This window comes from Cynocephalus volans, chromosome 9 (assembly GCF_027409185.1).
Source record: "Cynocephalus volans isolate mCynVol1 chromosome 9, mCynVol1.pri, whole genome shotgun sequence".
Taxonomy (NCBI): Eukaryota; Metazoa; Chordata; class Mammalia; order Dermoptera; family Cynocephalidae; genus Cynocephalus; species Cynocephalus volans.
This window is the reverse complement of record NC_084468.1, coordinates 146818280-146890368: the sequence shown is the minus strand read 5'-3', so window position 1 is coordinate 146890368 and position 72089 is coordinate 146818280. Positions and strand designations below refer to the sequence as shown.

The window sequence follows — 72089 nt, the reverse complement described above, 5'->3', positions numbered from 1 at the left end:
TGAATGTTTGGATTTGAATTTGTTGTTCAATGTATCCGTGCTTTCTCTCAGATATTTCAGGGCAATGTGTGCTATTGCCACAGGGAATTTAGGCAAGCCAGTGTTTCTTTTCTTTTTGGCAGCTGGCAGTACAGGGATCAAACCCTGGACCTTGGTATTATCAGCACCACACTAACCCACTGAGCTAACCAGCCAGCCCTTTTTTTCGGGGGGTACGAGTAGGGGGCCAGCTGGTATGGGGATTAGAACTCTCAAGCCAATGTTTCCGATGGTTAAGATCATGTATATCTCTTTGACCTCTATTTTATATTCAGTAATGACAATAAGATTATATGGGAGACCTTGTTTAAATTTACAGGAGTTTCCTAGTTACCTAATTTGAGGTCATAGATTGATTGTGTCCGTGAAGGTTTCCCAGTTGCCGCATTACAGCAGATACTGAAGTTCAATCATCACCTGGATTATAGAAACAGAAAAGCCCTTATATCTTTTGGACCCTGCTTCTATTTTGCAGATTTTGTTGTGTAGATAATTTTAGTGAATTTTAGATTTGCAGTTGGAAATTACAAATGGAAACTCTGTTCCAGTTTTTTTTTGGTCCTCTCCCTGATTCTGTTTCTTTGTTTCTCTTTCCATTACCTTCCTTTTTTCTGCCTTCTTTTTTCTCTTTTTTTTCTTACTGCAGAGAACCTCACATGAGTATCATGAGAGTTCTGTGGCCACTACTGGTTTACTGAGTTTATGAATCCTGGGCCTAAGTCTGGTTGGAGTTACCCCTTCCTTGTACCACAGGGGTGCCTTCAGTACCTCTCCCTATAACGGTGAGGACCAGGGTCTTCATTGTAACAAAGGCAAAGGCAGTAGCAGCAGAAGCAGCAAAGATGTTCTGTCGAGTCCTAGTTAGCCATCTGATTTTAGGAGTGTGGACCTCGATTGCTATGATTTGAATGTGTGTTCCCCCCAAACTCATGTGTTGGAAGCTTAATCACCAATGTAACAGTGCTGGGAGGTGGGGCCTAAAGGGAGGTGTTTAGGCCATGAAGGCAGAGCCCTTATGAATGGATTAATGGTACAATAAAAAGGGCATTCGGCATTTTTTTTTTTTTTGGCCCTTCTGTTCTGTCATGGGAGAAACAATCTTGCTCTTCTCTAGAGAGGATGCCGCTTTCAAGGTGCTGTCTTGGAAGTGAACACTGAGCCCTTACCAGACAAGGAACATGCCAGTGCCTTGATCTTTGACTCCCCAGCCTCCAGAAATGTGAAAAATAAATTTCTGTTCTTTATAAATTAGCTAGTTTCAAGTTTTCTGTTACAGCAGAATAATACAAAATGAGACATCAATAATTCAAATCTTCAAATACTGATGGACCTTCAAGTAGTAACTTTTCTTGAACTGTATGAGTGACCACCCAATGGACCCATAAGTGGCACAAATGTTCTTTCCTCTGAGTGCTGTATAGAACAGGGGCCAATGGCTGATTGAGTCACACAACCAATCTGTCACAGTTTAGGGTCTTCTCCCTTGAACCTATATCAGTCACAGCTTATGCCTGAATCGAGACACAAATTCATTCTAAGACACAGAGATAGGCCTGGACTGAGACACAAGACCCAGAGCCACATTAAGAATGACCTGAATCTAAACTCCTTTCCCTTATACTTTTAAGGCTATATAAACACACCAATAATTTTCAAAACTTTTTTTTTTTTTTTTTTTTGGCAGCTGGTCAGTACAGGGATTGAACCCTAGACTTTGGTGTTATCAGTAATCATGTCTAATCAGCTGATCAAACTGGCCAGCACCTTATCAAAACTTCTAACTTAGGTTACTTAAGTGTCTAGCAGACCCTCAGCAGAACTCAGTAAACGAAGCACAAAACAGCCGAGCTGGTAGTGCAGGCTTGCCATCGGGCAGCAGAGCCCATTAGCAAACCAAAGCAAGAGGAGAAGCCCCTGATGCTGGTAGCCAACTTCTCCATAATCATGGTCACAATGCTAATTGTTGGGGTCAGTTTAAAGACCCAGGGACACCACCCACATACATTTTTTTCAGTGTTGATACTGAGGATGCCACATACCAAGAGGGGATGAAATGATTTATTATTCACATGATAAAGTTTATGGGGAGAGCAGAGTGGTTACTAAGTGGTTCTTACAACAGCTTGAGAGAGCAGGGAAAAGAGACAAGGCTGGGGTTGCTAAAATGATTACAGGGTAGGGCTGGTGTGAGGGTGTGGTCCCTCTCAGGGCCTTGCTTGGTTTGAATGTCTCACCTGTGACAAAGGAGGAAGCACCCAGGCTTTCTCATCAGCTTGCCCAGATATTGGACAGAAGAGGAATATTAAAAAGTGAGTCCAAAAAAATTTCAGCATTCAAACGTCAAAAAGAAAATCACAATCTTTATTATAAGTCCTCCCCCAAACACCAGAAGGAAATATAGCCACATGCAAAATGGTCCTCCAAGTAGTTAATCATTCATCTCTGAAGATACTCATGGTAAGAGATTTTGAAGAAGGTGTAATAGAGAAATAAGGCATAAGCTTTTGTGCAAACACATCAGTGAAAACATACAAATGTGATCTGTTATTTAAATTATAAAATGAAACCTCTCCCAGCTCACACTCCAGAAAAATGCCAGTCTGCATGATCTGGACTGTATCCCACGTAGCACGTGGACTTTGGGACTGCTGAATTTGCCAGCAGCCGTTGTGTGGGGATGGTGACATGAGAGCATTTCTAGGGAAAGATTCTTTACACACACCTAAGGACCATTGACCTGAGCCTCTTACCTCTACCTGCCAAAAATATCTCCCAGCATTAAATTTCTCACAACTCCGAACTGCAGGATATAAAGGAGATGCCTGAGGATTGTGAAGAAAGTTTGATTTTAACAAACTAAACATCACGCTTCTTCTGTCTTTTGAGATAACAAGACTCGGGTGGGCAGTTTCAGGATCTAGTGTCAAATCTACCTGAAACGTGCTAATCATGTTTTGCAAGCCAAAATAGTGTGGAGGGAGACTACAACTTTCTTTTTGTAATTCATATGAAAAAACTGCTGGGGTGTCTATGTGTTCAGACCTGTTGTTAATACATTTAATATCTCTCAGTAAATCTAGGTCTGCTTGCAAACATTTCTCCGTTATTTCATGTAACCGATTACTTAGCGTGGATATATGGTGTGAAATCTGGCTTTGGTTTTCCATTAATCTTTCTTCACAATTCTTCCTTTCAGTAAGTAACCTGGCATAAATTGCACCTTGCTCCTTTTGCAAGAAACACTTAAGTTCTTCAAAGTCATAATGTAATTGCAACCTCCAATTCTCCATCTTCCACCTCACTTCAAAAGATTTTGACTCTTGCACTTCATATCTCATTTCTGCATCTTCCACTTGCTCCCTCAGGGGTTCAATGTAGCTCTTGAGCTTCCTCCTGTGACCCGCTGCAGCCTGCGCAATGGGCATCAGGAGGTGATCCTGGTGGTCGGAGGAGACCCTGCACTGGGGACACAAGAGCTCCAGGTCCGTCTCACAGAACAGGTCCAGCACCTGACTGTGCTGCTCACACAGGGCTTTCTCTTCCTGCCGCCTCCTCTTCCTCCTCGTGGTGGGAAGCTGCTTAACAATGTCAGTCATGTGGCACAACTGAGTGTTCCTCTTGAGGCTGTTGTCAGGGCAATAGTGGAGGCAGAAAGGACAAGGGAAGATGTGCTGCAGGTCTTCCCAGCACTGGTGGATGCAGGAGTGACAGAAGTTGTGCCCACAGTCAGTGGTCACTGGGTCTCTCAGGTAGTCCAGGCAGATGGGGCAGCTGGCCTCTGCTTGGAGCTCGGCCAGAGAGGTTGCAAAGGCCATTTTGCCTTGAGGGTTTCTGTCTGGGGAATCTCCTTCCAGTGGGTCTGGTTCTCCAGAAAGTACAAAAAGTGGGAAGCTGGGACTCCCCAGTGTTCTCTCTCCTAATGGGAGCCTGAAGCCTATCTGGGTTCCTAGGAATTTATAAGCCAGCAAGCCTGTGTCTGATTCTTTCCTTTCAGCTGTAAGAGCTATAGTCCCACGACCCCTGCTGATCTCTTGCCGCTGGATCCACCTTTACTCAAATGCGAGCTTGTCTATTTAGTTGTCTTTTTTTTTTTAAAAAAGACACAACTTCAAGAAGCAACGGAAATGAACGACCTCGTAGGGAATTCCAGACTGTGGGACACTCGACACCACAATAAACCAGGTATCTTTAACATACAAAACAAGAAAAAAGAATAATGTGTATTAAATCTATAAAGATCATATATATCAATCAAAGAGACTTACCTCATTTTTTCCTGACTTAAACACAAACATTTGTAAGAGTTACAAAATATATATGACAATTGAAATGGTGGAAATCTCATAATAAGAAAATCATTACTTATTACGTCTGATTATGATACTATAAACTTATTGAAACAAGGTTCTCTAAGTGAGACATTCAGAGCAACAGTATTTATACGTAAAATTCTACATGGTCTATTGTTTGCTTCTTAAGTTTGAGAAGTAGAGGGATTGGGACATAATTTTGTAGATAGATACATGGAGTTTATTGTTCTAATTTTGGTACTGTGTATTTGCTTTAAATGTTATCTAATAAAAACAATTTTTAGAAAGGGTAACCATTATTGGTAACGAGTCACTGTCCCCAAGCCAAGACAGCCTCTCTCTTACTCTCTTCTGGGAGCCTCATCTTTCACTTTTGCTACATTTCAAAGCTCTACACTTTGTCGTGTGTCCTTTCCCTCCTCTCACAATTGACACAGATCTGCAGGCATTCTTCTTGCACTGCAACTCCCTCCCAGTCCTGACTCCTCTAACGCCACAGAAATCTCCCAAATTGAGATGGATTCGTTTGCAGCAAGAGTGTGGGTTCCATCTTCTAATGTTATGGGGTCACTGCCCACAACCACAGCTGGCGCTTCCTACTTTCTCTCAAGTGCCACATCCTGTGAACTCGCCTGCATCATCCGCGATGCTGGCCAGGTCCCTTCCAAGCTGATTTGTCCACATTTCCTCTGAGTGGCCTCCTATAGCACCCTGGCTAGGGCAGTTTCCCCAGTTTTGTCCTCGCAGGATCATCCCATGCCTATCCTGGACCTGCAAGGTAGTGACCCCCAGCTCCACCCTAGACCCCCGACCCTTCACTGAGTCCCAGGTCACCTGCTCACGTGGTCCAAGGTGAACTAACCTGCGCTCTCCCTGGGTCCGGCTCTGCCCGTCTATATGAGCTGCCCTTCTGTCCCCAGCGTGGGCGGTGGTTCCCTCGGCAGCAGCTCGGACTGACAGCTCCTCTCGTCCTTGCAGATCGGGCGTGTCCTCCTCGGTCCAGGCCAGAACAGGCACCAGCACAACCTGTCGCTTCACCGTGAAGTTCTGAATCTGGCCCCTTCAGGCCTTATGAGCCTGTAGAGTGTGTCTTTTCTGTCTTCCTATTGGACAGACTCCAGATGCCATCAGCATTCGGGAGATGACAGGCTCCTGCTGACATTTCCCATCGTCCTCTCTGATGGCATCTTCTGCACAGGAGGTGGGTGTGGAGGATTAGACTCCTCCTGTTTCTTCTCCACTGAAACGCCCTTAATTTCATCAGTGATTTGTTTTCCGAGTTAATTGAATATGTGAAAAGTCCTCATCTTGTTTTCCTCAGGATTCGCTGGCTAGTCTTGGCCGGATCTTTCTCAGGCAGCTTTAATTCCTTCTTTCCCTTAAAGAATTTCTTTTCAGAACTGGGCCTTGCCTGTTTTCTAAATTTAAAAAGTCATTTTAGTAGTTTTCAACCTCCATAGGCTCAGACACAGCAGCCAATTTGACCGTAGCAACATCTCTCCTTTTACCGCACATGCCGCAGGAGGAGGCTTATTGGGGTGCTGGAGAGGAAAGGGGACCAGGCCTGGGCAGAGCCGAGACAGAGGTAGGAGAAGGCGTCCCTGGGTGCAATGAGTCAGAAGTTGCCTCTGGGGTACCTGGGCATATAGTGCAAGTGAGTCTCCCCTGGTGACTCTGGCATCACATGGTTTCAGCTACTACCCAAGAGTGACAGTCTCCACCCCGACCCCATCTGTGCTTGGATCTTCGTATAAATGTACACATCGTGTATTTGACATCCCTTTACGGACGGCTCATTCACTCATACGTTCCTTCACCAACCTTCTCCAGTGCTTGCGACCCACGCACTGTGACTGGAGCCTGGGACACCGTTCCCTGCCTCTCGGCCCAGGATCGAGCAGTGAAGTTGACCCACAGCCTTGATTACTTATCAACAGTGGGGATTCGGAGATTGAGGGATCAGCCAACTCCAAATTAATAGATAAATACGTATTTTCAAAGAAATTTTATCTGCAATGTTGTTTGTTTCACTTGTTTGTTGACTTATTTTTTGGTGACGTTGGTGTTATCAGCACCACACTAACCAGCTGAGCTAAGCAGCCAGCTCCCCTAACCCCCACAAAGGTTTTCAAGGACCCTGATACTCTGCTGCTGAAATGCCTGAGCAAAAGTCACTGTCCAGGAGGCACCTCAGCCTTTCTAAATAATGAATAACATAGAGAGATGTAGTTTCCCTAGCTGATATCAAGACTTATTATAAGATCTTATCTGGGCCCAACAATACAAAAATAAATGATTGAAAAAGGTAGAGCCGAGAGTCCACATCCGTGCTTATTTGGGACCCTGTGTCACCATCTTCCGCGCCATGTCCCCCATCCAAGCCGCACACGACCTCACTCAGACACTGCTGAACTGCACAGTGCTCCCACTTCCGTCCTGCCCTCTCACTGCATGTTGTTCACGCAGCAACCAGAGCCACCTTTTTAAAAAAAACTTTAAAAAAAATTTTAATTGTACGTATATTGTCTATGGCCATCCAACCCTGAACATGTCTAATTTCATCTAACTCTGTACATACATGGAGCACAGTGTGTTGTTTCAGTGCATGCCTATGTTGGTTGATGATTCACTTAGGGTACATAGTGTACCCATGACCTAAGCATTTGCTTTTCTTCGTGGTGATTATGGTCAATATTCTGTTTTCCAGCTGTTTAGGAATACACGATATAATGTTATGAAAGCAAATCAGATCCTGTCACTTTTCTGCTTAAAGCCGTGGTGGGTGCTCATTACACAGTCTTCAACTTCACTGGACCTGGACAGGATGTTCTGCAAGTAGCTGAACCCCTTCACACTCCCTTCAGGAGTTATAGGGGACCCCACAGCTCCACATCCTTGACCATGTTTGGTATGGTCAGTCTTTTAATGGCAGCTGTCTGAACGGTGTGAAGTGAATCTCACAATTTTTTCAGTTCACTAGTTACTGATGGTGTTGAAATTCATTTTATATATCTATAAGCCATTTGTTCCTCCTCTTCTGAGGTTCCTTCTATGCTCTACCCGTTTTCATAATTGGTTTCTTTTTCTTACTGACTCTTAGGGAATCATCATATGCTATGGTATTTCTCTTTCATATCTCCCAGCAGAGGCACCCTGACTTTGACCCCTACCACTCCACTGAACTTGCTCCCACTAATTCATCACTGCTTTTCCTGTTGTCTTTATGTGTCAGGAAGGTGACGAGGCTGACTGGCCTGTGCCAGTGTCTCTCAGCCTCTTTGGCAGACGGCTCTTCCTTCACTGCTGCTTCCCAAGGATCTCCCCTTGGCTGGGGTTCTCCATGTGTTTTCTGCATGCACTGGACCCACATGAAGCCAAACACACTCCCCAAAGTAGCGTGTCACATGATAGCACTGTGATCCCGTGACAGGGGGATGAGTGCGGATGGGCCAGCATTCAAGAGCCGGGATTCCAGGTGTCCCCAGGAGGGTGCATCAGAACCTAGAGTCACCATGTGGAGGGAGGACAACAGGACTTGCTGCTGGGTTGAGTAGGGAGTAAAGGAGTGAGAGAAAACAAAGGTGCCTTCTAGGTTTCTTGCTTGAGGAATTAGGAGCATGGAGGTTCCACAGATTGAGATGGAGAAGAGTGGGGAGGGGCAGGTTCTCGGCAGGGAGAGTTGGGGACAAATCAAGGTTCCTCTTTCCGGTTCATGAATCTGCAGATGCCAGCTAGAAATCCACGTGGAAGCCTCCAGTAGACAGTTGCAAACAGAAGACTGATGGCCAGGAAAGCCAGGCTGGAGAGCCATCCTGAACCATCATTCTAAGGGTTTCTTAAATAATGCTTAGAGGGAATAAAAGCACCTAGGGAAGAAAGTTAAAGAGGAGAAAAGAGGCCCACAGACAGTTTGTGAGAGTATACTAATCAACAAATAGTCACATACTGACACTCAGTAGTGATAGAGAAAAACCAGCCAATCAAATGACCATTTCCCCCATCAGATCAGAGAAAATTAAAGACCCATATGATCCACTCTGCGAGGATGGGAAGAAGATGGATTCACTGTCAGTGGAAATGTTAGTGGGTTCAGACTTTTTTTTTTAAGTTTTGAAAAATTAAAGTGCAATATGCAAGCAATTAAAAAGTCACTGTTGATCGTATTAGGGTAATTGGCATATCCATCACCTCAAACACTTGTGACATCTTTGTCTTGGGAAAACCCAAAATCCTCTGTACCAGCTACTGAAGTTAGGTAGTAATGTCAGGCTGAACAGAAGTGACTCCATTTTGTTAAACCTTTGAATTTAAAAGCTTGCTCTCTCCTGGAACCCAAACCACATAGTCTGCGGCTAACTGTCAGAACGCAGTGACACTCGCTCTCACACTGTCCACCAAATAACCAGAGAAAAACTATTAATCCAGATGGCTGTTCTTTACTAGCTTAGCAACCTACCCTTACTTGAGAATAAGAGGAACCGAACCCATGGAGAATGCAGTACGACGCTGGTCAGCTCCCACCAGGGAAGTTCCTTGATGATTATCTGAAACACTCATGCGTGTCTGCTCGTCCCTGCTTGGTCACCATGAATCAGCTCTCCTCCACATTCCCCTATAAGACCCTTTGGCAAACCTGGGAGAGATAGAGATGGTCCTTGAGACGTAAGCCCACCATTTCCCCAGGCTGCCGGCTTCCTGATTACAGGATACCTGTCCTGGCACTGGCTGTCGTCTCTCAATTACTGGCTATTGAGCAGCCAGCAAACCGACGTTGGAGTCTCAGGAACAGTACTTTGCTGTTTCTAGTCTTTTTACCTTGCTGTGGAACACGAGGCCTTATTCTGCCTATCTCACTATGATTTTGTATCCACTGACCACCCTCTCTGCTTGCCCCTCCCCCTCCCTTCCCAGTCTCTAGTGACCACTGTGCTACTGTCTCCTTCTATGACATCAACTATTGCACGTGTGAGTGAGGACATGTGGTATTTCTCTTTCTGTACCTGGCTTATTTCACTCAACACAATTTTCTGCAACTTCATTTACATTCCAGCAAAGGCAGAATTGCATTCTTTTTTTTTTTAATGTATAAATGTACCCAAATATCACATTGTACTCCATAAATGGATACAATTATCATGGGTCAATTAAGAGAAAATAAATTAGAAAGAAAAAAATTCAGAGACAGAAGTAGATTAGTGGTTACCAGAAACTAGGGAAAGGAATCATGGGAATTTGCTGCTTCATGGGTGAACAGCTTATGTTTAAGATGACAAAAAAGACTTGGACATAGAGGTAACAGGCACATAGCACTGGGAATGTAATTAGCTTCATGGAATTCTATGTTTTAAAATGGTAAAATGGCAAATATCATGTTACGTATAATTTACCACTATACAAACATTAGATTAATTGTGAAAGAGGAAAAAAGTGACTATTCCCACATGCAACATGACACCGACATTTAATACAGATATTTGTCAATATTTCTCAGTAATACTGTCGCATATTTGACCCAGGAATTCTGTTTCTAGGCCCTACAGAGACACTCCAGAAAGACCTGTTACGTATCTATGAGAAAGAAACTGTCTAAACAATGATGCATAAGATCTTCCCACAGGTTTAGAAATGAGACAGAATGACATGTACTTAAAGTTGCAACTGCGAGGTGATTGGCAGCCTTCAGTGAGATGCTTGACTTGATCTACTGCTCAGTGCAGACCACGTTGCCATTATTTCACGCAAGACCGTGCTCTTGGTGTTTAAACATTTCCCCCTCATCCTTGGTCTCACTCCCATGCTCTTTGCCCCCAGATCGCACCCACATAAACCCATTTCATTTGTCTTTGGATAAGGATGCAGTTTTGTAAACTAAGAACTTGGATGTAAGTCTGTTTAATTTAGTGATAGGTTAGTTTTGTCTGTATATACTTCTTAGGAATTCTCAACAGTAGTATCATATCGGATCTTGTTTTTTCGTTTTCTTTTCAGTCTTTTTCCTTCAGCTGCTGACCAGTGCGGTGGATCCGAACCCTTGACCTTGGTATTGTAACACTTTCTAACCAACTGGGCCAAACAGTTCTTGCTTTTTACTTCGTAGTATTCAATATGGTATTGATCTTTGCTTTTACACTGTCGCATGAGTGGTATCACTACCTTAATTGTCACTGTGTGTATCTTGTTGCCTACGACCTACCAGTATTCACCAATAACAATATATGTCATTTTAGTGATTCATTTTATCAGATTTGCAGAAGAATACAACATATCTACAAGTTATTATTCCCTAGAAGAATCCAGTATACACTATTTGGGATTCACATGAACACAGAAATGTTTTCAAATTTTTATCTCAATTAATTCTTTTTTTACATTTTATGATGGAAAATTGAAAACTTATGAAAAATGGAAAGAACAGAATAATAAAGTGCCATGAAACCATCATCCACGATCATTATCAATATTCCAACTTAAAAACCAATTTAAAATTACTTTATGTGTATACTGTATAAAAACAAAGCACTGATATTATTTTTCCAAACATTTCATATGAAACGAGGAAGCAGGGCTGGCTGGTTTGCTAAGTTGTTTACAGCAAAGTGTTATAACACCAAGGTCAAGGGTTCGGATCCCCTTACCTGCCAGTCACCTATACAAATGGGATAAAACAAACTCACGATGCATCTATGGGCAAGAGCTAGTTTGGGCACCCTCAGCATTCATCTCTGGAAGAAAGATCTTTCAGCAGGTAGCCGACCTGCAGGCTCCAGGTGGAAATCTTTTGTCTTTCTCCACCTGTGTTGCTTAGTTGGTTCATCTAAAAAGAGCGAATAACTACAGAACCTGCCCTACTTGGTTATTCTGAGGACAACTCCACAGTTCTGAGATCAAGGCAAAGATACCGTGGTGCTTACTGTAGTGACGTTAGAACACCTCCCCCAGCCCCACATGTTCTTCCCCTGCCCATCCCACTTGCAGGAGACACCTGCAGGCTTCGGTGGGTGGAGGACTGGCCCCTGAGACCCGCCTGCTGTGTGGTCAGTGGGCATCACACATCGCTAGGAAATCCAAACTAGGGTTTGGCTCATTTCAAAACACATGTCCTTTATTATGGTTTCCAGTCCCTCAAAGAGCCTTGTCCAGAATCGGCTGATATATTTGCAAAAAACACAGATATCCAGATTCCACGCTGTCCTAAAGGGTCAAGAAAGTGGGTTAATTATTATGTGTGTGTGACTAAGTGCCCAGAGATGCTGCTCTGATGGCAAGTGTGGAACGTCTTCCACGATGTCCCTGTGAGGGACAGATTGTGTGTAAGTGGGGAGTGGAGAGATTGGAGGTGGTGGACTCCATATTTCTGGTAATCCAGCCCTATGGGGACTTCACCTTCCATAACGTAGGCAGCCGGCCTGCTTACCCAGAAAGGTGTATCTTCAGAGTCCCGGCCTTGACTGGATCCTGGGAGATGCCTTCTGGAGCCTTGGAATATCTTGCCTGATTAAAATGTGTGTGTATTCCTGAGGCCTGGGACCATGCTGTATCAACGTGACCTAGAGGGGGCTAGAGAGTGAGTGGCTAAGGTCAGTCATGCTGGGCTCCATGCCTATAACTGACCCCCTGATAATACCCTGGACACTAAGTCTCAGGTGAGCTTCCCAGGTGATTGCAATTGGCCTGGTTCACACATCCTTGCTGGGGGTATGAAGAGCTGTAGGTGGGATGCCGGTGAGAGGAGCAGGTTGGGCTGGTTTCTACTGGCTTTCACCCAATATGCCTGTTCTTTGAGTTCATCTAATGAATCATCCCACCAGAGGGTGGTCTCAGGAACCCCAAACAGGCTGTTTACGTAATACTTGGTCTACTTACCATTCATATTTTCTAAACTGCAAAATTCTGAATGCTGTGTACCAGTGGTGAAGGTAACAGTGATATTAGCTGGACCAGTGCAAATCATGGGTAGAAAGAGTGGGAAGATAACTTAATACCAATGATCTTTTAGGTGGCACCTACTAGACACCCAGCCTGATGCTCATATACTTACCCTAGTGTTTTGCTTAGCTTGTGTTGCAATAACAAATATGTACCATACTCTGGGTGGTTTAAACAACAGACATTTATTTCTGACAGTTCTGGAGGGTGGGAATTCCACAACCTGGGTGGCAGCATGTTTGGGTTCTGGTGAAGGTCCCCTTCCCGCCTCGCAGGCTGACTTCCTGCTGTATCCTCCAAGGTTGCAGAGAAGCTCTGGTGTCTCTTTGTCTTCTTAGAAGGGCACTAGTTCTGTGCTGGGGACTCCACCCAATTACTTCCTGAAGTCCCCATCTCCTGATACCATCACACTGGGAGTGAGGGCTTCAATGTATGAATTTTGGGGACACACAGATTTTATCCATAACCTCGGCTGTACATTTGTCTTCAAGTAACATGTACATATACATATATATAGTATAGGTACAAAATTTAACTCTTCACATTCACCAGCTGTGCCTCTTGAGGACATCCCTTACCCGTCCCGACTCTCTCCCGTCTACTACAGAGACAGCCTCCTGCTGAGAACGCTGGCCTTGGTCCTATGAGAATTCCACTAGAATGCACAGAAACACTTAGTTCAGCACGTAGAAAACAATCATTCTAGGAGTTTCAACAATATTAACATTAAGAGGTCATTGCGGAAAAGTATTAAAATGAAAGGACAAAAAACCCCCCAACATTGCCCATTGTATCAGTCTGTTTCTGTTGCTTATAACAAAATACCTAGAACTCGGTAATTTAGAAGAAAAACAAAATTTATTGCTTACAGTTCCAGAGGCTGGGAAGTCCAAAGTCCAGGGAACACAGCTGGTGAAGTTCTTGGGGGTGGGGACAGTGACGGCAGGGTATCACATTGTGAACGTGGTGGAGCAGAGAGAGACAGTTCCTCAGGCGCTGTCCTTCTAAAGTCCTCAGAACCACACCCATGACCACCATTTTTAATCCATTTACCATGGCACACTCCCCCAATCTAATAACCTTTCCAAGGTCCCCCTTTTCAATGACCATGACAGGATTTCCCACCCATTTCACAGTCAGAGTGGGGACCAGGTTTCCAACACAGAATGCTTGGGAACATAATTCAAGCTTCAGGGAGTTTGAGGGACATGATTCAACCCACTACACCCATCGTCCCACACTTAGTTTTACATTCTTTGTTCCATCCTCACAGGTGTGTCCTGTACGCGTGTGTCTGTCACACAGGATTGCTCTGCACATACACCGCCTTAGCTGTTATCTCCTCTCGCTACATGTTATGGAGGAAGACAACTGGAAGCTTGTGGTGCTCTCTCCTGGGCTCTGCCCTTGTATTTCTCTCCATTGCTGATGTTAATCACTGTCCTTTCATCACTGGAAGTGCATCAGCTTTTCTAGGTGCTGGGAGTCCTGCCAGCATATCACTGAGTCGGAGGTTAGTCTTAGGAACATGCCCCCGCAACACTGTTCAATTAACTTTCTTTTGTCCAGGAGCACACGAGGTACAAGGACTCTTGCTAAATACATGTCTTCCAACTACTCGTAAGCATTCGCTTCAGAAGAAGCTCCAGAAATGTAAACTTAGAGGACACATGACAATGTAAAATTGGGAAATATGATGGAACACATTTCTTCTCCAGAGGAAACAATATTCACAAAAAAGAATGATAATTCTGAAGCCCACCCCTTTGGAAGTGCTAAAGTTTTTTGTAATCGATTTCCTCATCATCCCTGTAAAACAGAAATTACTCAAGTGATAATTATTTTTTGAAACAGAAGAACAAAGAAATGAGCTTCTTCTGCTTATTCCAAAAAAAAATATATATATATATATATATATATATATATATATATATCACTCAAATTCTTGCAAAGGCATTGAAGGCAACAATTAAACTAGAATAAAACAATATTCTAAAACACTTCCATGAACTCAGAATAAAAATAAAACAGTGCAAAGAGTCTTGCAGGTCACTCAGCATTCATCTGTGATGTCACAGATGGTAAGAGAGCTTGAAGTAGGCCTGGTAGAGAAATAAGGCCAAAGTTTTTCTGTAAAAGCATCAGTGAAGGTATAAATATGAGATCTGCTACTCATATTGTAAAAGGAAAGCTCTCCCAAGTCATAATCCAGAAAAATGCCAATCCGTAGGAGTCTTCCTGTGTCCCGGGTGCCACCTGGACTAGTCCAGTGCTCAATTTGCCAGCAGCCATCCTTGGGCCGTGCTGAAGTGACAGCATTACCGAGGAATGATTCCTTGCACACACCTAGGGCCCAGTCACCTGTGCTCCTGACTTCTACCTGCCAGTAATGCCTGCCTGCGGCAAATCCTTCAGCACTCAGGACAGCGGGGTAGGACGTAAATCTCCTGGGATTGGAAGGAACGTTCTGTGTTCTCTTTCCATAGGCGACACCTTTTCTGTCTTCTGAGATGATCAGATTGGGATGGGCAGTCTCAGGATCTAGTGTCAACTCCGCCTTAAACGCGTCGATCACTTTCTGCAGGCCGATGTACTGTGGAGGGAGACAGCTGCTCGGGGTCTTTAATTCACATGGAATCACGGCTGGGCTTTTCAGGTTTTCATATCTGCTGTAAATGGTCTCAATACCTGTCAGTAACTCCATGTCAGACTGTGCACACCTTTCATTCATTTCACTTAGAAGACTTCTTAGTGTAGAAATATGTTGAGAAAGTACAGTGCTGTTTTTACTTAGTTTTTCTGTAACATCCTTCTCTTCCATCAGTAAATCCAAAAAATCGGCCTCTTGCTTCTTTGCCAGTAGCTGCCTGAGCTGTTCCCATTGAGAGTGCAACTCCCCCCTCCAGTTTTCCACCTTTGTCCTCAACGCAATGGAGGTTGAGAGTTGGGCATCTCTCCCCATCTCAGCATCTTCTGTTTGCTTCCTCAGGGGCTCGATGTAGCTTTTCAGCCTCTTTCTGAGAGAAGCTGCAGCTTGCTCAATGGGCATGAGGAGGTGATCCCGGTGCTCAGATGTGACCCTGCACTGGGGACACAAGAGCTCCAGGTCCTTCTCACAGAACAGGTCCAGCACCTGACTGTGCTGCTCACACAGGGCTTTCTCTTCCTGCCGCCTCCTCTTGCTCCTCGTGGTGGGAAGCTGCTTAACAATGTCACTCATGTGGCACAGCTGGGGGTTCCTCTTGAGGCTGTAGTCAGGGCAGTGGTGGAGGCAGACGGGACAGGGGAAGACGTCCTGCAGGTCTTCCCAGCACTGGCGGTTGCAGGAGCCACAGAAGTTGTGCCCGCAGTCAGTGGTCACTGGGTCCCTCAGGTAGTCCAGGCACATGGGGCAGCTGGCCTCTGCTTGGAGCTCGGCTAGGAAGGCTGCTAAGGCCATCGTGTGGGGATGGTTTCTGTGTGAGGAGACTCTTCAGAGAGGTCTGATGGTCCTGGGGCCAGGGAAAGTGAGAAGCAGATACGTCCTCAGCTCCTACCCTCTTTCCTGGACGTCAGCACCTCGGGAGACACGGGCTCCTCAAGAGTCTTCTGCCTCCTCCCTGCAGTCTCTGAAGAGGCTTTGCAGAAGATCCACGGACCCAGCCAATGCTCACTGCGCCTGCCCCCTTCTCCTGCGGTCGTCAGCTCTCCACCAGAATGGGACGTTGGCTGTGGCGTCTCTTGGGTAAGGAAAGACCAACAGCTCCAGGGCGCTAGGTGATTTCTGTGAACAAGAGATACTGTCACGTTAAAAGGAAACTTAATCAGATGTTTTTTGTTTCTTTCTTATAGGAAGAGCACCTCGAATTCCCAAGTAGTTTATCAGGAGAATATTTTTGAAAGGGTCTAGAAATTAACGCTATCACCATTTTGAATTGAATTTAGGCAATGACCACCAATGGCACTAAAATGACAAAAAGAGAGAAAAACAGGCATTATAGACGATCTGATGGGAGGCTAATATAGTGTCTTTCAGGGAAATTTACTGAAAATAATTTTTGACCTAAAATCTGACCAAGAAACAGAGTCCTATGACCTATTAAATATAGAGCAGCCATGAAGAGTCCAGCCTGCTCAACCCCCTGTCTCATTGGGCTGATCTTCCACAAGAATAACTACTAGACACCCCACCCCACCCGACTTGTTTTTAGATTGTTGAGAACATAAATACGAATACAAATCTCATGAGAACTTTTGGTTAAGATGATAGGGATATGTTATGGCAGAGATTCAAGAATTCCCTAAAATATTTGCATTTTTCAAGTCTGTCACGTCTACTCCAGGTGACCAGCGGACACACCAAGATCTAGGGGTCACATGCACAGCAAGACCTGCACCAATCACCTCCCCCCCAACTACATGTGTTAGTGACAGTCTCTCCACAGTGAATCTGGTCAGCACTTCTCCTCCTCAGGGAGGCTTCCCAGACATCCCTGTGAGCTCAGTTCCCCTTTACCCACCAGCAACACCACGGAGAGGTGTCTCACCTGGCCAGTTCACTCCCAGTCTCGGGGATGTGGCCTCTGCTGTTTGATGCCACCTGGGGCTCGGGCTGTATCTGAATGACCAGACTCACCCACGCCCTGCTCTGCTCTTGGCTTTGCACTTTTGGGGGAGCTGCAGGTGTGTCCCCAGGCCTGGGTGGTGCAGCCGGCACTGTGCTTTCAGGACTGAGGGCTCCTGTCCATGCAGTGAAGACGTGACTTCCGCCATCCGAGTTGACCTGGTCAGCTCCTCCTTTCACTGTAATGGCCGAATCTGGCCCCATCAGCCTTATAAGCCAGAGGGATGTTCCTTTCTTTTGTCCTATTGGACGGACTGTGGATGCAATCAGCAGGTCTCCAATAACAGGCTCCTGACCACACTCCCAGCTTCCTCTCTGATTGCATCTGCTGCACCCACGGCGGGATGGGAGGGGCTGAGGGGACGAGACCCTAGATGATGTGACTCAGGGCATCTGTTCTCATTCTATTGCTTGTCCAGTGGAACTCCTCTAATTGAATAAGTGGTCTGGTTTCTGAGCCTATCTGGGAAAGTGACTGTCCTGGAAGACTTCAGGTAATTCTAATGAAAGGACAGGTACAGATGGCAGATTTTCTGTAGAAGATGTCAAGACTTATTATGAAATCTTGCTTATTGGCCCAGAAATAGACGTGTCTCCGAAACGAGTTGTAGACCCCAGAGTACATATGCTTCTTTATGTGGGAACCGATCGCACCACTGCCACTGTGCATCGTCCGTCCAAGCCACCTAATTTCCTACATAAAATACAGCAGTAGCTGTCACGGGTCTCCACACCTCATCCCACCCTCTTACTACCTGTGCTCCACTCCACAATGAGGATAACCTTTTAGACAGCAAATCATATCATTTCACTTTTCTCCTTAACACTGTGGTGCTAAGTACACAAATCTTCAACTGTACTCGACATTGACAGAATGTTTCACGTCGTGAATCCACTGACCCTCTCTTCACCAACTTATATGGCATCTTCTCTGTGTTCTCAGAGCACCTATGTCTTTCCCTGTACTCTGTCAAAACACCTGTATATCTAGATGTTGACGGTATTTTTTTTTCTTTTTTTTCCTTTTTTTTTTGGTAATTCTGTGTTTGAAAATATACATATCCTTGTGTTGCATTAAAAATAAAGAAATGAATAATATTCATGTCAGCCCTATTTTAGTGGATAAAAAAGTGTAAACAGAAACAGAGGAGAAAGAGGTAATGAAGTGAGATGGGGTACAGTCTCAAACAGATCTACAGATGAGTCCGTGTATTCATCCATTTCTGTTGCTCAAAACAAATTACTTGCAAGTGGGTACTTTGTAAAGGAAATTAAATTTATTGCCTCCAGTTTTGGAGGCTGGGAATTTCAAAGTCCAGGGAACACATCTGGTGCGCTGCTTCTTTGGTGCTGACTCAAGGTATCGCATTTCAGGAAAGGCAGGATCCGAGGGATAACTAAGTCTCCACGCTCTCTCCTTCTACAGCCCTCGCAGCCACGCCCACTATTCCAAGAATGGATCAATCTATTCACAAGCACGCGGTGGTCCTCATAATGCAATCACCTCCTCAAGGCCCCACCTTTCAACTACCACAGTAGCATTTCCCACCCTCTTAACACTGTCACAGTGGGGGTCAAGCTTTGGGGGAACATTCAATCCAAAGCAGTTCAGGTGTGCCCTTCAGTAGCAGTGTGTCCTAGAGAAGACAGGAAATACAATGCAAAACATGTTTGTTACAAATATAACACACTAATGTAAAGTATTAACATCCAGCATATATAATACATTTTACACATTAATGAGAAAAAGCAAATAATGAAGAAAAATGGACAAGCAGCATTGAAAAGAAAATTCACTGCAGAGGGAAGACAAATGCCAATAAAATTATCTGCTAATTAAAGTACCAATGAGATCAGATGACAATATTTCACAGTCCACAGCCTGGGAAAAAATTTTATTTTTATTATTTATTTATTCATTTACTTATTTATTGAACCATATTTGATTATACATATTTTGGGGATTCAATGTTGACATATATTGATCAAATCTATATTACTAGTCTGCATACAAACCATATGATCCACTAAGCGAGGATGGGAAGAAGATGGATTCACTGTCAGTGGAAATGTGAGTGGGCTCAGACTTTTGTTTTTAAGTTGTGAAAAATTAAAGTTCAATTCACAAGCAATTAAAAAGTCACTGTTGATCGTATTATGGTAATCAGCATATCCATCATCTCAAACACTTGTGACATCTCTGTCTTGGGTACATTCAAAATCCTCTCTCCTAGCTACTTCAGTTAGGTAGTAACGTCAGAGGCTGAACAGAAGTGACTCCAGTTTGTTAAACCTTTGAATTTCAAAGCTTGCTGTCTCCTGGAACCCAAACCACATAGTCTGCAGCTAACTGTCAGAACGCAGTGACACTCGCTCTCACATTGTCCACCAAATAACCAGAGAAAATCTATTAATCCAGATGGCTGTTCTTTACTAGCTAACCAGCCTACCCTTACTTGAGAGTAAGAGGAACTGAACCCATGGAGAATGAAGGACGACGCTGGTCAGCTCCCACCAGGGAAGTTCCTTGATGATTATCTGAAACACTCATGCGTGTCTGCTCGTCCCTGCTTGGTCACCATGATTCAGCTGCCCTCCACAGACCCCTATAAGACCCTTTGGCAAACCTGGGAGAGATGGAGATGGTCCTTGAGACGTAAGCACACCATTTCCCCAGGCTGCCGGCTTCCTGATTACAGGTTACCTGTCCTGGCACTGGCTGTCGTCTCTCAGTTACTGGCTATTGAGCAGCCAGCAAACCGACGTTGGAGTCTCAGGAACAGTACTTTGCTCTTTCTAGTCTTTCTACCTTGCTGTGGAACACGAGGCCTTATTCTTCCTATCTCACTATGATTTTGGATCCACTGACCACCCTCTCTGGTTGCCCCCTTCCCCCTCCCTTCCCAGTCTCTAGTGACCACTGTGCTACTCTCTCCTTCTATGACATCAACTATTCCATGTATGAGTGAGGACATGTGGTATTTCTCTTTCTGTACCTGGCTTATTTCACTGAACACAATTTTCTGCAACCTCATTAATGTTCCTGCAAAAAGCAGAATTGCATTCTTTTTATTAATGTATAAATGTACCCAAATATCACATTGTACTACATAAGTATATACAATTATCATGAGTCAATTAAGACAAAATAAACTAGAAAGCAAATAAATTCAGAGACAGAAGTAGAGTAGGGGTTACCAGAAACTAGGGAAAGGAATCACGGTAAGTTGCTGCTTCATGGGTGAACAGCTTATGTTTAAGATGACGAAAAAGACTTGGACATAGAGGTAACAGGCACATAGCACTGGGAATGTAATTATCTCCATGGAATTCTATGTTTAAAAATGGTAAAATGGGAAACATCATGTTATGTATTTTTTACCAAAATAAAAACTTTAAATTAATTTTGAAAGAGGAAAAAAGTTACTATTCCCACATGCAACATGACACCAACATTTAATACAGATATTTGTCAATATTTCTCAGTAAAACTGTCGCATATTTGACCCAGGAATTCTGTTTCTAGGCCCTACAGAGACACTCCAGAAAGACCTGCTTACGGATCTATTAGAAAGAAACTGGCTAAACAATAATGCATAAGATCTTCCCACGGGTTTAGAAATGAGACAGAATGACATGTACTTAAAGTTGCAACTGCGAGGTGATTGGCAGCCTTCAGTGAGATGCTTGACTTGATCTACTGCTCAGTGCAGACCACGTTGCCATTATTTCACGCAAGACCGTGCTCTTGGTGTTTAAACATTTGCCACTCATCCTTGATCCCATTCCCAAGCTCTGCCCCCAGATCGCACCCACTTAAACCCATTTCATTTGTCTTTGGATAAGGATGCAGTTTTGTAAACTAAGAACTTGGATGTAAGTCTGTTTAATTTACTGATAGGTTATTTTGGTCTGTAATATACTTCTTAGGAATTCTTAACCGTAGTATCATATCGGATCTTTTTTTACGTTTATTTTCTGTCTTTTTCCTTCAGCTGCTGACCAGTGCGGTGGATCTGAACCCTTGACCTTGGTATTGTAACACTCTCTAACCAACTGGGCCAAACAGTTCTTGCTTTTTACTTCGTAGTGTTCAATATGGTATTGATCTTTGCTTTTACACTGTCGCATGAGTGGTATCACTGCCTTAATTGTCAGTGTGTGTATCTTGTTGCCTACAACCTACCAGGATTCACCAATAACAATATATGTCATTTTAGTGATTCATTTTATCAGATTTGCAGAAGAATACCACATATCTACAAGTTATTATTCCCTAGAAGAATCCAGTATACAGTATATGGGATTCACATGAGCACAGTAATGGTTTCACATTTTTTTCTCAATTAATTCTTTTTTTACATTTTATGATGGAAAATTGAAAACTTTTGAAAAGTGGAAACAACAGGATAATAAAGTGCCATGAAACCATCATTGACGATCATTATCAATATTCCAACTTAAAAACCAATTTAAAATTACTTTGTGTGTGTACTGGATAAAAACAAAGTACTGACATTATTCTTCCACACATTTTATATAAAACAAGGAAGCAGGGCTGGCTGGTTTGCTAAGCTGTTTACAGCAAAATGTTATAGCACCAAGGTCAAGGGTTCAGATCCCCTTACCTGACAGTCACCTATACAGATGGAATAAAACGAACTCACGATGCATCTATGGGCAAGAGCTAGTTTGGGCACCCTCAGCATTCATCTCTGGAAGAAAGATCTTTCAGCAGGTAGCCGACCTGCAGGCTCCAGGTGGAAATCTTTTGTCTTTCTCCACCTGTGTTGCTTAGTTGGTTCATCTAAAAAGAGCGAATAACTACAGAACCTGCCCTACTGGTTATTCTGAGGACAACTCCACAGTTCTGAGATCAAGGCAAAGATACCGTGGTGCTTACTGTAGTGACGGCAGAACAGATCCCCCAGCCCCACATGTTCTTCCCCTGCCCATCCCACTTGCAGGAGACACCTGCAGGCTTCGGTGGGTGGAGGACTGGCCCCTGAGACCCGCTTGCTGTGTGGTCAGTGGGAATCACACATCGCTAGGAAATCCAAACTGGGGTTTGGCTCATTTCAAAACACATGTCCTTTATTATGGTTTCCAGTCCCTCAAAGAGCCTTGTCCAGAATCGGCTGATATATTTGCAAAAAACACAGATATCCAGATTCCACGCTGTCCTAAAGGGTCAAGAAAGTGGGTTAATTATTATGTGTGTGTGACTAAGTGCCCAGAGGTGCTGCTCTGATGGCAAGTGTGGAACGTCTTCCACGATGTCCCTGTGAGGGGACAGATTGTGTGTAAGTGGGGAGTGGAGAGATTGGAGGTGGTGGACTCCATATTTCTGGTAATCCAGCCCTATGGGGACTTCACCTTCCATAACGTAGGCAGCCGGCCTGCTTACCCAGAAAGGTGTATCTTCAGGGTCCCGGCCTTGACTGGATCCTGGGAGATGCCTTCTGGAGCCTTGGAATATCTTGCCTGATTAAAATGTGTGTGTATTCCTGAGGCCTGGGACCATGCTGTATCAACGTGACCTCGAGGGGCTAGAGAGTGAGTGGCTAAGGTCAGTCATGCTGGGCTCCATGCCTATAACTGACCCCCTGATAATACCCTGGACACCAAGTCTCAGGTGAGCTTCCCAGGTGGTTGCAATTGGCCTGGTTCACACAACTTTGCTGGGGGTATGAAGAGCTGTAGGTGGGATGCCGGTGAGAGGAGCAGGTTGGGCTGTTTTCTACTGGCTTTCACCCAATATGCCTGTTCTTTGAGTTCATCTAATGAATCATCCCACCAGAGGGTGGTCTCAGGAACCCCAACACAGGGTGTTTATGTAACACTTGGTCTACTTACCATACACATTTTGTAAACTGCAAAATTCTGAATGCTGTGTATCAGTGGTGAAGGTAAAACTGATATTAGCTGGACCAGTGGAAATCATGGGTAGAAAGAGTGGGAAGATAACTTAATACCAATGATCTTTTAGGTGGCACCTACTAGACACCCAGCCTCATGCTCATATACTTTCCCTAGTGTTTTGCTTAGCTTGTGTTGCAATAACAAATATGTACCATACTCTGGGTGGTTTAAACAACAGACATTTATTTCTGACAGTTCTGGAGGGTGGGAATTCCACAATCTGGGTGGCAGCATGTTTGGGTTCTGGTGAAGGTCCCCTTCCCGCCTCACAGGCTGACTTCCTGCTGTATCCTCCAAGGTTGCAGAGAAGCTCTGGTGTCTCTTTGTCATCTTAGAAGGGCACTAGTTCTGTGCTGGGGACTCCACCCAATTACTTCCTGAAGTCCCCATCTCCTGATACCATCACACTGGGAGTGAGGGCTTCAATGTATGAATTTTGGGGACACACAGAATTTATCCATAACCCCGGCTGTACATTTGTCTTCAAGTAACTTGTACATATACATATATATAGTATAGGTACAAAATTGAACTCTTCACATTCACCAGCTGTGCCTCTTGAGGACATCCCTTACCCGTCCCGACTCTCTCCCGTCTACTACAGAGACAGCCTCCTGCTGAGAACGCGGGCCTCGGTCCTATGAGAATTCCACCAGAATGCGCAGAAACACTTAGTTCAGCACGTAGAAAATACTCATTCTAGGAGTTTCAACAATATTATCATTAAGAGGTCATTGCGGAAAAGTATTCAAATGAAAGGACAAAAAAACCCCAACATTGCCCATTGTATCAGTCTGTTTCTGTTGCTTATAACAAAATACTTAGAACTGGGTAATTTAGAAGGAAAACAAAATTTATTGCTTACAGTTCCAGAGGCTGGGATGTCCAAAGTCCAGGGAACAGAGCGGGTGAAGTTCTTGGGGGTGGGGACAGTGACGGCAGGGTATCACATTGTGAACTTGGTGGAGCAGAGAGAGACAGTTCGTCAGGCACTGTCCTTCGAACCACACCCATGACCACCGTTTTTAATCCATTTACCATGGCACACTCCCCCAATCTAATAACCTTTCCAAGGTCCCCCTTTTCAATGACCATGACAGGATTTCCCACCCATTTCACAGTCAGAGTGGGGACCAGGTTTCCAACACAGAAAACTTGGGAATATAATTCAAGCTTCAGGGAGTTTGGGGGACATGATTCAACCCACTACACCCATCGTCCCACACTTAGTTTTACATTCCTCGTTCCATCCTCACAGGTGTGTCCTGTACGCATTTGTCTGTCACACAGGATTGCTCTGCACATACACCGCCTTAGCTGTTATCTCCTCTCGCTGCATGTTATGGAGGAAGACAACTGGAAGCTTGTGGTGCTCTCTCCTGGGCTGTGCCCTGTGTCCTTCTCTCCATTGCTGATGTTAATCACTGTCCTTTCATCACTGGAAGTGCATCAGCTTCTCTAGGTGCTGGGAGTCCTGCCAGCATATCACTGAGTCGGAGGTTAGTCTTAGGAACATGCCCCCTCAACACTTTTCCATTAATTTTCTTTTTGCAGGAGCACACGAGGTACAAGGACTCTTGCTAAATACATGTCTTCCAACTACTCGTAAGCATTCGCTTCAGAAGAAGCTCCAGAAATGTAAACTTAGAGGACACAGGACAATGTAAAATTGGGAAATATGATGGAATACATTTCTTCTCTGGAGGAAACAATATTGATAGAAAAGAATGATAATTCTGAAGCCCTCCCCTTTGGAAGTGCTAAAAGTATTTTGTAATCTATTCCCTCATTATCCCTGTAAAACAGAAATTACTCAAGTGATAATTTTTTTTTTGAAACAGAAGAACAAAGAAATGAGCTTCTTCTGCTTATTCCTAAATATATATATATATATATATATATATATATATAAATATATATATATATCACTCAAATTCTTGCAAAGGCATTGATGGCAACAATTAAACTAGAATAAAACAATATTCTAAAACACTTCCATGGACTCAGAATAAAAAGAAACAGTGCAAAGAGTCTCGCAGGTCACTCAGCATTCATCTGTGATGTCACAGATGGTAAGAGAGCTTGAAGTAGGCCCGGTAGAGAAATAAGGCCAAAGTTTTTCTGTAAAAGCATCAGTGAAGGTATAAATATGAGATCTGCTACTCATATTGTAAAAGGAAAGCTCTCCCAAGTCATAATCCAGAAAAATGCCAATCCGTAGGAGTCTTCCTTTGTCCCGGGTGCCACCTGGACTAGTCCAGTGCTCAATTTGCCAGAAGCCATCCTTGGGCCGTGCTGAAGTGACAGCATTACCGAGGAATGATTCCTTGCACACACCTAGGGCCCAGTCACCTGTGCTCCTGACTTCTACCTGCCAGTAATGCCTGCCTGCGGCAAATCCTTCAGCACTCAGGACAGCGGGGTAGGACGTAAATCTCCTGGGATTGGAAGGAACGTTCTGTGTTCTCTTTCCATAGGCGACACCTTTTCTGTCTTCTGAGATTGGGATGGGCAGTCTCAGGATCTAGTGTCAACTCCGCCTTAAACGCGTCGATCACTTTCTGCAGGCCGATGTACTGTGGAGGGAGACAGCTGCTCGGGGTCTTTAATTCACATGGAATCACGGCTGGGCTTTTCAGGTTTTCATATCTGCTGTAAATGGTCTCAATACCTGTCAGTAACTCCATGTCAGACTGTGCACACCTTTCGTTCATTTCACTTAGAAGACTTCTTAGTGTAGAAATATGTTGAGAAAGTACAGTGCTGTTTTTACTTAGTTTTTCTGTAACATCCTTCTCTTCCATCAGTAAATCCAAAAAATCGGCCTCTTGCTTCTTTGCCAGTAGCTGCCTGAGCTGTTCCCATTGAGAGTGCAACTCCCCCCTCCAGTTTTCCACCTTTGTCCTCAACGCAATGGAGGTTGAGAGTTGGGCATCTCTCCCCATCTCAGCATCTTCTGTTTGCTTCCTCAGGGGCTCGATGTAGCTTTTCAGCCTCTTTCTGAGAGAAGCTGCAGCTTGCTCAATGGGCATGAGGAGGTGATCCCGGTGCTCAGTTGTGACCCTGCACTGGGGACACAAGAGCTCCAGGTCCTTCTCACAGAACAGGTCCAGCACCTGACTGTGCTGCTCACACAGGGCTTTCTCTTCCTGCCGCCTCCTCTTGCTCCTCGTGGTGGGAAGCTGCTTAACAATGTCACTCATGTGGCACAGCTGGGGGTTCCTCTTGAGGCTGTAGTCAGGGCAGTGGTGGAGGCAGACGGGACAGGGGAAGACGTCCTGCAGGTCTTCCCAGCACTGGCGGATGCAGGAGCCACAGAAGTTGTGCCCGCAGTCAGTGGTCACTGGGTCCCTCAGGTAATCCAGGCACATGGGGCAGCTGGCCTCTGCCTGGAGCTCAGCTAGGAAGGCTGCTAAGGCCATCGTGTGGGGATGGTTTCTGTGTGAGAGTCTTCAGAGAGGTCTGATGGTCCTGGGGCCAGGGAAAGTGAGAAGCAGATACGTCCTCAGCTCCTACCCTCCTTCCTGGACGTCAGCACCTCGGGAGACACGGGCTCCTCAAGAGTCTTCTGCCTCCTCCCTGCAGTCTCTGAAGAGGCTTTGCAGAAGATCCACGGACCCAGCCAATTCTCACTGCACCTGCCCCCTTCTCCTGCGGTCGTCAGCTCTCCACCAGAATGGGACGTTGGCTGTGGCGTCTCTTGGGTAAGGAAAGACCAACAGCTCCAGGGCGCTACGTGATTTCTGTGAACAAGAGATACTGTCACATTAAAAGGAAACTTAATCAGATGTTTATTGTTTCTTTCTTATAGGAAGAGCACCTCGAATTCCCAAGTAGTTTATCAGGAGAATATTTAGAAAGGGTCTAGAAATTAACGCTATCACCATTTTGAATTGAATTTAGGCAATGACCACCAATGGCACTAAAATGACAAAAAGAGAGAAAAACAGGCATTATAGACGATCTGATGGGAGGCTAATATAGTGTCTTTCAGGGAAATTTACTGAAAATAATTTTTGACCTAAAATCTGACCAAGAAACAGAGTCCTATGACCTATTAAATATAGAGCAGCCATGAAGAGTCCAGCCTGCTCAACCCCCTGTCTCATTGGGCTGATCTTCCACAAGAATAACTACTAGACACCCCACCCCATCCCACTTGTTTTTAGATTGTTGAGAACATAAATACGAATACAAATCTCATGAGAACTTTTGGTTAAGATGATAGGGATATGTTATGGCAGAGATTCAAGCATTCCCTAAAATATTTGCATTTTTCAAGTCTGTCACGTCTACTCCAGGTGACCAGCGGACACACCAAGATCTAGGGGTCACATGCACAGCAAGACCTGCACCAATCACCTCCCCCCCAACTACGTGTGTTAGTGACAGTCTCTCCACAGTGAATCTGGTCAGCACTTCTCCTCCTCAGGGAGGCTTCCCAGACATCCCTGGTGAGCTCAGTTCCCCTTTACCCACCAGCAACACCACGGAGAGGCGTCTCACCTGGCCAGTTCACTCCCAGTCTCGGGGATGTGGCCTCTGCTGTTTGATGCCACCTGGGGCTCGGGCTGTATCTGAATGACCAGACTCACCCACGCCCTGCTCTGCTCTTGGATTTGCACTTTTGGGGGAGCTGCAGGTGTGTCCCCAGGCTTGAGTGGTGCAGCCGGCACTGTGCTTTCAGGACAGAGGGCTCCTGTCCATGCAGTGAAGACGTGACTTCCGCCATCCGAGTTGACCTGGTCAGCTCCTCCTTTCACTGTAATGGCCGAATCTGGCCCCATCAGCCTTATAAGCCAGAGGGATGTTCCTTTCTTTTGTCCTATTGGACGGACTGTGGATGCAATCAGCAGGTCTCCAATAACAGGCTCCTGACCACACTCCCAGCTTCCTCTCTGATTGCATCTGCTGCACCCACGGCGGGATGGGAGGGGCTGAGGGGACGAGACCCTAGAAGATGTGACTCAGGGCATCTGTTCTCATTCTATTGCTTGTCCAGTGGAACTCCTCTAATTGAATAAGTGGTCTGGTTTCTGAGCCTCTCTGGGAAAGGGACTGTCCTGGAAGACTTCAGGTAATTCTAATGAAAGGACAGGTACAGATGGCAGATTTTCTGTAGAAGATGTCAAGACTTATTATGAAATCTTGCTTATTGGCCCAGAAATAGACGTGTCTCCGAAACGAGTTGTAGACCCCAGAGTACATATGCTTCTTTATGTGGGAACCGATCGCACCACTTCCACTGTACATCGTCCGTCCAAGCCACCTAATTTCCTACATAAAATACAGCAGTAGCTGTCACGGGTCTCCACACCTCATCCCACCCTCTTACTACCTGTGCTCCACTCCACAATGAGGATAACCTTTTAGACAGCAAATCATATCATTTCACTTTTCTCCTTAACACTGTGGTGCTAAGTACACAAATCTTCAACTGTACTCGACATTGACAGAATGTTTCACGTCGTGAATCCACTGACCCTCTCTTCACCAACTTATATGGCATCTTCTCTGTGCTCTCAGAGCACCTATGTCTTTCCCTGTACTCTGTCAAAACACCTGTATATCTAGACGTTGATGGTATTTTTTTTCTTTTTTTTTCTTTTTTTTTGGTAATTCTGTGTTTGAAAATATACATATTCTAGTGTTGCATTAAAAATGAAGAAATGAATAATATTCATGTCAGCAGTATTTTAGTGGGTAAAAAAAGTGTAAGCAGAAACCAAATGGAAAGAGGTAATGAAGTGAGATGGGGAACAGTGGCAAATAGATCTACAGATGAATTCATGGGTTCGTCCATTTCTGTTGCTGATAACGAATTACTTGCAAGTGGGTACTTTGTAAAGGAAATTAAGTTTATTGCCTACAGTTTTGGAGGCTGGGAATTTCAAAGTCCAGGGAACACATCTGGTGCGCTGCTGCTTTGCTTCTGACTCAAGGTATCACATTTCAGGAAAGGCAGGATCAGAGTGGTAACTAAGTCTCCACGCTCTCTCCTTCTACAGCCCTCGCAGCCACGCCCACTATTCCAAGAATGGATCAATCTATTCACAAGGGCACGGTGGTCCTCATCATGCAATCACCTCCTCAGGGCTCCACCTTTCAACTACCACAGTAGCATTTCCCACCCTCTTAACACTGTCACAGTGGGGGTCAAGCTTTTGGGGGACATTCAATCCAAAGCAGTTCAGCTGTGCCCAGCAGTAGCAATGTGTCCTAGAGAAGACAGGAAATACAGTGCAAAAAATATTTGTTACAAATAGAACATACTAATATACAGTATTTACATCTAGCATATATAATAAATTTTACACATTAATGAGAAAAAGCAAATAATCAAGAAAAATGGACAAACAGCATTGAAAAGAAACTTCGCAGCAGAGGGAAGACAAATGCCAATAAAAATTAACTGCTAATTAAAGTACCAATGAGATTAGAAGATAATATTTCACAGTCCATAGCCTGGCAAAATTTTTATTATTTATTATGTATTTATTTATAGAATCATAGTTGATTATACATATTTTGGGGATTCAATGTTGGCATATGTTGATCAAATCAATATTACTAGTATGCATATTGTTACAAATTCTACTTATTCTTTTTGCCCCTTGTTCAGTCTCTCCCCATCCCCTTCTCCTTCCCCCCTCCCAGCACTGATATCTCTAGAGTTCTTCTCTCCCTCTGAAAGAGTAATGGTTACTCTTTTGATTTGTTGCCTAGATGATCTGTCCAATGCTTAAAAGTATGTTAATGTCCCCTGGTATTATCATAGAGCAGATGTTTGTTCTGTTACTCTGGCATGGGCTTTGTGGAGAGAGACATCCTTTCCTTTTCTTTAGACTCTGCTAGTGACTCTCCTTGCGTCAATGCACTAAAGTGCCTGACAGACCATCTGTGTGGTGGTTATGATGTCTTGCCACTTTCACGGCAGCTGAGGTTACTGTGGTGGCTATGCTGGGTCACCCACATGGAGGTGATGTTTTTGGCATCCTCCTTGGCATTGGTGGTGTGCTTGGTTGTGGGTGGGGGTGTCCAGTCCCTGGCTCGATGCCCTGGGCCCCATGGTGCTGGCTGTGTGCCTGGATGTGGGTGGGGGTCCGGTCTTCGGCTCCAAGCCCCAGGTTCCCGGGCAGACTCCTGAAGTGCTGGTGGTTTGCCTGGAGGTGGGAGTGGTGTTCGGTCCTCAGCTCCATACCTTGGGTCCTCTGATGGGCCCTGAGGTGCTGGTGGTGTACCTGGGCTGGAAGTAATTTTTTGTCCTTTGCTTACTTCTAAAACGGGGGAACGTCTTGTGAGAACCAGTACTTGAGCTGTGTTGTTGAGCTAAATTGCTGTTTTGCTGCTTCTAGGGAAGACTTTTTGTGCAGCTCAGGATTTAATGGTTGATATTGTAGGTACTTCTGGCTCTGGAAGGCAAGTTGCACCTGAGTTGCGTAGAAACTCTGATCTGGGCCTGAATGTTTTCATCAAACTGCACTCCATGCAATTCTGTATTCCTGACCAGTCTCCTCTGAGTGTTCCTGTGCTGATTGGGGAGTGGATTGGCTGTCCTTGCTGTGCCCCAGTGTTTTCTGGTTGGGCCCGTCTCTCCCACCACCTATACTCCAAACTCTTCCCATGGGACGGGCCCTGTGCTGGTCCCTTGTGACAAATCACTGGCCTCTGAATGGCTCCCCATTTTCAGCTGTTCTGGCTCCTTGAACCTGTGTGGGTCCATGGGAACTTTATTAGTGGTCTTGCTGTCCTGGGGGCCACCAAGGCCCTCTTCTCCCCTGCCGCCTCCAAGCAACTCCTTCTGGAGGGGCTCGCTGCAGCTCCTGCCGGCTCGTGCTCCATGCACTCTGCAGTTCCAGCCTTAAAGCGGCCATGGCCCAAAATGCTCTAAGCAGTTTTTTCTTTCTCTCGTCGTGGCTTCTCTGCCTTCATGAACTCCATAGGTCTCTCCTCCTCTTCCCCTGAGCTCCAGCGGCCCCAGCTTGGCTATTGCTGCATTTTCATAGTTGTAAATTGCTTGATTCGTGAGAGAGACGCTGGGGACCATCCATTCTGCCATCTTGACCGGAACCTGGCAAAAATTTTTAAAAGGTGGAATACACATATTTTTGCTCATTTACAGAAAACAGTGAGGCTACTTCCATGCTGCTCTTTACAGTGCACATTGGTACATCTATATTGGAGAACAGTATGGCCATATCTACCTAAGTTGAAGATTTTCCTACTCTTGGGAATGGCTATTTTGTTTTATGGAATGGAGTGTTGCCAAATGAGATCTTGAAACTAAATTTGTTATGAGTTTGTCTTTTGACTTTAGTCAGGAGTTTCCTTGAAAATGAAGAGCTGAGAAGCTGAGAAAATTCTCTTGAACCTCTGCCAATTATATTGTCCCTAATCAAGATTTCTACAAATTTGTAAGGAGTTATAAAAGCCTGTTCTCAGGCCTCCTTTACTTCCCTACTAAGATTCTGATTCCACATGTACTTTCTCTGTGTGTTGCCAAAAATGAAACTCATCACCTCTTTGAATTCTTCAAGGTAAATCCACTTGTACACATCCCATTCCTGAGGACAGTAGACTCTGTTGAAGATTGCATGGGGAGTCAGTGGAGAGGTTTGCGTCACAGCCATGACAAGGAGTGTGGAGAGTATGCATTGTGGTTAAACATGTTCGGAAGAGGGGGAAGGAGGAAGAGGTTGGTAAACAAATACGAAAATATGGTTTGAGTTCACTAGTTAGGTCAGTTGGTTAGAGCGTGGTGTTAATAACTCCAAGATCAAAGGTTTGACCCCTGTACCAATCATCAAAAAGAAGAAAAAACCAAAAAAACCAAACAGTAGATTTCCCTACTCTCTGACTCGGCCTCTACAGATATACCAAAGAGAAATCTTACTTGCCTGCATAAAGATAGCTGCCGAAGGATGTCACAGAGGCATCACTTGTAACGGGAAAAAAAGAAAAAGGAAGAAAGAATCACAGCTAGAAAATGTCTACAATGGATAAATCGTCCCTACTGGATCAACTGCGATCTATTTACAGATAAATCTTGCCCATATAATGTTGGATAAAAACATAATCAACTGTGTACGCCACAAATATGTATAATCAACAGTGTTCCAATAAATTTTTTTTTTTGCAGAAAAGTACATTCTGTATTAAAAACGTTACAGTATTAATACCTCAGTATGAGCATCGCACTGAGTACGTAGGAATGAACACCAACGTCAGGATGGTCGTTCCTCCAACTACACTGGTAGTTTCTTGTCTCTTAAATTGGGTTATGGTTATATTATACTTTGTACCTTTTTCTTTTTCTTAAATACATCACCAGACATTACTAAATTAAAGTAATATATGCTGGTATAGGCTTACAAATGTATAAGAATAAACTATAAATTCTTAATAGTGAAACTTTATGCACAAATCCATGGGAGAGGTCTGGACAGTGAAGTGGAAATTACAGGTGACTTCTTATTGATGTCATACATTAGTGTATTTATCTCCATCTAAAAGAGATTTTTATTAATAAATTTCACTAATATATTAAAACTGTAAGTATAACTTCTGCTTTTAGACCAGACATAAAAAGAAGAGGAAGCTATCACTGTCCTCACAGCAGAAAGACTCAGAACATCTTCCTTGAATGAATGAAGGAAGGAAGGAAGGATGAGACGTGCAGGAGACAGATCAGAAGGGCAGTTGTCTGCACGGAAACCTTAGGTGGCTGCGGCCATGGACTGAGAACAAAGTTATAAGGGGACCAAGTCAGAGCAGTGATTCTGAGCCTTCTTTCTTTTTTAAGCAACATGTCCATCTTCCTCAACTTGCTTTCCCGTGCTCTATAGCGGCCTCTGCACTTTTCCTTCTTACCACCCCAGACCCTTTCACTCTGAATCAGAGCAGAGGAATGAGGAATATTACAGTTTTGTGCTCTGCTGCAAAAGATCCCCATGCAGGCTCGTGTAAAGTGAGAAGATATCAAGGACAGAATCTGAGGGACTGCAGGCGTGGGAGAGTGTGTGGAAGAGGAAGGAAAACAGAAAACAGACGGAATGAGCAAACTGGGGCTGGTGGATGAAGTCATATTGCTGAGCACTTAGTTGAAGTGTCTTTGGGACTTGGGGAAACACCATGGAGAGCAGTATGAGTGGGATGGTGGGAATGAAAGATGGAAAGAGAGAGTTTCTGGTGGCCATGTGAAGGAGGGATGATGATTATAACTCTTAAAGGGGTGCAGTCCAGAAGATATACTTAAAGGGGAACAATTGAATGGATTCTTGGGGTCAGTTTTCATCTCTGAGGGTGGAAAATCTGTCTCTCCCATGCAAAATGAACTTTCTGTAGGGAATAAAGCCACCCCGGTTAAGGATGGCTATGTAGATGTGAGCAGGAAATACATCTGTAGATGTAAAAACACGGGGGAGGTGACCCACTGCATGTTCGATATTTAATCTTGATTCTATTTCTGGGCAAACATCTCCCACATGGAGAAAAGGGATAAAAGGGCAATCAGAGACTTTAACATTGTGTGTGTGTCTACTAAGTCTAGCACCTGGCCAGTAGCTGCCATTGCTATCCATCCTTTGAAGCATCACCATTTGGGAGGCAGTGAATGTGCTGGAAAGAGCATTCCAGGTCTGCAGTTAAAGATCTGGGTTTTCAACATGGTTCTTCCTCACTTCTCTACTCTGTACCTAATGCCAGGAAAGCGGTGAGAATGCAATAGAGATTAAATGGCATCATTTCTGCAAATCGTGTCCTACAATACCTGGGCAACTGTCCCCCGGTGTTATACCTGCAGAAGCACACTTTCCCTACTCTGCATTTTCACCCAGCAATTGTACCCACTCCTGCCGTTTCCCCAGTAGCGTCTTCAGGGAGAAAGCAATAGTCACAGGGAGGGGCAGTTCTACTTCTGATCACGCCTCTGTGTGTGTGTGTATGTGTTCTTTCTGAGTCTGTATGTTTGGATGCACGTGTGGTATGAGTGTTTTTATATACTTTGACCTGACTGACATCAATTAGTGACTTGGAGCATAGTCTGCGTTCTACTGGCTTTCTCTGCAAATAATAAAAATGATAATGATTATGTGATTATATAATACTGGAAGGTACATAGGTAGCACTTTCTTTGCTCCAAGAGCTCATTTTAACTCACTTATTACCAGAGCACAGAAAAGTTAAAGGATTCACTCATTTAAGGTCACAGCTAGTCACTGGTAAAGCCAGGTGTCAACTCCAGGCTGCCTGGATCCAAAGCACACTCTGTAACCTCCTGTTCTGGTAAACTGGAAGAGTGTGTGGTGAATGGCCATAGGGCTTCTGCAGCCTGAAGCCTTAGGAAGGTGATATCTTATTGAACTCTTTCTCTGTGCAAGGCCCCCGGCCGCAGGTGGCTCAGTTGGTCGAGTGCGGTTATGATCTCCAGTCTGCTTCCTGCTGACTCGATTTTTTTCCAGGTAATGAACGGAGAAGTGGCTCCATGATGACCACCTAGGAGCTTCTAGAACACATATCACCTGGACCAACTATCAAGTAGATATGGAAAGGTGACAGAAGCCTTTTGCTGATGTGTTTTTGTGTTTTTTTAATATGCCATTTTCATGGAAGTCTGATACACATAGAGAACTTCGTAGGGTTCATTAGTGCACCCTTCAGTGACATCACAACAAGAACACAGTTCTCGAACCACGACTCCAATAAAAAAACAGGACCTTGCAGAGCACCAGAAACCCCCTCCTGCCACTGTTCATCATGACCCGACACTCCTCCCCAAGGAAAACCACTGCCCTGACTTCTGACACTACAGATTAGTTCCAACTGCTTTTGCCCTTTATTCAAAGGAGATTACACGTTATGTCCTGGCTTCCTTAGCTCAATGTAATGAATGCGAGACTCGTCCACTGTTTTGTATTCGAGAGCACTTTTGTTGCTGAATGGCACTTTGCTGTCTGAGTAGTGAAGACATTTGAGTTGTTTTCAGACTTTTCTATTTGGAGTGATGCTGCTACAGTGATTCTTGCACATGTGTTTTGCTGCACATTTGTACATATTTCTACGTACTCAATGTTTAGAAATGGAATTGCTGAGCCCTAAGGTGTGTGTATATTCAACTTAGCAGGTAGTGCCGAAGATTTCTAAGGTGGTTGTACCAGCTTACATTCCCATATGCAGGAGGAAGCTGTTTTTGACAAAGATTCCCCAAAGATTTTCTGAAGACCCGTGTGAGAAGCACAGATCTCATTGTTCTTTCCATGGAGTGGCAGGCGGGGGCCATGGAACGACACGATTGCTATCAAGGGCCTTCTTCATCATCTGGCATTAGGGTTAAGAGTCAGAACAACACCAGCACCTGCAGATGAGCAGGCCGAGGCTCAGAGAAGTCACGTACTTATACCAAGATAACACACCCTAAACACATACCCAGGAGCCCAGCTCTTTAATTTGCGACAATGACTGTTTAGTGAGGGTCTCTTATGAGGTCCACAGTCATAATGCACACAGAATGTAAGATGCCCCCCACCCCCCGGGTCAACACCACCAAGTGCTCAGCTCCCTGAGAGAGCACAGAGGGGAAAGTGACGATGCTGGGATGTCAGAGAGGACTTCTGAGGTGGTGAAAGAAAAATTTAAGACAATGTACTTTTAGCAGCATTTATCTGAGCAAAAAACAATTACGAATCGGGCAGCACTCAGAACCAGAAGAGGTTCAGAGAGACTGGCTCAGCAACTTTGGGCAGTGAGTATTTAGAGTGAGAAAATGTAAGTAAAGTACAGAGATAGCGGGACTGGTTGCGGCTAGGTTTTTTCTGGTTGGCTGCCTGTGATTGGCCAGGAGTCAGCTTTTTGTTATACTCCTGGGTCAAGTTTTCACTTTGTTTATGTACTAAGTTAGGTTGCACTTTGACTCCTAGTTACAGAGACACCCTCAGATCAATGGCCTCCTGCTTATTTGACGTAACACAGGGGAGGAGCAACCATTTAAGGACACAGGTGCATGATATAAAGAGATTTGGTTTCTTTCTCTAGAATGGGAACCAGTTTAGGGGCAGGCCTGGATCGACTTTTATAGGCTAGTTCAGTGATATTATAGACTAGAAATTTAAAAAAGAGGGGTAATTAGGGTTGTGGATGTGCAGTAAAGGATTCACTTTATCCTTTGCCTCTGACTCCTGGGAGGTAACCCCCAAAAGCCCTTGGAATGTCCTGCCTGATAATAGTGTCTTTGTTGGCCTGTGGGCCTTGGGTCCATCTATACAACCTAGGGTAACAATGCCACTTGATGTTGAAGACATTAGACCACAGGTTATCAGTTTGACCTCTGGAGCATCTGGAAACTAAGGGGAGCCATGAAAGCAGTCAGCCAGGTCCGTGTGACCAAAGTCTAATAAAATCTCTAGACCTCAGGCTCTGGTGACTTTCCCTGGTTCACAGCACTCAGCGTGTATTGTCGCACATCACTGCTGGGAGAAGAGAGCACTGTCCTCACAAGTCCACTGAGAAGACACCTGGAAGCTCTGTATCTTTTCTTTCCAGGAAGCAGTGCTGTGATTTTTTTTCCTGTTGCTTATTTGTTTCTATTGTGGTGAAATACAAACAACATAGAATCTATTGTCCTAATCATTGTAAAGTATGTATTTCTGTTGTATAAAGTACATTCATGTTCTTGTGCAATCGTTACCAATATTCATCTCTAGAACTCTTTCATCTTGAAGAATTGGAACTCTCTACCCGTTAAACAATTCTCAGCCCCACCTTTCTGCAGCCTCTGGCAACCACCATTCTACTGTCTTTCTCTGTGATTTTGTCTACTCCACAAACCTCATAGAATAATGTCACACAACAGTGTTTTCTTTATGAGTGTGTGAATGGCTTATTTCACTTAGCATAATGTCCTCAAGGATCATTCAAATTGTAGCATATGTCAGAATTTCTTTCTTTTAATGGCTAAATAATATTCCACTGCACGTATTTATGCCACATTTTGTTTATCCATCCGTCCTTCAATAGACATGTGTTGCTTCCTGCATGTTAGCCACTGAGAATAATGCCACTTTGAATATGGGCACACAACTATCGATCTCTTTGATAACCTGCATTGAAACATTTTGAGAATATATCCAGAAGAAAATTTGCTGCTATGGAAACTCTATACTTGAATTTTTAATGAACTGCCATACTGTTTTCCACAGTGGCTGCACCATTTTACATCTCGCCAATAGTGCACCAGTGTTCTAATTTCTCTATATCCTCACCGATATTTTCTATGTTCTCTCTTTGGTTTCTTTTTGTTTGTGTTTTTCGATGGTAGCCATTCTGATGGGTATGTGGTGGTATCTTATTGTGATTTTAATTGTTATTTTCTCAATATCTAATTTTGTTGAGCATTTTTTCTTGTCCTTATTTGTGATTTGTATATTTTCTTCAGAGAAGTGTCTGATCGAGAACTTTGCCCATTTTTGAATCAGGTTGTTTGCTTTTTTGTTATTGATTTCCAAAAATTCTCTATATATTCTGGATATAATATCCCTTGTTGGGTATATGATTTGTAAACATCTGCCCCCATTCCATAGGCGGTCAATATACTGTTGATAATGTTTTTTCATGTACAAAAGTTTTCAATTTTATGTAGTTTTACCTATTTTTCGTTTGTTGACAAAAAAAAAAAAAATCCAAACAATCATTGTGAGTCCAGTCTCCTGAAGGTTTTGCTCTGTTTTCTTCTAAGAGTATTATTGTATTAATTCTTACATATAGGTCATTGATACACTTTGAGCTAATTTTTGTATATAGTGTTAGGCAAGAGTCCACTTTCACTCTTGCCTGTGGATATTCAATTTTCCTAGCACCATTTGTTGAAAAGACTGTTCTTTCTTTATTGAATGGTCTTGGAACAATTGGTGAAAATGATTCGCCCATGTATGTGACGTTCATTTCTGGACTCTCTATTCCTTCCAATGGTTTATCTGTCTGTCTTCATGCTAGTGCGACAACACTGTTGTGATTACTGTTGCTTTGCAATAAGTTTTGAAATCAGGAAGTGTGAGTTCTCCAACTTTATTCTTCTTTTTCAAAATGATTTTGGCTCTTCAGTGTCCCTTAAGATTCTCTGTGGATTTCAGGATAGATTTATTATTATTAACATTTATAAAGAAACAACTGTTGGTATTTTGATAGGGATTGCATTAAATCTGTAAATTACTATGGGTTGTATTGACATCTTAACATTATTAAGTCTTTAATTCATGAACATAAGATGTCTTTCCATTTGTTTAAATCTTCTTTGATTTCTTTCAGCAAAGTTTTGTAATTTTCCTTGTACAAGCTCTTTACTTCCTTGGCTAAGGTAATTCTCCCCCCCATTCCTACTGTATCTTTTATTTAAATTTGTTTTCTAGTTCATCTTCAAATTTGGTACAAATAACTGTAAGACTCTGCAATGTCCTGTAAACTTAGGCTGAGTTTCTGTAGCTATAACTATACACTGAAGATCATGTTTTGCTCTTGTTAAAGTAAAATGTTCTGCAGGCTTACAAAGGTATTTCCTTACACGGTGGCATCTCCAAAGTCCTCGTTCCAACGGATGTGCGCTTCCAAGGTCTGAGGGCTCACGCCGAGTTTCATCATTTTCAAGGACTCAGTGAAGTCAGAGAGTCGGTGATTTCTCATCTCACTGGCAGACACATCCTTCACCTGTTCTGGTTTCAGTTCTTGGACAGGACCCGGCGCCGCATCTTTTGCCAAAGTTGTTAGATCACTTCCTGAGTGTCCATCAGTCATTCTAGCAAGTTGTGCTAGTTCTTTTGGGTCATTGGGCTTCCTTGTTTACACAACAGATGTTTAAGTAAAAGTAATCTCGTCTCCTCATTTGGTGAAGACACATATTCCTGTTGAATGAAACGCCTAAGAAGAGCCTCATCGAGCTCTGCGTTCGTTGCACCCGTTACAGCTACTCCGTCATCTGCAGCAGATCGTGCGCCATCAAATTCTACTAGAAATTCAGTTTTTAGTTGTCGACTAGCATCGTGCCCCCCTCTCTTCTTCCACACAAAAGGCCATCAACTTCATCTATAAAAATTATAGAAGGTTCAAGTTCTCGAGCTACAGCAAAAAGAGCTCTCACCACTTTTTCTCTTTCTCCCCCATATTTTGAAGTCAGACTTGCAGCACGTACGTTAAAGAAGGTTGCGTTAGATTCTGCAGCGACTGCTTTAGCCACCATTGTCTTCCCATTTCCAGGTGGACCAAAGGGTGACAATCGTCTGGCAGGAGCCCTAAGCCCTGTGAGCAACTCAGGCCTCAGAGAAGGAAGACAATAACAATTCCTTCACAAGTAACAATTTCTTGCAACGCTTGTTTTGCCGTCTCTTGAGCAGCCATATCACCAAATTTAAGAGCTGTTCCGTTGTGCACAATTTCGTTCATTATCAGGTTAGCAAGGTTGCTGTCCACATTCCTAAAATCCCGCAAGTCTTTGTGTTTACGAACGGCAGTTGTAGGGGTAGCAGGTTTATTTGTTCTATTTGTTTTGGGAGTGCCCTTGTGAGTGGCAGTGGCAGTGGCAGTGGCAGTGGCAGTGGCAGGACCAGGCCCCCGTCTCACTCCAGAAGCCGTGCATGAACGACTGCAACTGGGCGCTCTGTGGTGGCCTGGAGACCTCTGGATCCAGGTTTCATAACTGGTTTTGAACAAGGCAGTGAATGACCAGTGTGTGTTAAGGGATCTTTTCTTCCCGGAACAGCTCCACTTTCTGACTGGAGATGTCCACTGCGGCATGTCAAGTTAGCACTGTCATTAGAGACGTCCATTTGTGACTTGGAAAATTGCAAAACCGTTTGCAGCTTCTCTAGAACCAAATGTGGTTATCATCGTGTTGGCTGGAAGGCGTCTCGCTCTTGCACGCTGCTGGCCTTGTCCTGTCATGAGGACAGCTATTCCTTTCTCTAGTTCTTCAGAACCTTTCTCCCTCCACCGCACAGCTCGCTCCTTCTGTCCTGCTTTCTCGTCCTCAGCGACGCGCAGGGCAATGGAGATGGACTCGGGGCCTGTTTGGGGGAGGCTGGGACGCGCTCGGCCTCCGGGGCAGCGGCGCCGGGGCAGCCCGAGAGCGCCTCCTGGCGGCCGTGGGGCGCGCAGAAGCGCCGGCGGAGCCACACGGCGGAAGGCGACCAAGCGCAGCAGCGCGAAGCCGGCGAACCGCGGGTGGAGCCGTCACACGGGTGTCGCCGAGGCCCGACGCGGGCGGAGCGGGCGCCACCCGGGGGCTGCGCTTCTTCCCTCGTCCGCCCGGAGAATTCGCTCACAGCCCCGCGACCGCCGCCGCCGCCGCCCGCAGACCCACGGCGACCAAGCGACGGCGGCGGCCGCAGACCCCGCGCCCCCGCTCTAAGGTGACAAACAGTGTGTTCTTTTTGGTGCACTTGTAAATGCGGTTGTTTTCATACTTGTCTTTCTGATTGTTCCCCGTGCGTGTGTAGAATTGCAACTGATTTGTGTGTGGACTGCATGTCCTGCGACTTTGGTGAATTTATTTGTTCTGACATTTATTTTGTGAAAATTTTAAGTCTTTCTACCTAGAAGATCGAATTACCTGTGAATGGTGGAAATTTTAATTTTTTCTTCCCAAGTTAAAGCCTTTCCCCGTTTCCTTGCCTCGTTGCTCCGGCTGGCACTTCCAGTGTTCTGTTGAGTAGAAGTGTGACAGAGGACGGCTTTGCCTTTTCCTTGATTTTCACGAAAAATCTTTCAGTCTGTCACCCGTGAGGAAGAGGTTCACTGTGGCTCTTTCATACACGGTCTTTATTATGTTTAGGCAGTTTCTTGCTATTGCTAGTTTGCTCAGTGTTTTTATCATTAAATAGTGTTGAGTTTTGTCAAATACATTTAAAAATCAATTAAGGTGTATGTAGTTATCGCCCATTATTATGTAAATGTGACGTATTCTATTGATTCATTTTCATATGTTAATTCATCCTTGTGTACTCAACAGTACACAATGTAATCGGTTTTTTTTGGTGGCCCTTTGCCAATTTCTCCCTAAATCCCCTCTCTGCCTTCCTCTTTGCCACCTCTGGTAACCTTACATGTTCTCTCCTTTTGAAAGTTCAACATGTTATTGTGATTGTTGTATCTCTCTCTCTTTCTTTTTTATATTTTATTTATTTATTTTATCTCCCACTTATGAGTGAGGGCATGCAGTATTTCTCTTTCTGCCTGGGTTAAGATAATTTTCTCTAAGTTCATCCCTATTGCTGCAAATGGCAGAACTTCATTCTTTTTTATGGCACAGTAGTATTCCCTTGTATACATTTACCACGTTTTCCTCATCCAGTCATCTGACAATGGACATTTAGGTTGGTTCCCACTCTTGGCTATTGTAAATAGAGCTGTGATAAACATGGGAGTGATTTTCATCCCTTTGGGTATATATCCAGCAGTGGGATTGCTGGATCATATAGCAGTTCTATCTGTAGCTGTGTGAAGAAGCTCCATACTGTTTTCCACAATGGCTGCACTAATTTACAGTCCCACCAGCAGTGTAGGAGGGTTTCCCTTTCTCCACATCCTTGCCAGCATTTGTCATCCTCTGTCTTTTTGATACAAGCCAGTCTAACTGGGGTGAGATGATGTCTCAATGTGGTTTTGATTTGCATTTTCCTGATGCTTAGTGATACTGAGTCTTTTTTCACGTGTCTGTTAGCCATTTGCATATCTTTCCTTGAGAAATGCCTATTCAAATCCTTTGCCCATGTTTTGATTGGGTTACTTTTTTTTTACTGTTAAGGTGTCTGAGTTCCTTGTGTATTCTTGATACTAATTCCCTGTTGGTTGCACGGTTTGCATGCTTTGCATTTTTCTGGTGATTAATGATGTTAGGCATTTTTTTGTATAGCTGTTGGTCATTTGTATATCTTTTTGTGAAAAATGTTTGTTTTGGTCATTTGTTCAAATTTGTGAAGCTTTCCACTTATAATTTCTTCTATGAGTTTTATAATTTTTTTTTTTTTATTAATATGGCCAGTAAGGGGATCTTAACACTCGACTTGGTGGTATCAGCACTATGCTCACCCAGTGAGCTAACCGGCCATCCTATATGGGATCTGAACCCGTGGCCTTGGTGTTATCAGCACCACACTCTCCCGAGTGAGCCACGGGCTGGCCCTATAGATTAAATTCTTATGTTTAAGTGTTTAATCTATTTTGAGTAAATTTTAAATACAGTGTAAAATAAAAGTCCAATTATATTGTTTTGCATGTGGGTATGTACTTTTCCCAGCGTCATTTTTTTTTTTTTGACTGGTAAGGGGATCGCAACCCTCAGCATGGTGTGGTCAGCACCACGCTCAGCCAGTGAGTGCACTGGCCATCCCTATGTAGGATCCAAATCCACCGCCTCGGCGCTACCAGCACCGCACTCTCCTGAGTGAGCCATGGGGCCAGCCCCCAGCATCATTTTTGAAGACACTAAGCTTTCCCCTGTTGCTTTGCCTCACATGGATTTGTCACCCATTTTCCCCTGTGTGATGGGGCCACCAAAGATTACTCAAAGCCCATCTCTTCTGAGCAGTGAGAAGCCCTGAAAAAGGGGTTAATCTCCCAGAACCCTCAAGAGTGAGTCATTCCTTCCATTTGGGAAATTAACCCCGAACTGAGGTTCTCTTCACGCATTTATTCTCCAGACCAGGAAGTTACAGGAAGAGCACATAGGTGGGGTTTTTGCTAAGTACAGTTTAACAAGTTTAACAATAGAAGCTGGTTACATTCAGTAAGAAAAGCAAGGTGACATTCTATAATGCAATTTGCAACAAAAGTTTGATTTTAGCAAACATTCTCTTCTTACAGAAATTTCCTAGTATGTTTACATATCAACCAGTAACCTGTTTATGAGCTTCTCCGGCTATGGCCAGTTACTTAAACATATACCATTAACTTTTATAAAAATTAAGGAGGTCACCTATTGGTAATGAAAAGAGTTTCAACACTGATGTCAAATTGAACAAAAAAGCAAAGCGTGTATCTTTGTGTAAACCAGAGGGCATAATAGAGTTGAGGAAACAAGAATTATATGAATTGGAATTTCAGAGCAGGAGACTTCTAGGGCAGGGCTTGTGCTAATTCTCAGCAGGGACTGATGATCACACTTGGCCCAGGTGGGGGACAGAGAAACTGGGGAAGTATTAATTGGTCGCTTAGGGCTGGTGCTGGCATGAGAGATCACACAACTCAAGAAGCACCGATACAGTCAGTGTTTCCCACAGGACATTCTCTGTGCTCTGGGGATGAACATGGAGGATTGAGAACCCAGGCCATGTGTTCCTAAAAGTCAGAGTAAAATCTACCTAAATCAAAGTGCTTCGGAGATAATGTTTCCCCAGAAGAACAGGGCCTACTGATTGGTCCCTCAAGATTTTTGCCACATTTGAAAGCTGCAGGGCATGAGTGCTAAAGCAGCAAGCTGAAACCTCCAAAGGTCACAAGTGGATTTGCCACAGTCTTTCATGGTTGACCAGTGACCTACTAGAATTTCCATCCAAGTCCCTGAAGGGCCTTCCCTGAGGAAGACAGAAGAAACAGAAATGGATGAGCCTCATTACAACTGCGTATGTGTCACTGGACTCAGAGGGGGACTGAGAGCGGAGAGAGAAGGGGCAAAAGCTGTCACTGAAGGTGTAATGGCTGAGGATTTTCTAAAATGGGTATAATACTTCAGTCCACAGATTAAAGAACCAACCCCCAACTGGGAATAAAAAAGAAAAGAGGAGAAAATCATATTAAATTCCATCATAGTTAAATTGCTAAAACGAAGCAGATAAAGTCAAATTTCTTTTCTTTTCTTTTCTTTTTTTTTAATCAATAAGGGGATCGCAACCCTCCGCATGGTGTTGTTCACACCATGCTCAACCAGTGAGCGCACCAGCCATCCCTATATAGGATCTGAACCCATGGCCTCAGCACTCCCAGCACCACATTCTCCTGAGTGAACCATGGGGCCGGCCCCCAATTTCTTTTCTAAAGCAAATTCACACCCTTACATGTCATTATTAAACAATAAATATCAAAATATTCTAAAACTATTTGTTCATCATAAGAAGGTAAGCAAATAATAAAAAAACCCTCAGATTCATAGGAGAATAGATATACTAAACACACAAAAATGTAACCAAATTATCAGGAGAGGGGAAAATGACAGAATTGATATACTAATAAGTCTGAAAGCTGGTTTATTTGAATAATAAAAATGAAACAAAAACCATGTATTAACTTTCAGTGTTTATTTTAATGAACTAAATTTGACTCAAATAAAAATACACAAATGGGGGAGTGGAAAAAATATAAATGTAGATTCTGAAGAAACTACAACAATAAGGATAATTATTAAAATAGACATTTCATAAATAAGTTTGATACTTTAATGAAAAAGAAAAATTTCTGGCCAAGTATAAATGATAAAACATTTCTAAGTGCCCCGCATTGGCCTGACCTGCCACTAAGGGGCCCCCTTGAATGGCCTGCCCTAAGGCCCCCTTGGTGTGCATGGTGCTAAGGGACCTGTGGCCTGTCCTGGCCTACCTCTAAAGACACCCTGGCCTGGCCTAGCCTGCCCAGCTACTAAAGACCTCCCTCAAATGGCTTGCCTCAGGGCCCCTTGGCCTGCCCCCCCCCCCCATTAAGAGCACCCCTGGCCTTTCCTGGCCTACCACTATGGGCTGCCCTGGCCAGGTCTGCTGCTAAGGGCCCCACTGACACTAAGGGCTGGCCTGTCCAGACCCACACAGTAGGCCCACTGGCCTGGCTTGCCTCAGGGCCCCTGTTTTAGTCCATTTTGTGTTGCTATGCCAAAATACTTGGAACTGGGTAATTTACAAAGAAAGATGAAATTTATTGCTTATAGTTTCTGAGGCTAGGAAGTACAAAGTCCATCTGGTGGTGGCAACAGTGACCCAGGGGTCGCACATTGCAAGATGCTGGAATCAGGGAGAGCAGAGACAGAGAGACTCTCATGTGCTCTTCTTTTAAAGCCCCCAGAATCACACACCTGACCACCAATTTTAATCAATACAATTTGGCATGGTCTGCCCCTGGTCCCCCAAAACTCATGTCCTTTTCACATGCAAGTACATTCATTTCATCCCCACAATCTTAACTTGTTTCAACTCGAGAGTCCAAAGTTCAAAGTCCCATCTGTGAAATCAATACAATTTATCTACTTCCAAGATACAGTGGTGGGACAAACATAGGGTACATACCCCATTCCAAAAGGGAGGAATAGGCCAAAAGAAAGGGGTATCGGGTTCTAAGCAAGTCTGAAATCCAGCAGGGCAGGCATTAAATCTCAAAGATGGTGAATCATGTTCCTTGAGTCCATGTTCCACATCTTCTGCATGCTGGTGTGGGGGTTAGGTCCCCAAGTCTTTGGGCAGCTCTGCTCCTATTGTTTTACTGGCTGCAGGCCACACTTCAGCAGTCCCAAGCTGTTGTTCAGTTCTGTAGCTCTACAGGTCCGGGGTCTCCATGGTGATCCTGCTCCCATGGCTCCACTAGACATGATGCTGATGGGGTTTCTCTGCTGCAACTTCGACCCCATGTTTCCACTTGGGATTGATCTAGTGAAGGCTGTCTGAAGTGACTCTGCTCCTGTGACAGATCTCTTCCTGGGCCCCCAGACTTTTCCATACATCCTTTGAAATCTGGGTGGAAGCTCCCAAGTCTTCTGAGCGTAGACATTCTGTGAGCCTGAAGACCTAACACCACGTGGACTCCACCAAGGCTTCTGGCTTGTATTTTCCAAAGCTGCAGGTCCAGCCACACCTCGGGCCAATTTAGCCACAGCTGGAGCAGCCAAAGCAGCCAGGATGCTGGTGATGGAAACAGGTTCCCAATGTGGCCCTGAACAGTGAGCCCATGGAGGGCTCCTCAGTCCAGTTCCCCAAGATCATTTTGTCTCCCTAGATCTTTGGGCCTGAAATGGAAGAGGTGGCTCCAGAGGCTTCTGCAATGCCTTAAGGACCTTTTTCTCCTTCTTTTGATGATCCTTTCTTTTGTGTTAATCTTAGCACCATTGAATTTTCCTTCTGAAAATGCACTCTGATTTTCTACCACATGGCCAGGCTCCAAATTTTCCAAATCTTTACACTCTGCTTCCCTTTTAAATTCTGGCTTTATGTCCTGCCTTTGCCACCAGAACTCAGAGTAGGCTCTTACAAGTAGTCATGCAGCTTCCTTAATGCTTTGCTGCTTAGAAATTTCTTCCACCCAATACTCTGGTTCACAACTCTTAAGTTCCAATTTCCACAAAGTCCTAGGGCATGGACACAATGTAGCCAAGTTCTTTGCCAGTTCACAGCAACGGTGATCTTTGCCCCAGTTTCCAATAAACTCCTTATTTCTATCCGAGACCTCCTTTGAATGGTATTTAGTGTCCATATTTCATAAGCACTCTGCTCACCACCATTTAATAGGTCTCTTAGACATTCCGAACTTTCCCTCATCTTTTTGTCTTCTTCTGAGTCCTCCAAACTCCTCCAAACTCTTAACACTCTGTTCCGAAGCCATTTCCACATTTTCAAGTGTTTATTATGAGCAACACCCCACTCCTGGAACTAATTTTCTGTTTTAGTCCATTTTGTGTGGCTATAACAGAATACTTGGCACTAAGGGCCTCCATGGCCAGGCCTACTATACAGGGTCACCTGGCTGACCTGCCCCTAGAGTCTTGCCTGGCACTAAGAGCCCCAGTGGCCTTGCCTGTTCCTAGGGACCTCTGCCATGGCCTGCCTCTGTGGACCCCCTAGAATGGCTTGGCCTGCCACTAGGGCGCCCCTGGCCAGGCAGGCCTACCCCAAGTGCCCCCTAACTTGGCATGGCCTGCTCCTAAGGAAGCCCTGGCCCTACCTGGCCTGCCCCTAGGGTTTCTCTAGTCTGGCCTGGACTGTCCCTCAGACACTGATGGCTGGGCCAAGCCTGGCTCAGAGCCAAGGGTCCCCCTGACTTCTCCTGGGCTGTCCCGATGGACCTGCTGACCTGTCCTGGCCTAGCACTTTGGACCACCTCTGTCCTGGCCTGGTCTGCCACTAAGGGCACCCTTGGCTTGGCCTGCCCCTAGGGCCCCTGTGCCCTCGCCTGCCACTAAGGGCTGCCCTGGCCAGACATGCTGTGAAGGGCCTCCTACTGCTAAGGGCCAGCCTGGCCTATCCTGCCCATGGAATCCACTGGTTGTTCTGCCAAAGGGCCCCCCTTTATTAGCCTGCACCTAGCAGACCACAGCCATAAGGCCACCTGCCACTAAGTGCCCCCCTTGACTGGCCTGTCCCTGGGCCCCCTTGGCCTGTATTGGTGCTAAGAGCCTCCTTGGCCTGCCTCTAAGAGATCATCTGGCCTGGATTTCCATGCCACTAAGGACCCTTTTGAATGGCCTGGCTCATGGCCCCCTTGGCCTGCTTAGTGCTATGGCCACCCTGGCCTTGCCTGCCTGTAAGAGACCCCCTGGACTGGCCTGCCCTGCCCTGGGGGTCTCTTAGAGGCAGGCCATGGCAGACCTGAGGCAGGCCCAACCAGTGGGTCTCTTCTGTACTCCTGGTCAGGCTCATCCATAGTGGCAGTGGGCCCCTTAGCAGGCCTGGCCAGGGACCATTAGTGGCAGGCCAGGAAATTCAAGGGGCACTGTTAGTGGCAGGACAGACCAGGTAAACCCAGGGGTCTTTTAGAGGCAGGCCAGGCTGGGGGTGCCCTGGGGGCTCTTTCTTTCTTTCTTGGGGGCCCAAGGGGAGGTCAGACGAGGGCCTCCTGCCTGTTAGTGGCAGGGCAGGCCAGGAGGGACATAGGTAGGCTAGAAGAAAGAAGGAAACATAGAAAGAAGGAAAGGAAGGAGAGAGAGAGAGAGAAAAAGAGAGACCCCAAAGAAAGAAGGAAGGAAAGAAGAAAAGAAAGAGCCCCCAAAGAAAAAAAGAAAGAAGGAAAGAAAAGGAAGAAAAGGCAGGAATGGAAGGAAGGGAGGAAAGGAAGGAAGGGAGGAAAGGCAGGAGGAAGGGAAGGAGAGGCAGGAGGAAGGGAAGGAGAGGCAGGAAGGTAAGATGGGAAGAGAAGAAAAGGCAGAAATGGAAGGGAGGAAAGACAGGAAGGAAGGGAGGAAGGGATGGCAGGAAGGGAAGGAAGGAAGGCAGGGAACAAAGGAAGGAAGGAGGGAAGGAAGGAAGAAAGAAAAGAGCCCCCCTAGGCCCCCTCTGGCCTGGACTGACCTGCCTCTAAGTAGCCCCCTGTTCTGGCCTGGCCTGGACTTCCTGTAAGGGGTCCCCTGGCCTGATGTCCCCCTGGGCTCTCAAGAAAGAGAGAAAGATAGAAAGGAGGAAGGAAGGAAAGAAAAAGAAGAAAGCAAGGAAAGAAGGAAAGAAAAAGAACGAAGCAAGGAAAGAAAGAAAAAGGAAGGAAAGAAAAAGAAACAAGGAAGGAAGGAAAGGACGGAAGCAAAGAAAGGAAGGAAGCAAAGAAAGAAAGAAAGAAAGAGCCCCTAAATAAAGATGGAAAGAAGGAAGGAAAGAGGAGGGGAGGGAAGGTTAGGGAAGGTTAAGGGAAGGTTAGGGAAGGGTTAAAGGAGGTTAAGGGAAGGTTAAGAGAAACTTAGGGAAAGTTAAGGGAAGGTTAGTGAAAGTTAGGGAAGGTTAGTGAAGGGAGGAGGGAGGGAAGGAGGAAGAAAGAAAGAAAAAGAGGGAGAGAGAAAGAAAGAAAGAGTCCCATAGGGCCCCCTTGGCCTGGCCTTCCTCTAAGAGAGCCCCTGGCCTCACCTGTCCTGCCACTAAGGGCACCTCTGGCATTTCCTGGCCTGCCAATAAGGGCTTCCCTGGCCAGGCCTTCTTTTAATGGCCCCACTGCCACTAAGGGTGGGCCTGACCAGGCGTGCACCAGAGACCCACTGCCTCAGAGCCACCCTGGCCTGACCTGACCTATCCTTAGGATCCTGCAGGCCTGGCCTGGCCTGGCACTATGGGCCCACCTGGCCCAGCCTGGTTCACAGCCAAGGACCCCCCCTGGCCTGTCCTGGCCGGTCGCCAGGGCCCTGCTTGCCTGTCCTAACACTATGGGCCACCTCTGTCCTGCCTGGGCTTGCCTTTCACTAAGTGCTCCCATGGCTGTCCTGCCCCTAGGGCCCCTGTGCCCTTGCCTCCCAGTAAGGGCAGCCCTGGCTCCTAGGCTGCCAAGGGCCTCCTACTGCTAAGAGCCAGCCTGGCCGGTCATGCCTAAGGACTCACTGGCCTGGCCTGCCACATGGCCCCCTTTTACTGGCCTGACCCTAGCGGACCACTGCCATAGGGACCACCCTTCCACTAAGGGGACCCCTAAGTGCCCTTGACTGGTCTGTCCATGGCCCTCTTGTCCTGCATTCATGCTAAGGGCCCCCCTGGTCTGGACTGACTGCCTCTAAGGCCCTGGCACTAAGGGCACCCCTGGCCTGAAATGACCCTAGGGCCCCCTGGCCTAGCCTGCCCAAGGGACCAATTGTACTGGTCTTCCTCTATGGGCCCCTGAGACTGGACTACTGGTAACAGCACCCTGCTACTTTCTTTTTTTCTTGTTGCTTTTTCTTTAAAGATGACCAGTAAGGGGATCTTAACCCTTGACCTGGTGTTGTCAGCACCATGATCTCCCAAGTGAGCCACAGGCCAGCCCTTTTTTTGTTTGTTTATTCTTGTTTTATTTATTTATTTATTTAGGTTTCTCTTTTATGATTTTTTTTCTTTTTCTTGTTTGCTTTTCTCTCTGGTTTTTGTTTGTTTGCTTGTTTTTTGTTTTGTTTTGTTTTTTCTTACTTTTTTTCTTTGTTGTAGTTTTTCAGGGTTTTTTTTTTTTGCATTTTTTGATTTGTATTTTTCTGTCCTCTTTTTTTTTGTTTTCTCCTTTTTTTGGCACTCTTCTTTTGGTTTTCGTCTTTTTGTTGGGGTTTTGTTTTGTGGAGGTTTTCTTCTTTTGGGGCTTTTTGAGGATTTTTATTGTTTTCATGTGGGTATAATTTTCTTTTGGGGGGGCTTTTCTTCTTTTCATGGGGGGTTTTGTTCTTTCTGTTGGAGTTTTTTCTTTTTTTAAAAGATGACCAGTAAGGGGATCTTAACCCTTGACTTGGTGTTGTCAGCACCATGCTCTCCCGAGTGAGGTAACCAGTCATTCCTATATAGGGATCTAAACCCATGGCCTTGGTGTTATCAGCACCACACTCTCCCAAGTGAGTCATGGGCCAGCCCTGGAGTTTTCTTTTCATTGGGCTTTTGTTCTATTTGTTTTTTTTTTTTTCTTTTTTTCTTTTTTTATGGGGGTTTTCTTTTTGTTAGGGTTTTCTTTGGGGGGGTGTTCTTTTTGTTGGTGTTTTCTTGTATTGGGGGGATCTTTCTTCTCTTGGCATTCTTTCTGTAGGGGTTGTCTTCTTTTGGGGGTTCTTTTGTGGGGATTTCTTCTTTATGTTGTGGTTCTCTTCTTTTTGTTCGGGTTTTTCTGTTTTGGGTGTTTTCTTCTTCTTGTGGGTGTTTTCTACTTTGGGGTGTTTTCCTCATTTTTGAGGTGTTTTCCTCTTTTGGGTGATTTCCTTTTTGGGGTGTTTTCTTATTTGGTGTGTTTTCTTCTGCTTGGAATTTTCTTTTTTAGGCTGTTTTCTTCTTCCTTTGGGTGTTTTCTTCCTTTTATGGGTGTTTTGTTCTTTGGGGTATTTTCTCCTTTTGCGTGTTTTCTCCTTCTCGGTGTTTAACTCTTCTTCTTTTTTTCCCTTTTTTCTTTTGGTTCTTTTCTTTTCTGGCACAACTTCTCAGCCAGCTCTGTCTTCACATGCTGCCCTGACTGCAGCACACTGGTGACCTCCATGTTCCAACTGGTCTGGATGGAGAGAAGCAATCAGTGGCCACCTGATGCAGCTGGACACCCATGGCACAGGGAAGGGAGCACAGGGCACTGGCTCACAGGGTGCCTTCCCAGGTACCATTTTATATGAGGTCTCCACCACCCCAGTTTACAGGTGGGGAAACAAAGGCCCAGGGGTCGAGTGTGGAGGGCAGGCTGGCAGGTCAGGTGGTGCACCAGTCTGATGAAGCCAGCCAAGAGCTTAGCTAGCTGCTCCTGGACCTCACGGGCCTAGGACAGCATGCAGCTGGTGGTGGCATGGTGGTGCTGTGTGCCCTCTGGCAGCTGCCTGTGCTGCTTGCCTCAGAGCCCAGCAGCCCACCATAGCTCCAGCAGCCACTCCTCCTGCTCCCAGTTCAGATGGCTCAGACCCTTATTGTCCTCTACCTGAGCCCAGAGCTGACCCACCAGGCTCTCCAGCTGCTTCTGCCACTGCTCAGCCTCCACCTGCAGCTGCTGTTCTTCCTCACTGGGCCCTGCTGGAGGCTCTGTGGGTGGAGGCTCAGCTGAGAAAGGAATCAGATGATAAGGGATTCTGGTTTCTGGAGTTGCACAAAACCCTTTTCTTGATGCACAGCTCCTAATTCAGCCTCACCCCAGATAATGGCTTAATGTCTAGTCATTCCTCATGCCCAGATGATGGTCAATCATTCAAACCATTTTCAAATAGAGTTCTGCTCATTCTTGTGCTCAAGGCAACTGTGGGTGGCTGACAATGGGCACCCCACCCCTCTCTGCAGATGGGGACACTGAGGCTCAGATGAGCAGACTTGCCATCTGCTGGTGCACACCTCTTTCTCTTCTCCCCACCTCCTCCTAGGCCACACCAGCCCCAGCTTACCTTTCTGCCTGCTTACATCAGCCAAGCAGGTGTCTGGCTCCTGGACCTGATGCAGGTCCTGCTTCTCCCTCAAAGCGTGCACCTGCCCAGAGCACAGGGGCATGAGCCATGGAGGAAGCGGCCACAGGACAGGCTGCCACCTCCCTCTCTACCCCCGCCCCCATAAATCCAAAACCCTGTGCTGCAGCCGCTTACTTGTTGTGGCAGGAACCTGGATGTCTCAAGCTTCTTCATCTGGAGCTTCAAGGCTGCTTTCTCTATCACAAGGACCTGACACTTCCTCTTCAGTTGGGACTGGCGACACTTGTGGTCCTCATCATTGTTCCTGTGGCCAGAGGTGGTGGAGAATAGAAAGAATGAAGAACAGAAAAGACCACTTTGGTGACCAATGCACTGATTTTGCCACACAACCAGAGGACCATGGCATGGGAAGGGGATCCCAGGAACCAAGAGTCACAAGTGACAGTCCAGAGAGTGGACATGAATTGCCTGAGGCCACACAGTGAGATACTGGCACAGCTGGGGCCAGAGCTTGGCTCTGCACATGTTGAAACCTGTGCGTTCACCTCGTCATGCTCATCTGTATCCTCCCATCTCCCACCACATCACCTGCGTGGAAGCCCCCAGACCTGCCCTCCACCGTCCCCCTCCTACCTGTTGTCTTCCAAGTGCAGGTGGAGAGCATCTCACTCTTTCTTCAAGTCACAGTAGGACTGCAAATACAGAAAGGTGAAGTCAGGATTCAGCAAGGAGAAGATGGAGTCAGGGCACGCTAACACTGACACCTACAGCAACTATTCAGCAGTAACATTTCCTCCCCCTGAATCACACTTGACCTCTTTTTCAAGGCATTTCCAATCCCATGTTCTCAGTTAGTTTTACTAAGAACTAAGTAAAGGTGGAAGAGGCAGGGAAAGAGATCTGATTTACAGCTGGTGACAGGGGCCCAGGGATATCAGGTCATGTTGCCATTGTTATGACTGTCATCACCATTGTTTGACTCTGTACTGAGCACGTCACCAGGCACCATGCTAACAATCCATTGAATCCTCACAACCACCATAGGAGGGAGTTACTATTATTATCTGCATTTTGTAGATGAAATACAAAGTATTAGAGGTTAAGTGCTAAAAACACTTACAGATCGGATGTGAACATCCAGGTCTATCTAATTCTCTCAGGCCATTTTTCCCCCAGGGGTAGAGGTGCAAGCATGAGGGCAGGTGGCTGGGCTCACCCTCTCCGCCTCCTTCTGTTGTACAGAGATAGTGGTCAGACTCCACTGCAGCTCTTTCAGCTGCACTCACGTGAGCACAGGCAGCTCGCCAGATGTTCACAGTTCCCTGGAATGACAGAGGTCAAGATGGAGCCCAAAGAACTCCCTCGAAGGCCTGCCAAGGCACCAGGTTGAGGGAGGAAGAGTGCCCAGATTCACACCTGCTTTCTGCCAGACCACATGGTGAGCGTCGGCCTCTTAAGACATCAGTGATCTGAATCTGAGCCTTTGGGAGAAAAGCCAAATGGGTGCTGAGAGAGGGAAAGGAAGGTTCTCTAGGGGACATGAGGGAAGCCATACAGTCCACTCACCTGCAGTTGTTCCTGTGGGGAATTCACCTGCCAACACCTACTCTCCTGCTATAGGAAGAGGAAAGAAACATCTCTTACTGGGGAGGCAGAGATGCAACAGCAAGGGACAGGCCCCAGGAATGCCACCAATGGTCCAGGACAGGCCCACCAGTGAGACCAGATTCTCAGGGATCTTGTGGGGCTGCGGGTGGGGTGCAGGGGTTAGCCTTCTTCAGGTTGGGAGTGGGCAAGACAAGCCTGTGGCCTCTCCACCTGAGTCTTTCCCCAAACCCTCCAGACACAGAATGAGTGAACAAAGAAATCATGTTCCTCTTTCCAGTTCATCCAGAGTTTCCTGGTGCTGTTTTTTCTGTGTGGAGAATCACAGGAAAGTGACCGAGGTTGTCCCCCTCAGCTCCATTCCCCAGACCAGAGTGGTGGGCAGCGGACAGGAAAGGATTTTCAAGGAAAAGCTCACATACCCTATGGGGACGGAAATTGACAAACTCTCCTCAAACTCCCAAGGAAAGAGAATTTGGGTCTTTGTTGGTTTTCACTCACAGCTACAGAGCTGAACATCTGAATCTGGATTCTCTTTAAAAGACAGCCACAGAAACCTCTAGAAATGAAGGCTGAGAAAGGAAAGACTACTCTTCTCCCAGCTTATGATTCACAAAGGTGCATGTATTCACCACGAACCACACACTATGGGACTGGGACTGTTCTTAATAGCAGGGATCCAGGAATGGAAAGGACAGGCAAGATCCCTGTCTCCCTGATGTTGCAAGTGTGCCTAGAAATCTTTCATTCTTAGAGCTGAAAGGGACCTTCAACACCCTCTAATTCTATCTCAGGACACTCAAGCCCAGGCAGGAGAGGTGGCCTGTCCAAAACCAAAGACAAAGCAAAGCAGGAACTAAGTCACGGTGGGAACACAGGGCTTCTGACAACAGTCAGCCTAGTGTTTTCAGCAGGGTGACAGCCCAGGGCATGTGTGGTGAGGACTCAAGAAGGGGTGTCTGGAGAAGAGAGAATAGGCAGACAGGGCAGTAACAGAAAGCCATGCTGTGTGGTCTGGGGTCCCTCCCACTGAGACCTAGGCCCCCCAGCACCCCATTCTCCTTTGTCATCAGGGGCCCCCAGCCCTTTTCTTCAGAGTCCCAAGGGGAAATTGGAGCCCAGGACTGGCAGCATGGAATCAGGGGGCCCCACTGGACTCTTACTAATTCCTGGATCATGTTCCTTTGATGTTTGTTTTCAACCTAACTGGAGTACCGGGCTACTGCCAGATCTAGATACGGGCTCTGAGGAGTGTGCAGACAGGAGGAGTTGGAGGAGGTCTAGGGGGAGAGGTAGAGAGAGCAATCATTAGGGGTGGGGTGGGGGCTGTCTTAGCTGGCAGCAGGGCACCCAGCCCCCACCATGGGAGGTGGTCAAGAGACTGGCCTGCAGGGGCACGTACCTCCAGCTCCTTCATGTAAACTAATGTCACAAAGGCCTCCCCACTGATGTCACAAAGGCTTCCCCACTAATGCCACAAAGGCCTCCCCCCTGATGTATGATGTGGGCTGGAAGAGATTAGAGCGCATGTGGGGACGCTCTGTCCCCCCAATGGCTAAGCCCTCTGGTGTCCTTTCTTCCCCATCAGCTGGCAAAAGTGTCTTTCTTGCCTCACCTGGACCAGACCCTCCTCCTGTAGCCCCTTTGTGCCCACTTCTCAACGTCTCTCTCTCCTATTGTCCCTCCACTCCTGAGCAGCACTTGTCCTGTACTTTTTTTTTGGTGGTGGCTAGTACAGGGATTGAGCCCTGGAACTTGGTGTTATCAACATCATCCTGTGCTTCCTGAAGCTGGATCCAGTGAGATAGCCAAGCTCATGGTCCGTCTTTTGTGTGTAACTTCAAGGGAGAAGACTCAGAAAAGAGTCCTAAATCATATTCCTAGCAGAGAGGCAGGATTCAAACCCAGTTTTCTTACCCAGTCCCTGACACTTCTTCCATGATGCTTACCATTACCCTCTACTGTGTCTTGAGCCCCGTTCCCAGGAGACTGACCAGCTGAGACTCACCTCCTTAGGCAACTGGCACCCCCCAGATGTGGTTGAATGAGGATCACTGCCAGTTTTCATTTTGTTCTTTGCTCCTGGAGGACCACCAGGGCTGTTTCTACATTGGTAATCTCTTAACTGTGAAAAAGAAAAGCAGTAATATTCAGGAGACCTATAAGCCCTTATACTTGCATCCTACTTTACCATTTTACAAAATACTTTTACTTATACCATCTGATTTAATCCCACCAACAACCCTACAATGTGTTGTAGTGATCACTAAATGGTTGAAGAAATGGAATGATAACATGACTAAAAAAAGGCAATAATGGAATTTTAACTTCAGTCTTCTGGGGCTTTGTCATGAATCAGCAGCTGCCAGGTGGCAAAATACAAATCAGACATTGGGGTCCTCTCTTAAAGAGCTATGAGAGCTGCACACCAGTACTTCTTTAATGTTTATGTCAATGTATACTAATGGCAGAAGTCATGAGGGCACACCCCTAGGGATCTGGGGACCTAACAAAAAGAGGACAACTGAAGCATCATTTCAGAGAGAAGTGTATTATGATCTTACAAATCTAGGTGAATGTCACCCTTAAGTTCATTAATAGATTTTTTTTCTCTCTCAAAAGAATCAAGCAAATCTGATGCTTCAGAAAGATGCCCCCATGAGTCTTGTGGCACCCCCAGATTGAGATGATCTGGGCAAGATTCAAGCTGTGAAGTTCAGTTGCCCAGGATTTGTTCCACAGAAGATAAGCACATCTCCCTCCAGAGAGCACTGACTGAAAGGCGCTCTGGTCCCAGAATCCTAGGGAATTCTGTGAGATACAGACTCAGAAATAAAATGTAAAGTGTCTCTAGAGAGTAGAAATCTGGGAGAAAACCAAACCAAACTCATTCTCCCAATTGTCACCCAGAGATATTGTCAACATATTGAGCTTACTGGTGAAATGTGGGCTTTTCAGCAGGTATATGTCTAATTGAAGGGAGTAAGAAGCCAGAAACCTCTCAGCCCTGGTTCCCCTAGTTCTGAGTGCCCTTCCAAATAGAAATTTGTGCCATGACTAGAGAACCTGGAAAGAGGGTGAAAATACTTAGGGGTCATCAGTTCAAAGGCTGGGCTACAAGCAGTAATGACAGGGGACAGCAGGCAAGGGCAGGGGCTGGGCTGCTGAGGGGGCAGGGATGGCTGAAAAAACTGGTGAGGGGAGTCAATAGGCACAGAGGGGCAAGCCCCATGTGCCTCAGAAGTGACACCGAGTCCTGCCCCTGTCCCACCATCAGAGGGGCCTTGGGCTGGGTCTGGGGCCTGCGACCCAACATGCTATACCTTTCTCTTGGCCACAGTCAATTTCCTCTGTCAGGTCTCCTCTGACATCTTGGCTCAGGGAAAAGGAAAGGCGGGCCGCTTCATCACCATCCAAGCACTGGGGAATTGCTTCCTTCAGCTAACAGTGCAGATGTGCAACTGAGCTAGAGCTGGTGGGAGTGGGTGGTGCTAGGCAACACTTCAGTGGGCATGGCCGCAATGCTCATAGCCCATTGGTGGATGGGAAAGATGAAACTAATGGGGGCATGGCCAGGACACAGGGAAGGGTGAAGTCACAATGAAAGCTGTGATTGCTGGCCCCGCCCACCCCAGGGAGGGGTCCCCCTTTGGGGAAGTGGGCAGGGCTCTTGCTTGGTGCCCATGCAGCTCTTGTGTGACCCTTCATGGTGGTTGTCACAGAATTTGAGGCACCCAGCAGAGCAGAGAGGCCACCTGGATTTCAGGACATGCCTCTGGGTTTCCAGCCACTCCCTGAGGTCTCAGTCACCCTCCTCTGGGCTATCCCCTGGAGGAAAGTTACTGTTGCCAGTTAGACCTATTTTCAGCACCAACAAGGGGAAAATGAGACCACAAGGGGACTGGCTTCAGCAAATCCAGTGGCTGGGCATGCTCAGTAGAGAGCACAGAACATTCTCTAATGTGCCTGGTGCATATGATAGGATCTGACCAATGAACACGCTCCAGGAAGAGACTGAATGAGCACATGTAAGATTAAATGTTACATAACTGGGAGCCATCACTTTAACTGAATATTCATTAGATAGAGAAACTATAAAAGCCGAATCCCAGCTGAAGCGGGTGGTTGCTCACTTTCCTGGAGGCAACCTGCACTCTGCTGACTGAGGGGTGTGTACTGTACTTTGTATCAAACTTACTTTCAGCAAGTGGCTGCTCAATCTCTTGAACCAGCCTGCACTTTGTACTGAATTTTAAGTATGTTTTTCTTGCTTTTGTGTTAGACTCGATGTCTATACTGAATAGTATTGTGGTTGTTTTCCCATCTCATTTCAAATCCTCTGAGTGCATCCTCTGAACAACACATATGAGATCACCTTATGCCATGTGCTGGTGACCTCACAGATGGGGCAGGTAAGAGGGGACTCACTGCCTCCTGTTTAGGAAAAGCACAGATAACTGTGCATTGCACACACATCTTCACTGCCTCACTTATTAATCCTGTAAGAGAGATCCCTGAAAATAGAATCACGGAACAAGAACATTTTATGGCTTTTGGTTTTAATTTCCCAAGTGGCTTTCTAGAAGTTTCCAATTTCCATGTGCCAGCAGTGCGGGGCAGGGCCCGCCTCACCACAGTTTTTTCAGTGCTTCTCAGAGCTGTGTGTTTGGTTCTAAAGTATCTGCCAATTCGATATGTGGAAAGGGCCACCTCTCATTCCTTAAGTGACTCTTACCTTGATCACTGATAGTGTTAAACATTTTTCATGTGCACTGATTTGTGTATTTCTTATTTTGTGTTTCTTGTGCTTCTATATACTATTTATTATTTGTTTGTACATGTCCTTTGCCCTCTTTTCTATTTGGGTCTTTTTTTAAAGGTCAATTTCCTGCTTTCTTTAGATAGGAATGTATTGACTATTTATATGTCAAGTTGTGGCAAATATTTTCCCTGTCAATTGTTTTAAAATGAATGTGGTGGCTGGGCCCCTCAGTCCCAATGCCTCCACCTTGGGCCTAGCATGGGCGGACAGACCCTGGTTTTCCCTGAGTAAACCTCTCCAGGACACCAGTACCTCTCTTCAGATGGGGTGAAGGGAAGGAAGTGGGAGAGCTGATCCACGATGGCACTGTGTTTCCAAATCTCTCTCCATTAGTTCTGGCACAGGCCCAATTCATGGCTGGTCTTTCTTTCTAGGCAGTCATTGCTCCTTCTAGACCATAGGGGCTCCTATGGAGGAAAAGCCAAATGGCTTGGCAGGGTGGAGAGAGCCTCTTCTGCTCTGGCTTCCATGGCTTTTCTACCCTTCGCTGCCTCTAGCCTAGACTTCTCCTGGGCTCCAGCCACACTAAGCTGCTCACAGATCCCTGAGTGGGAAAGACATTCTATCTTGGCTCAGCTTCCTTCCCTATAAGCCTCCTGCTCATTTCAGGCTCACTCGAGGCACCACTCCCCCAGGGCTGTGTCTGCAGAATTGGGACTGGTCACTGGTGACTAGGGGACAGGATCAGGCATCAGGTAATGCCTCCCCAGGCACTACCCGGTGCCATGTGGCTGGAGCTGCTGGCCTCTGCTCTAATGCTGGCCCTGAGGCTGGTGGCGGGAGGCAGAGGGGCTGGCGGGGCTGCCTGGTACCTCCCAGGGAATGTGAAATGAGGGGCCAGGCTAGGTGCCCCTTAGACCATCACAGCTTCAAGACTCTGCGATTCTGGGTCTGAGAGCATCAGCGTCAACCACCGATGCCCGGGCCTGGGGTGACTGCAGGCTGGAGTGACTGCCCACTGAGGATCCAAGTAGCAGGCTGGTGGAATGTAGTCATTTACTGTCCGTGTTCTGTGTCAGGCAATAGGGCCAGTGCAGAACTTTTTTTTAAAGAAATGTCTCTGCAAACCCAAACCAGATCAGAGGAGACGCAGAAGCAGCTGCCTCAGCAGAGGGATGGTGGCACGGCAGTGGAGAACTCCAGGGGGCCACTCCAGTGCCCAGCTGGCCAGTGCCCGGGTCATAGTAGATGCTCGGGGAGCACATTTGAACTTAAATCAACAAACACAAATCATATGTAAAGGACTGTGCTCACTAGAGATGCTAGTTATCGCAAAACCAGTCTCCCTTAGTTCAGTCTTTATAGAACCCCACTCTTCACTGAGCACCTGGCTACCTGAGTAAAAATTATTTTTCTGAGTGTATTAGCCCATTTATGTTGCTTATAACAAAATACCTGAAACTGGGTGATTTATTTTAAAAAAATGAAATTTACTGCTTACAGTTTCTGAGGCTGGGAAGTCAAAGTCCATCTGGTGATGGTGACAGCAACCCAGAGGTCTCACATTGCAAGATGGTGAAAGCAGAGAGAGCAGAGAAAGGCAGACAGATGCTCTTCTTCTTTTAAAGCCCCCAGAACCATGCCCCTCACCATTTGTAATCCATTTACTACTGCATGGTCCTACGATCCAATCACCTCTTCAAGGCTCCAAGTTTCAATTACCATAATAGGATTTCCCACCTCTTACAGTCACAGTGGGAGCTTAGTTTCTAATACATAAAACATGGGGGATACAATTCAAGCTTCAGTGATTTTTGGGGGACATAATTGAATCCACTACAACGAGTCACCCTTGAAGTAACATATCACTATCTGACCAAATTCTGATCAGCAAGATGGAAGTGGTGGTGTCACGGGCAGCTTCCAGGAGCATTCCATAAAAGACAGCTGGGCACGTCCTCCCTCCTGCTGGCTGGGATTCAAATGTGATGGCTGGGCCTGAGCAACCACACTGGGCCAGGAGGCAAGTGTGTGACTCAAGACCACACACAGCAAGGCAGAAGAATCCTGGGTGTCTGAGGACTCACACAGGGCAACTTCTGCAGGGTCATCACCAGCACTATCAGCCCACACATACCAGGACACAGGGTTCCTCTTCTGTGAGAGACACAGCATCAATTTCCCTGCTACACCTTCCCAAGTTTGGGAAACACTTCTTCCCACAGCCCACAAAGGGCTTCCCTCCCCTCGGCCTGTGATGAAAACAAATGGGCTAAGTGTTCTTCCAACCCGCTGCCTGCAGGTAAACTTCACACACCTAGTCCTCGTTTCTTAGCTTTTTGATGGTCAAATACCTTATTCCTCCTTCCCCCAAACCAAACCCTGGCCACTGAAGTCCTTGGTTTTCAAGACATCATCTCTCCTGTGGTGTTCCTGAGACTATTTTAGGATCAAGACAGAGGATTTGACTTTGTTTTCTGTCTCTGAATTTGGCCTCTAAGGGTAGAAAGAAAAGCCAAGAATAATAAAAATAATAAATATTTCAAAATATTTTCCTACAACAGTAAGATTAAACAGATCTACTAAGTCTCAGAAAATGCTCAGGGGTGAAGCAAAAGAAAAGAGAAAGCCAGCAGACTCCAGAAGAAGCCAGGCTCCCCGGAGCTGCACGTTCCATGGAAGCACCACCCTGGAACTTTGGTGTTGAAACCTCTTCTACTCGGTGTCCCGTTCCTTGCTGCTGAAAGCATCCTGACTTACTCTCAGGGGCTGCATTATGGATTTGGCTTTGAGGACTTTCTCTGTGATAGTGTCCCCTCTAAGAGGATTCACGGGAGATCATGATGTCTGGCCTCCCTTTTACAAATAATTGTGCCTGGTTTTCTCACTGGACACCATGAATCATTGTACTTGGCATTTGTTTTTAATTAGGTAGGGTGAGACATGCAGACACAGAAATGACCATCATGAAGGAAGTCTGTACTCACAGATCCCTAAATACAGGAGGACAAGTCACTGTGCAGGGCACACAGGACAGCCCCAGGGTCACACAGGAGGCAGATGTGGGAGGAAGGTGAGCAGAGCCTTTAGTGTGGTTTCCTCTGGAAGGAAGAGGGAGGCAGGGCAAGCAGGCTTAGGGTCGTCTACTTGGAATAGTTTACGGGGCTGCCCCTGGTTGCCCATACTGGACCTGGGTGATTGGGGCAGGGGGCGGTGGCCCAGAGTGTGAGAGCCCATGGTGGGGGCAGGTCGGCTCTGGACTGGTTGGTTTGCACAGGCAGGTTGTGCTCAAAGCCTAGTCCTTACCTATCTGTAGGGATTGGCTAGCCCTAGGACAGGCAGTTCTTCAGGCTCAGTGTACCAAGCATCAGAATAAAAAGACATGATTAGCATAATACTACACCTGCTTGCATCTCCTCTTAGCATAAACCGTTAGTAATCCCAGAACCAGACTCAAGGCTCCCTTTCCACTTGCCTCTGTACTAATCTCACTCCTAGACTTAGCCTCCTAAACCTCTGCATCCCAATTTCTTCACTTGTTTTTATTTTATCATTTATCATCTTGCTTGAACTATCCTAGGTCTTTTCTGGAATGAGACAGTGTACAAATAAGTAAACAGAGAAAGAAAGCATCGCAGCCTCCTGCAGGACTTGCACACTGTGAGTGAAAGCACACAGCAGTTCTATAAGAAGCTGTCATGGACCCTGCAGAACCACATTGCAGCTTGCACGAGAGGCGCTGTGGCTAGACACAAACGCGACCTCCTGTTGTACTGCCCAGAGTAGGCACATATTACACACTTCATTTAAAATAACTCTGTCTTGGAATTTAGTCTTGGGGCTGAGGAGGATTTACTTAAAGAGCTCTCTGGAGAAATGGGAATGGCAGGTGTCTTAGTCTGTTTGGGCTACTGTAACAAAGCACCTTAGCCTGGGAGGCTTATAAACAGGTATTTAATTCTGACAGTTCTGGAGGCAGGAAGTCCAAGATCAAGCCATGGAAGATGCAGTGTCTGGTGAGGCCCCTCTTCCTGTGTCCTCACTCCTAGGCAAGCTCTTGTTTCCTGTAAGGACACTAATCCTGTTCACGAGGACTCCACCCTCATGACCTAATCACCTTCCAAAGGCCATACCTCCTAACAATATCACCTTGGGGATTTAGGCTTCAGCATATAAATTTGGGGGAACACAAATATTCAGCACTTAACATTTGTTGGATCTGTCAAGGGAACATTCAGAGATGAAAAGTATTCCAAAAGGAAAAGAAGTTGATTTGCAAAATGGGGCAAGGGAGTAGATTTAAGTAAGACTAGCTTATCCAATACCCCCCCCACAAAACCCCAGTATTTAATATTTTTAAACCCCCCACAAGATTACCATATTTGCACCTTCCTCTTCATGGTCAAAAAACACCAACTCCTTGCTTAATTATCACCCACAATGCTGTGTGACTTCCTCAGACATCACAGGTGAGGTTGTTTCAGCTAGGGAGTCCAGGTTTATGGGAAATGCTCAAAATTTTGTTATTGGGGGGCCAGACTAGACAAAGTGGCTGTACTATTTTTGTGTTATGTGAAGGCTCAAAGTATTTCTATCTCCCCAACTGTGGAAAGCGATCTGCGCGCACATCATTGAGGACAGGAGCTGAGCAGAGCAGCCATTCTCACATGGTGAATCACGTGTTTACATTTCCACCCATTTCTCTCATTATAATATCATTTTGGGCCCTCCAGAGACATGATCAAAATTAGTATCACTCCTAGGGGTACTCAGGTCAGGAAATAAATGGAGCGGAAAGGAAAAGTGGCTTCAATAAAGGTGACACCTGTCATTTCTCATTAAAGAAGATAAGAGACTAAATCGCACCAAGGTTGCTGAATTCTGGCTCTGTTGGCTTTTTTATCCCTGAAGGCCCTATGAGACAAGAGTCATTACACCTGCTGATCTTAATGAGTAAAAGAATGTCCTGAAACATTGTTACGCTTGGTGCTTCCTCCCCTCCCAGTGACTCTCTCCACATTAAAGAGGCTGAGTTTGGGGTGAGCAGAGGGCAGCCTTGGCTTTGACTTCTAAGCCAGGGTCTTAAAATCCATGCCTGAGACAGTTTCCAAACTGGAGGCTCTTATTCACAAGCACCTGCCATTCTGAGCAGAGCAACAAGTGTACTGAAATCTCACAACAGACTCAGAGCAAAAGGATCACACACACACAGGCATGCACACGCACACACTTGTACACCCACACACATGTGCACACGTGCATACACAGGCATAGACACAAGCACATGCATGTGCATAAATACATGCACATGGACACACAAGCACACACACACACACAGCTGCATGCATGTGCACACCCACATACACACGTACACCCCCACACATGAACATGCACACACATGAGAATACCCACAGAGCCTTGGGAGTCTTAGCCTGTCTTCTCACCCCTCCTGGAAGAGAAAGGGACCTTCCAAGTGGGGCTGGGGCCTGTTCTTTCGAGAAGCCCTGACTCTGACCTGGCTCCTGTCCTGATCACCTGGAGCCTCTGAGATGCCCCTGCCATTTTTATTCATTGATTGAACAAATAGTTGCGGAACATCTATTCCGTGCCTTCCAGAACAGAGACCATGTCAGCCTTGGGTCCTTGACACGCACATGAAAGAACAGATCCTCGGCTTGCTCAGGTGATGCTAAGGGGCACGCTACTCTCCTGTCATGCTGGCTGGCCCTCACGCTGCCACTTAGTTAGGAGGGAGACTTGGAGGGTACTGCCTTGGGCTGAACTGCATCCCCTCAAAGCTCACCTGCTGGAGCCCCAACACCCAGGACCTCAGAATGGTACCATATTTGGAGACAGGGCCTTTGAAGAGGTAACTGAGTTAAAATGAGGTTGCATGGGGGTCCTCTTCCAATATATCCTGTATCCTCATAAAAAGGGGAAACTTGGAGGCAGACATGCACACAGGGAGATCACCAAGGGAAACACAGAGACACCGTCTGCAAGACAAGGAGGCCTCAGGAAGAACCAGCCCTGCCATGCCTGGATCTCAGACGTCCAGCCTCCAGAGCTCTGAGATAGGAAGCTTCTGTAGTCTAAGCCCCCAGGCTGTGGTGCTTTGTTACAACAGCCCCAGCAAACCAATACAGGCCCCAACTCCAGCACTTTAAAACTCTCATCTCATGACACACACTGGTGTTTCCTGAGCATTCGGAAGCCCATCTTGTTTTAGTGTCTGTGCCTCTGCGAGAGACTTCATGGGTCCCACCATCCTACTGCGGGTGGGAGGTCTTCAGCAGGGGGTGGGTTGGGTGAGATGTGGAGTCTTTGGCTTTGGGAGAGCTGGTCTTTCTGTCCCACCGATTCTTCTGAGGGTTATCTGTTAGGGTGCCTGCACACCCATAAGCCAGTGACCCTCTTCTTTGGACAGTTTCTTTCCTCTTGCCCTCCTATCTATGAGAGTAAAGTCTCATTGACCATGTTATAACTAGGGGTCCCATTCCCAGACATTGCTTACTGGACCAGGGACAGAAACTGACTCCAGCCAGATTTTCTCAGTCCTGGAATTACCCATTAGAACAGAGTGCAAACTGAGCCTTTACCTACGGCTGGGCCTGAAAGTGTAAATTTGGAGCAGAAGGGTATCAGTGTTCCAAGGTGGGCCAGAGGGACAGTGAAAACCATCTGCCTGAGGGAGGAGCAAAGCAGGTGTCCCAAGAGAAGGGCAGCATGCACGGGGAGGTGGCCAGGCCCTTGGCTGGTCCCTCCCAAGGCCACTGCGTCTCTGCGTCCCACGACGATGTCCTCCTGGCTTTCCTTGCACTGGCTGGGCTGCTCTCTGAACCGGCGACCAAATCTCTAACCTACCTCCATCTCTTCATGTGGCCCAACACCTCCAAATACTAATTTTATGGCTGAAAGCTATTTTCATAATCCAGAACCATTTATCTATTTCTTAATGCAAGCATAGGAATGCTGATTTCTTTTTTGTTGGAAATAAATGTAATAGTTAAGTGTACATGCTCTGTATTAAGCCAGACATGAATTCAAGTCCTAGAGCTGCCACATCCTTGCTGTGTGACATTGGAGAAGCTTCTTAACCTTCTCAGCCTTGGTCTCCTCATGTACAACGTGGGGACGTTAACAGCCCTCACCTCAACAGGTTGCGGTATAGAGTGGTAGGTCTCTAGTAATGTGGAAATAGTCACAATATCATCACCTCTCTTTGATACAGTTACAGATGCACGATACTGTTTAATTACCTGTATCTATTTGCACTGGGAAAAAGATCTAGACCTAAACACAGTGAAATTGGATCTCTGAGTGATTTTCACCATATTTCTTCTTACCTCTATTTTCTCATTTGACAAAAATAATTGCTTATATCAAAGAAATTAAGGAAAATACATTCCTCAGTGGGGGCCTGATATTTTCTATAAGCATGTCCATTTGTCATCTCTGAAGTTCGGCATGACCTTGAGGCTCACTTCAGGTAAACACTTCTCTTTAAGAACAGAGTGAAACACTAGTTACAGACACATTTTATGAAAGCACCTGCAACTTGAAGTACCTCTCAACTTCAGGGGTGGAGGGAGGGGAGGCAGGTGGACAGGTAGCGCGTGGCCAGGAGTTAGAGGTCGACTGCAGGCGTGTGTGTAGGATGCTCATGTCCGAGCCACGCAGCATTTCTGTGTGCTTGAAATTTTTCATAATAACATAAAGGGGAATCCACAAATGCGTGCAGGGTAAAAGCTGAAGTGGGCAGAGAAGTACAGCACGGGAAGACAACAAGTCCCTTTACCTCTGCTCCAGCCTGCTTGTCCCCCCAGGTGCCTTCTGGATATTGCCAGTGTCACCCCCTGGACATTATCCCCTCGCTTTTTAGGGGAGGCCCAGAGACGCTCCACCACTTGCCGAGATCTCAGTACAAGCCAGTCTAAGCCCTCATCACCACGTCCCTGTCATCCAGGGCTTTCAACTGCCCAATGCTCCTCTCTGCTCACCCACCCGCAAGGGAGAGATGGTAAAGCCCAGGTACTCCCAGCCCATCCAGTGAAGATGCCAAGGGAGACAGACTCGTCACCCCTGGGTGACAAGATCTTTTCTTGCCAGCTTTAATTCAAGAATAGACTCCAACTATAGAAACGTGCACCTGCACCCAACAGTGTGCAAATACCCACAAAACTTTCAGAGATACACCACCTTGCAAGACACAGCATGGAAAGGGCATGCAGGATGCATAGCCCAGCACAGAAGTCAGGGTGCAAAGAGTCCATGCCAGCCGATGAGAAAGATGGACGAAGGATGCAAACAGGCAGGTCACACGAGAGAAATGTGGCAATGAGTGTACTCCACACACACCCCATAAAGAGAAAGTCAACTTCACTTGCAAACAAAGAAATACAAAGGAAATTTTTCCACCCACCACATTTCTAATGGTTGGGAAAGAAAGCAATATCCAGTGCTGGGAGGGGCGGGGGAGGTCCTGCCCCCATGGCACCCACCCTTTTCTTCACGTTTTCACTTGTCTCTTTTCCTCCTCTGCAGCTGGGGGCGGCAGCCCACCGACCCCGAGTCTGTGTTGTCTTCTGGTGTGGGAAGTGCTCCACAGCCACAGGTATCCATCCATGCTTGGGGAAATGCCAACCGCACCTGAGGACGATTTGCAGAAATCTGTGGTCAGGGGTTAACTCTACAGCAATCAGCACGTGTTATTTTCCAGCAGAGACCCGTTGTAGAGAAAGTTTGACTGGAGAGGACACATTGATACAGCCTTTCCGTAGCAGTGCAGCCTTCCCACTCTGCTCCACTTTCAAAGCCAATAAAAAGAAGGAGTTGGTAAGAAAGAGGGTGTGGGCTACAGGTTCACCAGCCCACCTCCTCGCCTGCTTTCTGTCTAGGCAGCACTGTACTGCTGGAGTCGCAGGTGAGGATGTTTGGGACGTGTGGGAGGTCGGACAGCATGCAGGGTGGGACGAGAGTGGGAAAAGAAACCAGGCCACCAGGCCACTACAGAACTGTCAGCAACTGGACCAGCACATCAGCTTTAAAAAGAATCATACACACAACTAGGGCTTTGGTAAAAGCGACTGTAAAATCACAAGAGTTTGCCAAAGCAAATGTAATTTCACCCATGAATTTCATTAATTCACTATTTATTGGGCATCTACTTTGCACTGGTGAGGACGGACACAGCCTCTTCCCCAGAGCTTGTGTCCAGTGAAGGAAACAGACAAGACTGGAGAAGAGAGAAGGAAAGATGTGTGGTGCTCTCAGGAAGGCCTCTGTATTAGCCATGTCTTTCACCTTCTGTATTTCTGATGCTTTCACATCTGGGGTCTTGATGACCCTGGAGGGATGGCCCCTCCCAGGGCTGGCCAATTCTTAGAAATGCCCAGCGTCTTGCCTTTCACAAGCAAACCATCAGGTCAGAGCCCATCCCCACTTCCTCTACAGGCTCTCACTCTCTAGCCCACTACCCTTTGCCCTGATCACCCCAGGGCCAGGGACAGACAACCAGGGACAGCCTCCTGTACCCCTTGGGGCCACCCTGTGCTCCTCACACCACGCAAGGGGAGGGCTCTCCATGCCTCCCACCCCTGGAGAGGATTCGGCACCAGCCTGTGCTACAAACATCCTGGCACAGGGGTAGATTCCTTCAAAACTTCTGTGAAAGCTCCATAAGAGAGTGCTTTGCACTGGTTAGCTTGGTATTTAATAATCTAGGGCAGGAAGGACCTTTCAAATACCAAACCCTCAGGCCCACTCTTCCTGCTGCTGAACAGGCTGCCACAGGCGCAGAGGAGGGAGGTGCACAGCAGCCTCAGCATCTGTCACCGCAGGGTCACATGTCTGTAACTCGGACCCCCAAAGGAAAACATATCCGTTTCCAGCAGGGTCTCAATTGCCTTGTACAAAGTCCAGTCCAGGCCAAGAAGAGGGAAATCAGGCCAGGACAGGGTAATTATCCATAAGACACTTGCGCTCCTCTCCCACTGCTGCTGCAGCAGATCACCATGAACTCAAACATGCACTTGCAGCATCTAACCCTTCAGAAGGCCAGCCGTCCCAAATGGGTGTCATGGGAGAATCCACGTCCTCTGAGGCTGCCACACTCCTTGGCACCGGGCCCCTCCCGCCAATGCCCCTCTGACTTCGCATGGGGCCACCTGCATGATCCAGGGCACTTCCCCATCCACAGAACTCCTCACCTTAGTCACTTTGCAAAAACCCTTTTGCCACATAAGATAACATGTCACAGGTGCTGGGGATTAGGGCGTGGACTTATTTTGGGGCAGTATTTCTGTCTAACACACTGCTGTAACCTAACTCGCCTGGCCTGCTGGAATTTGGGGCCAGAGCAGAAGGGTACAGGGTCGTGCTTGTGTCTGACCTGGGCAACACCACACCCCTGGGCACGCACAGACCCCTTGTGGAAGAGCGTGGGGATGAGTGCCGCAGGGTGGGGGCCTGGGACATGGCTTCCTCTCAAATAACAATGGCTGCTGCCCGTCGCCGTATGGCCACCAGCATCACACACCAAGCTGAGGACGGTGAGGACATAGCCACCTTACGCCTCATGGTGTTCTTGCAAATACTTTTCTCATTTCATGGACAAGGAATTGGAGGAGGAGAATGAACTCCCCAGGGTCACACAGACCTGGGAGTGACCATGAAGGCTCAGTAACATCAGACGCAGGGTGCTGCTGGCATGGTTTCCCGCACATCTTACCTTCCCCTAAGACCAGGAGCTCTTTGGGGCAGGAGCTGTATCTCCCCTTTCCTTACTGTCTTCCCCAGTGGCCAGCAGAGTGCCAGGTATACAGTGGGTGCACAATAAGAGCCTGTTGCCTTGACGTACCTGCCTCGGCCTCAGGTACCAGGATGAAGCCAGCCTGAAGTACCCGCTGGTGAAAGTCTGAGCAGGAGGAAGAGCCATGACCCTCTCTCCACCGCACCACCGCCTGCCCCTGAGCCCTAGTGACTCATCCTCTGGGCACCTCTCAAGCTGAGGGGCCTGTCCCTTCAGTCCAGCAGTTCCAGAATCTACGAGCCCTGTGTGTGCCTCGGATGTGTCTTCTGTGTCCTCGACTTGAACAGTGAGCGAGATCTGAAGCAGAGACAGTCAGCTCCTCTGTCCCTGTGTAGAGGAGGGCAGGCTGGAGGGGAGCCACTCCCATCCTCACCACAAAGTCCCCTAGAACAGGCCATGGTGGCTGTTGGCTGGTCACTGCCATCTGCCCCAAAGGAGAAGGCAGTCCTCAGGCCGTGACACAAAAGTCCGGGCCACCTTCAGACCAGAGACCAGGAAGACAGTATCTCCTGGGGGCTGGGCTGTGAGGGGGAGGAACAGAATGGCCTTTCCCTGCAGGAGCAAAGACCAGGCCTCTCAAGATCCTGCAGCCAAGGCACTCTCTGTGGGCACCCCCTGCTCAGGAAAGGGGAGCTCCGTGGCTCTAACGAGCCAGCCAGGGCACCCAGAGGTTTCCGAGCAAGGACACCCCTTCTGGCATAAGGTGCCAGTACTTGGAGGGTTGGGAGGGTGTGGTAAGGGGTAGAAAGTGGGCCCAGAGACCAGAGAGTGGGATGCCCCAGAAGACAAAGGTTTAATCGCCAGGGCAAAATTATCTTCCTACTCTTACGAGAACTGGCCCTGGAGCGAGGGGGCTTTTTTTCCCCTTTCTGTGGGGAAGTGTCATTTGAGTCTGTCTCCATTGGTATCATGATGGCAGAAAACTAAGTGAAAAGTGAAAATACAGGGAAATCAAACATCATCTCTGTAACCTAGACGACAGCAGGGTCACATGGACCCTGAAGATGGAAATAAGATAGGCTTGGACCCCCATTCCTTCCTGTGGAAAATCCTATATCCTCTCCCCATACCTCAGAAGTGGGGATTCTTGTGTTTTCATGCTCCCATTTATCACTGAGTGAGGGCTACTACCAGATTCACTTAATGTTTATGGATCACTTAAAATGTGTTCAACCAAAGCCCGTGGTACTGGATTAGAGTCAGAGGCCTCAGTGTGAACTCATGTTCAACTTAGTATATACACAGATGCATGGACATAATCACAAAGATGCATAAAAACAGTGTTGTAAGAATACGGAGAAATTTAAACCCTCACACACAGCTGGGGAAACTACAATGGTGCAGCCACTTTGGAAGCAGCCTGAATGTTCCTCAAATGATTCAGTACAGAGTCATCAAATGATCCAGAAATTCCACTTCTGGGTATATGCCAGGAGAAATAAAACTATGCATCCACAAAAAACCTTGAATACAAATGGTCATAGCAGCATTATTCACAATAGTCCAACGCAGCCCCCACCCAAGTGCACCCAGAGGCCCAGCCCCCACCCAAGTGCAGCCACAGGCTCAGCACCCACCTAACTGCACCCACAAGACTACGTCCACAGGGCCAGCCCCCTCCAAAGCACACCCACGTGCCCAGCCCTCACCCAAGTGCATGCACAGGCCCAGCTCCCACCCAACTGTACCCACAGGGCCAGGTCCCCTGAAAGTGAATCCATGAGCCCAGGCCCCACCCAGCTACACCCACAGGCCTGTCCCCGCTACCTGTAGCACTGAGCCCAACCCCCCAGCTGCACCCATGGGCCCAGTGCCCCCAACTGTACCAATAGGCCCAGCCCCCATAAAAGTGAACCCAAGGGCCCAGCCCCCACTCAACTGCACCCACCTGGCCAGCCCCCACAAAGGTGCACCCGTGGGCCCAGCCTCCCTCAAAACACACACATGGGCCCTGGCCCCCCTAAAGCACTACCACTGGCCCAGCTGCCCCCAAGAGCACCCATGGGCCCAGCCCCCAGAAAAGTGTACCCATGGGCCCAGCCCCCACCAAGCTGCACCCATGGACCCATACCCCCCAAAGTGCACCTATGGGTCCAGGCCCCCCAAATGTGCATCTACCAACACAGCCCCACCCTAACAGCACTCAGAAGCTCAGCCCCCACCTAACTGCACCCACGGACCCAGGGCCACCAACTGCACCAAGGGTCCAGCACCACCCAACAGCACCCATGGGCCCATCCCCCACCCAACTGCACATACCAGTCCAGCCCCCACCAACTGCACCAATAGGTCCAGTTCTCACCAAAGCACACCCATGGGCCCAGCCCGCCCCCGAGTGCACACATCAGCCCAGTCCCCACCCAACAGCCCTCCACAGGCCCACCCCCACCAAAGTGTATTCATGGGCCCATCCCACACCTAACTGCCCACACGGGCCCAGCCTCCCTCAAAGTACCCCCAAGGACACAACCTCCCGGAATCAGTCCATTTTTGTTGCTTATACCAAAGTACACCGAACTGGGTGATACACAAAGAAAATGAAATTTATTGCTTAGTTTCTGAGGCTGGGAAGTCCAAAGTCCATCTGGTGGTGGCAACAGTGACCCAGGGGTATCACACTGCAAGACAGTGGAAGCAGAGAGAACAGAGAGAGAAGACAGACTCTCTTCTTTTAATGTCCTCAGAACCAAGCCTCTGTCCACCATTTTTAATCCATTCACTATGGCATGGTCCTGCAATTTAATCACTTCTTTAAAGCTCCACCTTTCAATTACCATAATAGGATTTCCCACTCTTAACAGTCACAGTGGGGGATGAGTTTTTAATAGACAAAGCCTGGGGGACACAATTAAGCTTCAGTGAATTTTAGGGGGACAGAATTCAATCCACTACACCCCCCCAAAGTACACCCAAGGGCCCAGCCCCCCACCAACTGCAACCATGGGCCAGCACCCACCCAACTGCACCCATAGGCCAAGCCCCCACAGAAGTGCAGCCACAGGCCTAGCCCCCACCAACTGCACCCACTGGCCCAGCACCCCAAAGAGTGCCCTGCTTGCTCCTGACTATACCCATGGGCCTAGGCCACACCTAAGATAAACCATGGGCCCAGAACCACCAAAGTGCACCCACCAGCCCAGGCCTCACCAAGTGTGTAAAGGGGCAAAATCCCCTGAACTACACCCAAGGGCCCTGCCCCCAGAAAGGTGCATCAACTGACCCAGGCCCAATACAAATGCATCCACCAGCACAGCCACCACCCAACTGCACCCACAGGCCCAGCGTCCACCAACTGTACCCACCAGCCAACCTCCACCATAGTACACCCTTAGGCCCATCCCACATCTAACTGCCCTCATGGGCCCAGGCCCCAC

At 46.5% G+C, this 72089-nt stretch overlaps 2 protein-coding genes and 1 pseudogene across 2 annotated transcripts in view; all 3 read right to left on the bottom strand.

Annotated features, from left to right (window-relative positions):
- The window catches only part of LOC134385820 (putative tripartite motif-containing protein 61), a 9109-nt gene extending 5255 nt beyond the window's left edge, over nucleotides 1-3854 (bottom strand). The window contains exon 1 of the mRNA XM_063107500.1: nucleotides 3342-3854. Coding sequence (XP_062963570.1) covers nucleotides 3342-3854 — 513 coding nt within the window. The remainder of the gene's footprint in view (nucleotides 1-3341) is intronic.
- Nucleotides 3855-25202: 21348 nt separating this feature from the next.
- Nucleotides 25203-26222, bottom strand: LOC134385819 (putative tripartite motif-containing protein 61). The gene has a single exon (XM_063107499.1). It carries the CDS (start codon nucleotides 26220-26222, stop codon nucleotides 25203-25205), a length of 1020 nt encoding a protein of 339 aa, XP_062963569.1.
- A 12124-nt stretch (nucleotides 26223-38346) lies between these two features.
- LOC134385818 (spastin-like) lies at nucleotides 38347-44336 on the bottom strand (annotated as a pseudogene).
- Nucleotides 44337-72089: the final 27753 nt, after the last annotated feature.

Coding starts and splice junctions, on each gene's coding strand:
- LOC134385819 (XM_063107499.1), bottom strand. CDS start 26,222: ATGGCCTTAGCAGCCTTCCTAGCTGAGCTCCAGGCAGAGGCCAGCTGC.